General features: G+C 38.1%; 1 pseudogene; it reads left to right on the top strand.

Annotated features, from left to right (window-relative positions):
• Positions 1-21,442: 21,442 nt before the first annotated feature.
• Positions 21,443-26,193, top strand: LOC139438339 (calcineurin subunit B type 1-like; annotated as a pseudogene).
• Positions 26,194-72,089: the final 45,896 nt, after the last annotated feature.

The raw sequence follows: 72,089 nt of genomic DNA, 5'->3' as shown, positions 1-72,089 counted from the left end.
GATGGAGTTATATATGGGAGGGTGATCACCTGGGGCATACCTCTAAGGAATATGAATGTGTTGAAGTGGTCATGGGGCATTGTCACAGTGGGTGAATATCCACACAATAACCAAAAAGAATATTGAATTCCAATCCTGGAGAGTTCTGCTACATTCTCCAATTGGACAGCAAGAATCCCCCAAATATAGGGGCAGTGCCTAGTGAAGAAGGAAGGGCCAGCCCTTAATATTGATGATTGTACTTAAGAACCTTATCTTTTAAAATTGATACATTGCCTAAAAGTTATCTCATGAGACCTTCCTTATTGGTCAAATGCGGCCTCTCTCTAAGCCAAATTCATCATTTAAATATTATCTCCCCTCGCCCCTCATGAGGAACATGACACCCAGGGATGAGCTTCTCCTGACACTGAGGGATTATTACAAAGTGTCAACTGACAATGCACCTGGAAAAATAACTTAACCATAAAAGGAAATGGTAAATATAAATTAGTTCTTACTGCTCATCTAACATTCTGCCACAGGTTATTCTGGTTTCAGAGAGATGCTTTGAATGCACACATGTGGACTGCTAAGCACCGCCATAGGTCTGTGTAGTCTTAGTCCCTGTGTTTACGGGTGCATGGGTTGCTACATTTTTGCTGTGTGTGTATCTGTAGAAGAAAGCTTTTTGATACCTGAGCTGGGATGTTGCCTCTGTGAATCACAAAGTCATACAGATTTGAGTGAGGTGGAAATGACCAGATTTATAAATTTGAAATGCCACTTCCCTGTCTATTTTAGATCATTTGGGTATTTTTTTTAAATCTATGTTCTCTGAGACATGAAAAATATGAACTCATTCAGAGTTCAAGAAAACTAAGTTTCTTTTTTCAACTGCATCTGAGGAAGAATATTCATAAGGATGTATTATATCATGACCTTAATGATTTCAATACAATAACTTTCACTCCTATGGGAAAAGAACATCTTAGGCCAACCCCACAATTTATATTTCTTTATTTCAATATATTCTCTCAGTAATTTATACTTTTCCTTTGTTGTTAGACTTCCCACTTGACTACTTGATCCATTTTATATTGAGGGTCATGTGAGTATTTCTGTCATAAGCGCCTCATTTTCCTAGAAGTTATGTGCATACTTTATAAAATAACATAATTAGAGCTTTTGATTTATAACATATCATCAATATTTTTTATTCAAATTAAATCTCCACAGAAGGAAATTATTAATAAATATATTGTTCTGTTAAATTAAATCTTTTCAGTGGCACTTTGATGGAAAATATTGTCTTGAAACATGCTTAAGGAGATAAATAACAGTAGATTATTATTTGTAATTCTGATCAATATTTGTAATAATATTTTTCTGGAAAGATAATAGACTTCTTGAAACTTAGAAATTATACTAAACTAAATAATATAAAATAATTCTGTTATATAGCAATGTTCCCTGCTATTCAATATTTAAATCGACTTTAGAATAATGTGATTACATTGTAAAATAATCTGTAATTTCACTTTCTTTTCTATCCTATTTTATCATTTTAAATTTAAGGTTGTTAACTTTTAAGATCAATTGATTTATATTATTCATTTTTAAAGTTGTATCATTTTTTTTACTTCCTTTGAAAATTACGATATAGTTGTACATGTAAGAGATAGAAGGTACAGGTTCAATCATTTTTTCTATGTTAGATAAATTGTGGGCTTAAAGAAAAATCAAACATAAAATACAGAATTCTCATAGAAAATCCCATTAGTAACACCCATACATAGATGTAAAACTTTTGTTACAACTGAGGAAATCACATTTTAATAATTATTCTATTAAGTAAAAATCATGGTTTCATGTAAATTTCATTGTTTGTATAGTGCAGCTCCATGACCTTGTACATTTTTTTATTTGGTTAACATATATTCACCTGAACATTTCTCCTCTTAACAACATTCATATATATTACTCACTGATGTTAATTTTGTTCACAATGTGTGCTACCATTACCAGCATCCATTATCAAGAAATATTGCACCATTCCAAGTACGAACCCTGTAGCCTTAACTTTTTATTTCCTTTCCCCACCTGTTCCTGGTTACTTTTATATTCTAAATTCTGACATTCAGCACATAAGCTATTTTAACCCACTGCGTCTCATCCTCAAGAAGAGAAATTGGCACTCAAGCCTATTTCTTGAGTTGACTTCAACTGACAAGACTTTATTTACTTTAAATTTTCTTAATGTGTTTGATTCCATCACATCAGCAGAATGACATTATGCAGAAACAGTTTTATCTGGCCAAACTGAACATCAGCCAGTATAATGGAAAGATGTCTCAGCTAACACTTGACTGAGATAGACCCAATCTGCCATTGTTAAGAACTTTAACATGGGCAGATTCCCCATTTCCAGTATTTTTAAATAAAACTTACATGTTCCCAGGGTCTATAGATCCTTGATTGCCTTTGAAACCTGAGGAAGAAGAAAGATTATAGTAAATTTAACCCTTCCTTTTGATGATCATCCTTTATGTATAGGAAAAGAGCTTTCTTGTATGAGAATACAGAATTGCACTATGATCGTTATTACAGCCAATGGTATGTAATTGTTTATTACTGTATTTCCATCCTATAATAGTTCTCTGGCCATGATACAAAATTATAGTTGTCCACCACAAGAACAAGGTGATGAAGAAAGATGGCAAGATTGCCATAAGGGAAGAGGAGTTGTCATTTTAATGTTTCCTATGAAATGGTATGGGACAGTGCCCCTATGGAGTATTCCACTAATAATATCAGCAGCTTTACATGGTATGGAGTGAACAATGTCATCTTAGCGCTGATGGACAACATCACTTTCCATGGTCCACTAATGAAAAACTATATTTACTAAGAGATCAGTTATTTGGAAAAACAAAGGAAGGTATTTACCTTCCCCGTGGACTAATAGTACATAAATTGTTCAGAGAAATTTATGGAAAATATTTCTTGAAATAGCCCCTACTTATGAGTGACTCAGGAACAAGAACAACACCAGACAATATCTTTATTTTAATCAACCATATCATTTCAAGACATGTATATGAGACCCCTACATTTTTGTGACAGGCAAACTAGAAATTAGAAATAAATCCCTGTTTTGTAAAAACTGCACACTATATATTTGTATTTCTGAGAATATTTTATAGGAAAATGAAACTATCATGTCTGCTCAGAGAAGAAAAGGAGTATGGGTTCCAGTGTGGATGACCTGGATGTGGCAGTCATCACCTGAAAGCCAATTGCTGTGATATCTTACACAGCATATATAGAATGAACAAAGTGACAATAGGACTGATTATTGCTGGAATATTGGGACTGATGGGAATAATAAAAGCCACCACCATGGCTGCCATTGCATTGCATTAAACAGTTCAGACCCAGCAATTTGTGCATAACTGGCATAAAAATGCCAGTGATTTATGGCATAGTCAAGAGCATATTGATGAGCAGTTTATAATAGAATTAATGGTTTAGAATCTGCTATATCGCATATTGGGGATCAATTACATAATCTAAAATTATTGAGACGACTTAAGTGTGGTTGGAATGAAATCAACTTCTGTATTACACCACTTGTATATAACTCTTCAGAGATAGAATGGGAAAAATAAAAAATCATGTATTCAGCCACAAAACAATATTTCATTAGAAATTGTTGAATTGCAAAAGAATATATTAGAATAGTTTCAGAATCAAATACATGTAGCCACTGATAAAGATATTTTTTCTGATTTAATTTCTCATGTTTTGAAGCTTAATCTTGTAAACTGGTGGAAATCACAGCAGTTTGTATCATCCTTAGGAATAGGGATGTCTGTTTTAATAATACTGCTTATAACAATGGCCTGTCTGAATTGATAGGTTGAGCCAACAATCTGGTGGTTAAGACACTTAAATTGTGATAAGGGCAACCTAAGACAGGCACAGTCATCCTGGCACTGAAACAAAAGGGGGAAATGAAGGAAGTAATTACATGTTGGTTGAAGAAAATAAGATATGGTATAACCTAGGAAACAGAACAAGAAAAGAATGTTCTTTATAGAGACTGGCTTGGTCAATGGGACTGGAACGTCTCTGGTTAAGATCTATTAGGTCAACAGGCCAGATTAGTGGAAACAACAAAGTTGCTTTAAAAAGTTAAAATATAACCAGCATGTCTCTGTTTGTAACAATGAGATAACAACTATAAATCTGTCTCTGCTTTATGGGCTTTTTGTAATGCAAGCTTTCACTATAAATAGGTAGCTAAATAGAAATAAACTTGTCTGTGGGCATTGACTTGCAGATCACCTGATCCCTTCGCTCTTATTATTCATTCCCCGATACCTTCAGGCTGGATGCAACACCTTGTAATTGTGTTCAGTAGTTTGGTCAATATATGAAGGGATATATTTTTCTTCATGTTTATCCTCTTTGGTATTCTTTGGGCTTATTGGATGTGCTAAGTTTTGTTAAGTTATGAACTCTCTGCCATTATTTCTTGAAATACTCTATGCCCCTATTTTCTCCTTTTTCAATTCCAAAATGCATACATTGATAACTTTATAGTATCCTAGAAGTGATGTAGGCTATTTTCCACTTCTTATAATGGTTTATTTATTACTACACCTTGGCCTCTCTCATTTCTAATGAGAGACTAAATGTCTTGACTTCAAGTTCACCAATTCTGTTTTCTGCTAGCTCTCGAGTTCTTGAAAATCTCCAGGGCACTCTTCATTTCTGTTATGATGGTCTTCACCTCTGGACAAACTCTTTGGTTCCTTTTTAAATTTCATACTTCTCTCATAAGATTCTCATACTCCTCATTCATTGTTTCCTGATAACCTTTATTTGTTTCTCTGTATGTTCCTTTACCTCTTTGAGCATGTTTAAGATAAAAATTTAAAAGACTTTGTTAGTTACGTCCACATTCTGATCTTCTCCCTTGGTATTTTTTTTTTTATCCTTTGCCTTTTGATGGGCCATAATTTCCTCTTTCTTTTTCTTTTACTCTTTTTTTTGCTCATTATGGTGATATGAGGCTCTAAGTACCTGAAAACAGTATGTTCTTAAATCTAATCAATTCCTGTGGGGATGAACACATTGTAAAAGTAGGATCATTTGCTGAGGCTATTTAGTCAAGTTGTAATCCTCTTCATTCGTACTGGGACTTCTCTTCATAGATTCCTTCATAGATGGAGTGAATTTAGGGATAGAGGGACAAAGTCATGGAAGAAACTAAAATCAGTGAAATCCAAAAGAGAACAGCAAACGCTACCAAGTGCCTTGTCAGGTAGGAAAGGAACTAAGGATCTCCAGCAGTCAGTTTTGGTGAAGCTCTACAGCATCATCTTGGTGATGTCTTGGTTTGTATATTTTTACATACTCAAACCTGAAGAAAATAAATCCCAATTGATTAAGCTGAAACATGTAATTAAGCAGTCTAGGAGCCTAAAATATGTACTGTACATTTTAACATTTTCAAATGTTAACTCCAGCATTTATTCCCCGAGATCTACTTTGTTACCATTTAAGATTTTCTTGAGTTTCAGCTCTCCTATAAGAAAGTTCTACCCAATATAAATGCAGTTGCAGGTTTTCCCTGTCTTTCTAGACCCATGTCTTGTCCTAACCAGCTATTGCTGGTTAGTTATTTTGGGTAGCCCTGTTTATTGGAGTTTGGATGTCCTCTTTTTAACACCTCTTCCTGGGTGTTTGAAGTTGTTAAGGTTTTGCTCCAGACTGTCGTCCTTTAGTTTCTTACATTCCTTTCACTGTCTCAAGCTTCATTCTCCTGGGGGGGCAAATTCTGAGAAGTGCGACACAAGAGAGTAGAGTTTCCAGAGTCAGTACTCCCAAAACATATTGGTCAGGTGCCCCCAAAATGACTCAGAATATTCCAACTTTCCCTGATGAGAGGATAAGGAAAGCCACCAGAGCTTATTCCATAGCTTCCAAAGTTGAGCTTTCTTGGCCTGCCCAGCAAATGTAGCCCTTTAGCTGACAGGCCTCACAGCCTGAGGAAGGGAAGTGTGTTTAATTTTCATCCTCTCTGGCCTTTTCCTGGAATTAGGCCCCCAGCATTCAAAAGTCACTATACAGTCCAAGGTAAGCCTCACTGACAATGTACTAAATTGCTAGGGTTGTCTATCCTACCGATAGTGTCCAGGTCTCTCTAGAGCCCCCAGGAGCACCTCTGCTTGAAACACTGTTTACTGTAGCAGTCAGTGAGATCTTCTTGAGAGGTGCATAAGAGTAACCCCTGGAGTGACCTCCTGGCTCACTTTGAAATCTCTTAACCATAGAAATCCATTTGTATTTAAGAGAACTTTTTGTCAAGGTCTGTATCCAGTTTCATCACTAACTGACACTTGGCGTCATGATCCCCAAATCCTTAATATTAAGGAATAAACAAATATATGGGCAGAATGCAACTATGGACTACAGTAGAGCAGACAACATTATTCTTGCAAAGGAAGAAGTTGTAACATTGATATAAAGGCAATGATTAGCCAGAGGTTCTGAGTGTTTGAAGATTTTTGGGACATTGGAAATGTTATCCATGACATTGCAATGACAAGTAAAATCCATTATACATTTTGACATAACCTATAAAATTATGCAGTGCAAAATACAAATTGTAAACTACAGAAAATGGTTCATGTGAAAGTCTTCATCAGTTGTAACAAATGTACCACTCTAACAGGAGGTGTTGTTAATGAGGAAAATGTGGGAGGGGGAAAGAGTGGGATATGTGAGAATCTCTATATTTTCTTTTTTTTTCCATAGATTTTTAAAGTTTTGAAAAAAGTTACATAGATCATATAAATTATTACCTTAAAAAATGAGGTTCCCATATACTCCCCATCCCCCACTCCTCCAACATCAACCTCTTTCCTCATTGTGGCACATTCATTGCAATTGGGAATACATTTTGGGACACTGCTGCATTGTGTGCATTATGGTTCACCTTGTAGTTTACACTCTCTCCAAGCCCATTCAGTGGGTTGTGGCAGGATATATTATGTCCTACATCTGTCACTGCAATATCATTCAGGACAACTCCAAGTCCCAAAAATGCCCCTATAAAACACCTCTTCTATCCTCTCCCTGCCCTCAGGAACTCCTGTGGCCACTGTCTCCACATCAAGGATATGATTTCTTCCATTGCTAGAATCACAATAATTCTATAATAGAATACCAATAAGTCCACCCTAATCCATATTTTATTCCTCCACTCTGAGGTCCCTTGGACGGAAATGCCAACTCTGCCTCTAACTCAAGAGGGCCTAGATCCCACATGAATAATAGATGGAATTCTCCTGTTTTGGTTGTAGACCCTCTTGGATACCTGGTGTGACTATCCCCACCTCCCTGTTAGCTTATATGGGCATGTCCAACCAACCAGAGTAGATGTTGCAACTCTGCTGAGGCTTGGGGCCGAGCCAGATCACAGAACAGAGATTCAGGTCTCCCAAGCATAGACCAACCACAGCACCAACAACAGGCTCAGTAAAAGTGGCAGAAGAGGCATGTGTAGAAAGGTAACATCTGAGCCCAACTCTATCACACTCAGGCACACACATTCCCAAGTAAGGACCACTGGCAAGGCACTGAAATGCAGAGTCATCTGTCATGACTCTAGGACCTGCTGTCTCTGTGGCCCTCAGGAGCACCACTAATTGGGGTTGAATCTCCTTTGGCTGTCTTTGAGATCCTACTGAAATGACCATAAGTATGGTACCTCTGATGACCTACCAACTCACTTTGAAGTCTCTTAGCCATGTAAACTTCATTTGTCTTTACCAATTCCCCCCTTTATTCAATGTACTTTTAAAATTGCATCACCATCTGATTCTTGGTAGAAATCCCTCAGCACCAGAGAGGTTCATCCCCATGAGTCATGTCCCACACTGGGGGAAAGGTTATGCATTTACATGCTGAGTTTGTCTTAGAGAGTGGCCATATTTGGGCAACATGGAGGCTCTTAGGAGGCAACTCTTTGGCATCCTGCAGCTCTAGGCCTGGTTGAAATTTCAAGCACACAGGCTCCTAATAGTCATCAATACCAAGGACCCATCATTGGAACGCCTTTCTTCATTGGACTTAGCCCTTTCACTTAGGTGATTGTTGCTACTCCACTGGGGACTGTGACAGAGTTCCGCAGAATGGGAACTTAGCACTTCCTCAGTTGTCATGAGAAACTCTACTCATTGTGTCAATACTCAATGAACATCTGAACATATCTATATAACCTATATGCACTCCCTTCCACCCATGCAAACCCTATCAATAACACCTCCCATCAGTTCTCCTCCCCTGCCAGGGGTTGAACCCCTTTGTGATCCAAAACCTCTTCAGAAATGAAATCTAATATATTGCCAAATTCAATTCATAGGAAAATGAAATAGTAATGATAGGCTTAAATATTAGAAATATAATACATACTAATTTAGAAAAACTAAAGTAAAAAGTAAATTGGTGTATTAAAAAATGACAAATATAAATTTTTTCTGATGTTTCACCTTTCATCACTGTAATAGATGTTGCCATATATGTGCAGTAGGAAGGCAATCTCTTCCATTTCTTCCTCAGGGTCTACATTGCTTTGTTTTTTTTAAAATTTTGTATTATAATAAGGTCACAAAAATATAGGGGTCTCCCATATACCCAACGTCAAACCCTTTTCCACCTTCCCCCCCCATGACCTTTTTACATGTGGATGTTAGATTTGCTGCAACCGATGTACAGATATTGAAGCATAGCTACCAACCATAGTTCCATTATAGTTTACATTATGATTTACATTTTAGACTATACACTTTTATAAATTTTTGGTATAGTTTGACATGGCCTGTATCCATTTTTGCAGGATCATGGAGAACACCTCGATTGACCCCCCAAACCCCCTCTTCCAACTATTCTATCCTTCTCACCCCTTCCCTCATATCCCACAGTGACAATCATGCTTCACTGTTTGAAAGAAAAGATAGCTAGATGCTTGCAACAATGCTGTGGGCTTGATATACTAGTCTTTCTCCCCGTATTGAGAGTCAACCATGCTTTCAAGAGACAGTCTACCCTCTGTTTGAGAAACCATGCTTTCAAGAGACAGTCTCCCCTCTGTTTGAGAATACCAGGCCTCCCCAGGAAGAGACTCTAACACCCCCCCCCACTCATTGTATAAGTGTACAAACACTCTTATAACACACTATGACATGATGAGCAGTCAAACACTCCCTAGAAATCTGTCCTAGGTGGATTCTGTACAAGATGTCCCTGTCAAACACCTTAACCCAGTAACATTTCCTTACTATATTTTCTAAGGAGTTTTCTCAACATAATAGTTTCAACCACATACCCAACATTCTTCCATATTCATCTGCTTGCCCCAACTCTCCCCCCAATTTTGTGGACCATCCGACCCATCCTACCAACTGTAGCCCCCCTTAAGTCTGCAAAGCCCAAACCAGTAATAACCCTATGCCCCATCTTCTCCCTTCACTGCACAACTACTTACCTCCACTTTTGCATAGATATTTTCTGTGTGGGCATTGGTTCACTTCCTTCCTCTCTTCCACTCCCTATTTCCTGCATGCCTATCTTTTATGCCTCTCTGATACAGCTTGGTTTACTTAATTCATATCAGAGAGGTCATGTAGTATTTGTCCTTCAATGTTTGGCTTCCTTTGCTCAACATAAGGTCCTCAAGTTTCATCCATGTTATCCCATGTATTAATACCCTATTCTTTCCTACACCCGAGTAGCATTTCATTGTATTTATATGACACATTGTTTTTCCATTCATCTGTTGGTGAGCATTTGAGCTGATTTCAACTTTTGGCGATAGTGAATAATGTTACTATGATCATTGGTGTTCATATGTCAGTTTGTGTCCTTGTTTTTTAGTTCTTCTGGAACTCAGCATTGGAATTGCTGAGACATATGGCATATCTATAGCTAGTTTTTTGAAGAACAGCCAGAATGTCCTCCAGAATGGCTGGATTCTTCTGCATTCCCACCAGCAGTGGATAAGTGCTCCCATTTCTCCACATTCTCTCCAACACTTGTAGTCTTCTGTTTTATTAATAGGTGGCAGTCTAATGGGTGTAAGATGGTTTCTCATTGCAGTTTTGATTTGCACTCCACTAATAGTTTGTCATGTTTATCATCTTTTCATTTAATTTTTAGCCATTTATTTCTGATTTGGAGAAGTATCTGGTCAAATCTCTTGCCAGTTTTTTAAATGATATTTTTGTCTTTTTACTTTGAGCTATATGATTTTCTTTATATATGCTGGATATTAAGCTCCTATCAGATATATGGTTACAAAATATTTTCTTCCAATGGGTAGGCTGCCTTTTTACTTTGATAAACTCCTTTGAGGTGCAAATGGTTTTAATTTTGAGGATGTTCAATTTATCTATTTTTTCTCTCACTGCTCATGCTTTGATTGTGAAGTTCATGAAACCATTTCCTGATAAAAGATCCTGTAGATGTTTCCCTACATTGTCTTCCTAGGTGTGTATGATCTTGGCTCTTATACTTAGATATTTGAAACACACAGAGTGGATTTTTGTATAAAGCATGAGATGGCAATCCTCTCTCATTCCTGTGGATAGGCATATCCAGTTCTCCAAGCACCATTTTTTGAAGAGGACATTCTCTCCCAATGAGTGGACTTTGTGGCCTTGTCAAATATCAGATGACTATATAGGCAAGGATATATATATGAGTTCTCAGTTTTGGTTCCACTGGTCAGTATGTCATTGTCAGTGCCAATATCTTGCTGTTTTGACTACTAAAGTTTTAAATAGGTTTTAAAGAAGGTTGTGTCATTCTTCCAATTTCATTTTTCTTTTCAATATGTCTCTGGCTATTTGGGCCTTTTCCCTTCTGAATAAATTTCATATATGTTTTTCAGTTCAGTAAAAATGCTGTATTGACTTTTATTGGGGTTGCATTAAATCTGTAGATCAGTTTTGGTAATATAGACATCTTAATGATATTTAGTCTTCCCATCCATTAACTGGGAATATTATTCCATTTAGTTAAGTCTTCTTTGACTTCCTTTAACAGTGTTGTGTAGTTTTCTGTGTATTAGTCTTTTTCATTAGTTAAATTTATTCCTAGGTATTTGATTTTTTAATTTATTATTGTAAATGGTACGTTTTCCTTGATTTTATCCTCAGATCACTCATTATTGGTATACGGAAATACTACTGATTTTTGCACAGTGATCTCATAATCTGTGACATGACTGAACTCATTTATAAGTTCTAGAAGCTTTGTGGTAGACCTTTCAGGGCTTTCTATGTATAGGTTCATGTCATCTGTAAATAGTGAAATTTTTACTTCTTTTTTTCCAATTTAGATAGATGCCTTTTATATCTAGTTCTTGCCTCAGTCTTGGGCAAGTTCTAACACAATATTAAATAGGGGGGCTGATAGTGGGCATCCTTGCTTTTTTCTGATCATAGAGGGAAAGATTTTAGGATTTCACCATTTTAAATGATGTTTGCTATGGGTTTCCATATATACCCTTTACAATATTCAGAAAGTTTCCTTCTCTTCCAATATTTCACAGTGTTTTTATCAAGAAAGGGTGTTGTATTTTGTCAAATGCTTTTTCTGCAGCTATACGTACGTTCATGTGAATTTTTTTTCTTTTGACATGTTTATGTGTTATAGTACACTGATTCCTTTTCTTATGTTGAACCATCCTTGCATACCAGGGATGAAACCCACTTGGTTATGTTGTATAATTCATTTGATGTATTTACGAATATGATTAGCAAGTATTTTGTTGAGGATTATAGCATGTAGTTTCATTAGAGAGATTGGTCTGTAATTTTCCTTACTTATATTGTCTTTGTTTGGCTTTAGTATTAGGGTAATGTTGGCATCATAGAGTGAGTTATGGAACATTCCTTCTCTTTCAATTGTTTTGGAAGAGTTTAAGCAAGATTGGTGTCAGTTCTTTCTGGAATGTTTGTTAGATTCACCTGGGTAGCCATCTGGCCCTGGGCTCTTCTTAATTTGGAAGGTTTTAATGAGTGATTCTATCTCTTTACTTGTGATTGGTTTGTTGAGATCTAAACTTCTATCATCAATGTAGGCTGCTTATATGTTTCTAGAAATGTCCATTTCCTCAAATTGTCATCCTTATTGGCATATAGTTTTTCAAAGTATCCTCTTATTAAAGTCTTATTTCTATGAGGTTAGTGGAGATATTCCTTGTCTCATTTCATGGTTTTTGCCTTGACATTTTTTCTTTCTTAGTCTTACTAAGGATTACTTTTATTGATCTTCTCAATGACCCAGCTCTTGGTTTTGTTTATTTTTCTTGTGCTTTATTATTTTCTACTTCATTCATTCTCCTCTAGTCCTTGTTAATTATTTCTTTCTTCTTCCTTTGAGATTAACTTGGTGCTTTTTACTAATTCCTCCATGTGTGCAAATAGGTCTTCAATGTTAGCCCTTTCTTCTTTTTAGATGTATGAATTTATAGCTATGAATTTTCCTCCCAGGACAGCTTTTGCTTCATTGCATTAGTTTCATTATGTTGTTTTGTCATTTTCATTAGTTTCATAGTAGTAACAGATTTCTTTTGAGATTTCCTCCTTGACCCATTGTTTGTCTAAGAGTGTGTTGCTTGACTTCCATATCTTGGTGCCCAATCTGGGTCTCTGACCCTTACAGATTTCCAGCTACATTACACTGTTGTTAGAGAAATGATTTTGTATGATTTCAATCTTTTGAATTCATGGAGGCATTCTCTGAGGCCTAGCATGTGGTTTATCTTGGAGAATGATCTATGTGCACTGGAGAAGATTGTATATCATGCTGTATTTGGGGGTGATGTTCTGTATATGTCTATTAGGTCCAGATCATCCAGTATATTATACAAAGTCTTTGTTTCTGTCAATTCTCTATTGAAATGTTTGATATAATGGTGATAATGGTGTATTAAAGTCCTCCACTATAATTGAGGAGACATCTATTCCTCCACTTACTTTTTTCCAGTGTTTGCCTCACATATTTGATTAGGTGACTATGGGAAAGGATTAATTTAATTTTCACAAGGGGCAGCCAGAACAGTCTCTGATGTTTAAGGAAGGAGGAGGGGGGTTCCAATATCTTTTGCATGCCAAGAATTTGAAAAAATGGTGCTAAAATGAGGGAGTGCTAATAGTGAGGGCTGGGGGCAGGGCTAGAGCAGGGAGAGCCAGTGGTGAGGGCTGGGGGTCAGTGCCAATAGTGAATGTATACCCAATTTGAAAAGTGCACTGTAATGAAAGCAGTGCTGAGCCCATCAGCCCACCAGAGTGTAATGAGTGTGGGAGCAGGGAATTAGCCTGAGAACCAAGTAAACTAGTTAGATCTTATGGGTAGGCTGTAACCCCTGAAGTTCCCAATCAATGGCGAATAGGGAAGGGACTTGCTGGTTAGATTTAGGTTATAAATATCACTGTTTCTTGCTGTTTGGCACACCAACCATTATATCCAGGTTGAGCACCCATTCTTGCAAGGTCATTAATAAAATTATTTTCTTCTCCACAATGAGGTTACGTTTTGTTTTCTTATAGGTGCTGCTCTCTTTCTAACAGTGCATAAATGCTTTATGATTTTTCTTTCTCCTTCAAAGATTACTGCGTTTACTAATATGTAGTGTCCATCTTTGTTTCTTAAAATAGTTTTGCAATTGAAGTTCTTTTTGTCTGATATTAGTATAGATAGCCCTGCCCTTTTTTTTTTTTTTTTTGGTTATTATTTGCTTGTAACCTCTGAGTCTAAGCTGGGTTTCTTGTAGACAGCAAATACACGGTCATATTTCCTTATCCATTCTTCCAATCTGTGTCTCCTGACAGATGAGTTTAATCCATTAACATTCAATGTTACTCTCAAGGAATTATTTACATTAGCCACATTCTATGTGGACTCATGTATGGTATATGCTGTTTTTATTTCTCCTTTTGTCTTTTTAGTTGTTCTTACATTCTCATCCAATTCTATGTCTCTATTTTTTTCTTTCATCCTACAGAACTCCCTTTAGTATTTCTCGAAGGGCAGGTGCTTATTGACATACTCTCTTAGTTTATCTTTATCTGTGAATATTTTAAGCTCTTTATCATTTTTGAATGCCATCGTTACTGGATAGAGCATTCTTGGCTGGTAATTTTTATTCTTCCTTTAGTACCTTGACATTTCATAACACTGACTTCTTGCCTCCCTGGTTTCAGATGGGAAACCAGCACTTAATCTTTTTGAGCTTCCCTTGTATGTGATGTTTCTCTTTTCTCTTACTGCCTTAACTATTTTCTCTTTGTCATGAGCGTTGGATAATTTGACAAGTATATGTCTTGGGGTAGACCTGTTGGAGTTTATACATTTGGAGTGCACTGTGCTTCCTGAACCTGTACATCAGTCTCCTTCAATAGGTTTGGGAAATTTTCAGTCATTATTTCCTGCAACACCACTTCTGTTCCCTTTCTCTTCTCTTCTCCTTCTGCCTTCTCTTTTCCATATGCCTAAAATGCATACGTTTGTGCATTTGTGTTGTCATTGAAATCCCTAAGTCCCTGCTAGAGTTTTTTTCTATCTTTTTACCTATCAGTTATACAATCTGTTTCATTTCACATGTGCTGTCTCCCACACAGTAATTCTTCCCACTGTTTCTTCACATCTGCTCTTATTTGCCGAAAGTATATTTTTGATTTCTTGGATTATGCTATTCATCACTATATATTTGTTTTCTTTTTTGTTAATGTTTACAATTTCTTTGGTATGCTCTCCAAATGTTTCTTAGTATCCTTAATCTCTTCATTCACTTCATTAAATTTATCCATGATATTTGTTTGGAGAGCTTTGATTAATTTTTCCATATTCTGCTCCTCTTCCTGGTTTTTATTGTTAATTGGACTGGTCCATGTATTCTTGATAATTGGTATGGTTTCTAATTTTTTTTTGCTTTCTGGTCATCATTTTATCTTTGTGGGTTTGTTAATCTTCTCCCTCTTGTCTCAGGGTTTTTTTTGGGGGTACTGTTTTTGTGTGTGTTTTAAGTTTTCTCTTCCATACTTTGTTCTTCTATATTCTATTTCTTTTCATTTTCTGTTACCTTGAAGGAAAATATTAGGGCCAGCAAAAGGAAAAGAGATAAGAAAAGAATATGTGTATAGTAGTATTAGTAATAGATTTTAGCAGAAGAACCATATAAGACCTAGTAGAAAAAATATTAAACTCATGTAAGCAGTGTATAGTTATAGGAATAAAAAGATGGAGCCCCTACAATGAAATGAGAAACAATATGGAGAAGAATATTGTATGAATTAAAGGTTAGCAGGATCAGGAAAGAGGGAGTAAAGAAAGGACAATAACATAAAGAGTTAATAAAAGATAGAAAACAGAATAGAAGTGTTAAAAATCAAGAGCTAGAACAAGTGGGGGCTAAACAAAGAGAGGTAGAATGGAAGAACAACAACAGATAGAGGAAGGTAGAAAGGTGTAGAAAGGAAAAGAGGTAGCACTGGTAGCCAAAATCAGTACACACAACAAGGAGGACATTTAGGAAGAGGAAGCACAGAAACAATAAAGAATTGGCAATAGAGAAATAAAGAAAAAAAAAACAGTAGAAAGAAAGAAAGAAAAAAGGCTGGGGATAAACAAGATAACCAGGGGGGAATAAACAAGCCCTCAAGCAGACAGTCAATCAAACAATTAAAAAAACAAAACAAAAGACTTCCCTCTTAAGCTCTTATTTAGGGAAAATAAGAGACCCAAGGGAAGGTAATACAAGGATAATTTCTTTCCCTGTCTCAAAGTAACAGCCAGATCTTAATACCCCAGTCAGTCACTACTCTAAGAGGAGCTGGAAACTGAACCAGAGACCTTGCACATTCAAGACTGGAACCCTTCACTTAGCCAAACCATGCAGCTGGTCAACCTGTCTGCAAAACGTCCCCTTCCTGGGACAGAATTGACTCTTTGCAGTTGAATAAACTGATTAGGAATCTGTCCTTCCCCATTTCTCCCTTCCTCACTTCTCTCTCTCAGGGCAGCAAGAAGCCCATGTGAGAGCTCACCTCTGAAATTCACATGGGACCCTGGTGAATAAAATTGAACTATGGAAAATAATGACTCTCAGTCTTCCTAAGAAAGAGCATGCACACCTTGTCAGGAACTTTAAAAATGCTCTTGGAAGGCTACCAAGCACTTCCTACTATATCCCTCCCTTAGGTGCATTGCACAAAATTATTTAATTGCCTGGCTCCACTTTATTCCCAGAGGTAACCACAGAGGTTAGGTAAATCTGTCTGCCTCAGCAGATTTACCTCTCTCTTCTACATGGTTTATCTTCAAGTTAGCTGGTATGCTCCTTAAAGCTCAAAAAATCAGGTCCAGACAATTGAACCCACACTCGTAGAATGCCTCTCCACCCTTCATCAGAACCCTCCCATTCTTGGAGTTTTTCTCCTCTGGCTGTGTGATCAGTGAGGTTCATGGAAAGCTGACACTTCTTGCCCTGTGGAGGGTCAGATGCCCAGGGTTTACCTTGAGTTACCACTGTTTTTGTCGTGTTTTCTCATTCTTGATATCCAGCAGCCTCCTATTTGTGGGTTCCCAAAACAGCTCACTTAGGCAGGATATGTCCCCACTCTGTCATTTTTTTGTAGGAGAGAGGAAGGTTCACTTTTCTGACATCATCTTGCCCTGTCTCCCCCTGTATTTTCAATGTCACATTTATGGAGTCTAAATCTCCTTAAAAATAAAAAAATTAAAAATTAAAAAAATTTTAAAAGCAAAGTCATTATACAAAAGCCATTTTCAGTAATTTGCTGTGTCCAGTCCTGGCACTGGGGAAGAGAAATTTTTTTTTCTAATTTTTTTATTTTTTATTGACTTTGTAATAATATTACATTAAAAATATATATGTGAGGTCCCATTCAACCCCATCCCCCTACCCCCCCAACAACACTCGTTCCCATCATCATGACACATCCATTGGATTTTGTAAGTACATCTTTGGGCACCTCTGCACCTCATAGGGACACCATACATAGAGAGAGTAATTTTCTGATCTTTAGCCTCTTCTTGCTCTTCTATTGATGCTGTACAGTGTCCTACTGGCTTCCAGAGTATCAAAATAGAAATTCTTCTGAATTCTAAAGTCATGAGTTTTCTTTCCTTTCTTAAAATGACCTAAAATTGTCTTTTTTTAAAGATACATAGATCACAAAAAGTGTTACATTAAAAAATAAAAGAGGTTCCCATATATACCACACCCCAACTCCCTACTCCCCCCACATCATCAACCTCTTTTATCATTGTGCCATGGCTTTCAATGGTTTGGGTAAGACTTTTCTCATTAATGAATAAAATATCCATTGTTCATTGTTGATTTAACTATTCATAAACTCAGTTAATTGACTAATGGCTTAAATCCCTGAAATACCTTCACAGTACCAATAAGGCCAGTGTTTACTTGACTAGAGAACTGGAAACAATAATTAAGCCAAGGTGACACATGAACTTAACTATCACCATCCACCCTTATCAACTTGACACTATAAATATCTCTTTAAATCATACTTAGTCTCTAAATAAAAGTAATAGCAGTCATACTTTTGCCTAAAAGAATTCAACATTTTTTTTACATTTTTACCATCTTTTTTAAAAAGATACATGAATCACAACAAATGTTACATTAAAACATATAATAATTTCCCATATAACCCACACCCCACCCCACTCTCACTCATTCCACATCAACAATCTCTTTAATCATTGTGGCACATTCATTGCATTTGGTGAATATATTTTGGAGCACTGCTGCACTGCATGGATTATAGGTTACATTGTAGTTTACACTCTCCTAGTCCATTCAGTGGATTATGGCAGTATATATAATGTCTGTCCCTGCAATATCATTTGGAACAACTGCAGATCCTGAAAATGCCCCAAATCACATCTCTTCTTCCCTCATCCAGCCCTTAGCAATTCCTGTGGCTAATCTCTCCACATCAATGATACAATTTCTTCCTTTGCTAGAGTCACAATAGTTTGATAGTATAATACCAGTAAGTCCACCCTAATTCATATTTTATTCGTTCATCCTGTAGACCCTGGGATGGTGATGTATACACTACCTCTAAATCAAGTCAGGATGTGTTTCTCCTCCTTGCAGTTCTGTGTACAAACATGAATGCCCTAGAGAACCCAGACATGGATGAAAGTCTTTGGATAATATTACTTCTTAAAACTGGTATCCTATAATTTAAACACTATGACAGAGAGTTAATACATCTCTGTTATATGATATGGGGGTAAGACAGCATAGTTGTTTGATATATATGTACTCCAGAAAATAATATTCTTCAAACTGATTCATTTCTGTGGCCTTGAACCTATTGTCGATGAGAGCATTTGATTAGATTACTTCAGTAGGGCATGACCCACTGTGGGTCTTAATCCTCTTGCTATAGTCCTTTATAAATGGATGACTACAAAGAAAGGAGACTGAGAGGAACCCTAGAGGCTGAGGGAGGAAACCACAGAACCCAGGAAGCTAAAAATGATAAGACCCAGATGAGTCTAATGCCTTGATTTGGATATTTTATGGCCTTAGAATTGTAAGCTTATAAGCCAATAAATCTCCATTATAAAAGCCAACCCATTTATGGCTTATTGCCTTGGCAATCTTTAGCAAACTAAAACAGAAATTTGTGCCAAGAGTGGGGTGCTGCTATGAAAATACCAAAAACGCTATAAGGTTTTTTAAATAGGTAAAGGGAAGATTCTTAATGAATTGTGAGAGGGTTAATAGAAAAGGTCTAGACTGCTTTGAAGAGACTGTTGGTAGAAATACAGATGTTGAGAATACTTCTGGTGAAGCTTTAGACAAAAATGATGAATGTGTTGTTGCAAACTAGAAGAAAGATAACCTTTGCTTTAAAGTGGTAACAATTTTGATAAAATTGACATCTAATATTATATGAAGGCAGAATTTGGAAGTGCTGAGTTTGGCTATTTAGCTGAGGAACTTTCCAAACTAAATGTGGAAAGTATGACCTGGCTTCTCATCCCTCACTTGAGAGGAAAATAATAAGATGAGAACTGAACTCCTGGGCACACAGGAAAGAAATTGTTGGTTTGGGAAGTTCTGAGTTTCCAGAAAATGAGTCCCCAAAGAATAGTACCCCATGTGAGATTTAATTAACCATAGAACTGCTCAGTCATTTCATTACAAGATAGGATTGGAAATAAAGTTATCCTGTGAGAATAAGGTCTTATTACCTAAGGGACTGTACCCCCACTGTGCTGCATGTTAAAAGGACTAGGTTTTTGTGCAATCTGTATGACCAGTTCCTCTGCCAGTCTAGTAAGAAATTACCAAAATGGGAGAGATTATGGGAAAATGACTTAAAAAATAGAAATGTGGAAGCTGAGGTCTGGACTGAAGACACCTCAAGCCAGGAGAATATACCCATCCCTATGTGCAGAAGGAGGAGAATGACCTGGCACTTGAAGAAGGTAGGCCTTCCACCCAACTCTTCAGGGCCAGTGCTACCAACCAACCTTCAGAAAGGATGGAGCACATTCCCCAGGACTGGGAAGGGTAAGGCCACCACCCTCAATGTTCTGGGGAGGTTGAGTCTGTGCTCCAGAAATTGGAAGAGTCTGGCCATCAACCCTGTGTTGTCAGAGGGTGAGGTCTAGAGTTTGTCTGCAACTCTGTTGCTTTGTAAGGGTGGATCCTAGAATGTGGTCACTGGAAAAGTTTTTGGAGGGTAGGGCTACCACTCCATCAATCCCCAAGAAGAAGAATGGTTTTATAGATGATTTTCAGCCTTAAAATCTAGTGGAGTGTGTTTTGGAGGTTTTTGAAATTGTTTTGTATACAGGAATCCTATATTCCTTAAAATTGCTCCCTATGGTAATGGGAACTATATATTTTGACAATCCCTCTTTGTATTTTGGAAGCATATATAATTTGTTCTCAGTTTCAAAATCCACAGCTCTAGGGGAATTATGCTCAACCAAAGACCACACCTATAACCAAATTTGATAAGAGTTTTTACTTAATGTTGCAGTGGAGTTAATGTACTTTGCATATGTGCAACAGGAAATAATTTTCCTGAAACTGGTCCATCCTGTTGGTGTGAACCTGTTGTAGATGGGATAAGTTGATTTGCTTACTTCAGTAAGATGTGAGCTAGAGTTGATCTTCTTTAAAAATGCATGTGACCTTTCTACACATGCCTCTTCTGTCACTTTCACTATACCTGTGTTTGGTTCTGGGTCTGGTGTAAACTCAGGGAACCTGGATATCTGGATTGTCCATATGACAATCCTGAGCCTCAGCAGAATTGTAACTCCTACCCTGTGGTTCATTGGACTTACCCTGCCCAGCTAACAGGATGGTGAAGAAGGTCAACTACCACACCAGGGAGCCAAGAGTGCCTACAGCTGCAAACAGAGAAGTGCATCCATCATCCATGTGGAATCTAAACCCCCTCTGATATAGAGGTGAAGTGGACATAACCATTCCAGGGTATGGATTAGAGTGGACTTACTGATATGCTACTATGAAACTATTGTGATTAGTAATGGAATAAATTGTAGCATTGATGTGGAGAAAGTGGCCATGATAGCTGCTGAAGATAGGGAGAGGGAAGAAGAAGTATGATGTGGGAGCATTTTCACGACTTGGAGTTGTCCTGGGTGGTACTACAGGCACAGATGCTGGACATTGTGTGTCCTGCCATGGCCCACTGGGTGGACTTGTGGAGTGTGTAAAATACAATGTAAACCATTATCCATGTGGTGCAGCAGTGCTCCAAAATGTAGTCACCAAATGCAATTAATGTGCCAAGATGATGAAAGAGGCTCTTGATTTGGGGCAAGTGGTGTGAGTGGGATGGGGGTATATGGGAACATCTTATACTTTTTGAATGTAACATTAAAAATATAAAAAAAAATAAAAAAAGAGTGAACACAGCTTTTTCATGCCCTGAGGTTGTGGGTCATCGGGAGCCACTGCAGTCTGTTGTCACCTCTCTGGCATTAGCGCAAAGCTACAACCCCTGAGACTCCTGGCCCCGTCTCCTGCTCTTCCCCTCCTTTCTCTCTGCCTTTTCCCCCCTTTTCTCTCCCCCACCCGTCTTTGAATCTGCATTTTAATTTCTTTTCTTTTCTCTGCTTCCTCCCATCCCCACCCTCTCCCTCTCTTGCCCAGTCACCCCACCGGTGGCCCAGGCCCCAGGGCGCTCCCTTCGCCCTACCGCACCCACCCTCCCCCGCGGGGGCCTGAGAACAGTAGCCGCACCAGGCCACCGCATTTGACCCCTGGCTTGCTGCTCCAGCCTGTCTAAGCGCCCACATTCTTCTCCAACAGAGTGAGCCGTAGGACCTGCTGAGCAAAATGGGAAATGAGGCAAGTAGCTTTTGGAAATGTGCTCACACTTTGATGCTGATGAAGCTAAAAGGTTAGGAAAGAGATTTAAGGACATCGATTTGGACAATTCTGGTTCTTTGCATGTGGAAGAGTTCATGTCTCTGCCAGAGTTACAACAGAATCCTTTAGCACAGTGAGTAATAGATATATTCCACACGGATGGGAATGGAGAAGTAGACTTTAAAGAATTCATTGAGTGAATCTCTCTGCATGTGGTGCAGCAGTGCTCCAGAATGTCTTGGCCAGGTGCAGTGGATGTGTCATGATAATAGAAGAGGTTTTTGATGTGGGAGGGGTGTAGTGGGTGGGGTGGAGGTATATAGGGACCTCATATATTTTATTTTATTCTATTTTATTTTTTCACTATCTTTTTTCAAGTTTTTTAGATCACAGAAAATGTTACATTAAAAAACATGAGGTTCCCATATATCCCACTCTCCACCCCCACCTCCATCAATTTTAATTGTATTTTTGAAGATACATCGTGCCCAAAAAATGTTACATTAAAAAATATAAGAGGTTCTTATATATCCCATCCCCCCACCTGACTTCTCCCACATCAGCAACCTCTTTCATCATTGTGGCACATTCATTGCATTTGGTGAATACTTTTTTTTTTTTTTGCTGTTCACATATTATGTTTTTTTATTTATTCATTTTCTTAAAAAATATTACATTCAAAAAACATGAGGTCCCCGTTTACCCCCACCACTCCCCCCACAGTAACATTCTCCCCCATCATCAAGACATATCCATTGCGTTTGGTGAGTACATCTCTGGGCATCGCTGCACCCCCATGGCCAATGGTCCACACCATAGTCCACACTCTCCCATGTTCCATCCAGTGGACCATGGGAGGACATAATGTCTGGTAGTTGTCCCTGCAGCACCACCCAGGACAACTCCAAGTCCAGAAAATGCCTCCACATGTCATCTCCTCCTCCCATTCCCCGCACCCAGCCGCCACCATGGCCACTTTTTCCACACCAATGCCACATTTTCTCCATTATTAACCACATTAATTCATGAATAGAATATCATTAAGTCCACTCTAATCCTTACTGTATGCCTCTTTCCTATGCACCTTGGCTTGGTTGTGTCCATTCCACATCTATGTCAAGAGGGGGCTTAGATTCCACATGGATACTGGATGCAATCCTCCTGCTTTCAGTTGTAGGCACTGTAGACTCCATGGTGTGGTTGTTGACATTCTTCAACTCCATGTTAGCTGAGTGGGGTAAGTCCAATAAATCAGAGTGTAGGAGCTGAAGACTGTTGAGGCTCAGGTTCTGGTTATCATATTGTCAGTCCAGTGATTCAGATCCCCTAGATATATCTTAAACCCCAGCACCAACTACAATTCCAGTAAAGTAGCAGGAAAGGCTTGTGAAAAGAGATCACATCTGAGTCCAGCTCCATCATGCAGAAACACCAACTCCAAAGAAGGGCCAAATGACATGACAGTGAACTCCATCTGCCATGACCATAAAACCTGTTGGTCTCTTTAGCCCTCAGAAGAATAAATACCTGGGGTTGTATCTACTTTATCTGTCTCTGAGACTCTGTTCAGGTGTGCATAAGGGCAATCCTTCTGACAACCTCCAGACTCTTTTTTAGAGACTCATAACCATATAAACTCATTTGTCCTTTCCATTTCCCCCTTACTTTAGGTCAAACAGCCTTTTTAACTCCTGTTATTATATGTAGACAGGGATATTCTGCTGGTCTGCATTGAACCTTTAATTCAAGGTCATTTTCTAGTTACATCATCAGCTGGTACTTGGTAGTGATCCCTCGGTGCCAGGGAGGCTCATCCCCGGGTGTCATGTTCCATGCTGGGGTAAGGCAGTGCACTTACATGCTGAGGTTGGCTTTGATACTGGCCACATTTGAGTAACACAGAGGCTGTCAGGAGGGAACACTTAGGCACAGTGCTGCTCTAGGCATTGTTCTTATTTCAGGTGTATAGGCTTACAAGCATAGTCATTAGTATCAGGGGCTCACTGTTGGACCCTCATTCATTCCTGGTCCTTGCTGTTGCACCCGAGGGACTGCTGCTGCTCCCCTAGGGACCATGACAGAGCCCCCCCAGCCAGGAGCCCAGTACCCCCTCAGCTGTTGTTTTTAATTGTTTCCACTATGAGTATATCCAAATATTTCCATGCACCCTGGACACATGCCCTGTATAACTCCCTGTCACCATATGTCCCCTGTCAATAACACCCCATACCAGTATTCCTCCACTGCCATTGTTGAACCATTCTGTGATCCAAAACTTCCTGAAAAGTGAAGCCCAATATAATGTCAGGTTCCCTTACTAGTAAAATGGAATATAGCAATGAGTTTAAAGGTTAGATATAGAATACATATTGATTTGGAAAAATTCTACATCCTATCTTTTTCTTTTCTTTTTTCCTAATTATTAAGCTTCTCTTAACAAGAGCCATAGATCACAGTAATTCATATATACAATATACAGTACTCCCACATATCCAATATAAACCCTTTTCCCTTCCACAGCCATAATCTTTTAACTTATTCATATCACATTTACTGAAACTGATGTACAGATATTGAGACAATAGCTTTCAAAAAAGGTAACATTTGTGATTACATTGTGGTTTATACTTTAGGCTATACAGTTTTCTAAATTTTTAGTTATCCTATGTTTTACATTATGGTTTACATTATTAGTCTGCCATCCCCTGTATGTTTTCAGTGTAATATTACATGTTTTATATCCATCCTTGTGTACACTTGTGAAACACTTCTATTGCCCTCACAGTTACGTTGGTTCCATCTATTCAATATTTAATTCCCCCTCCCCTTGGGGCCCACAGTGACAGTCAATCTTCACTTCTTGAGGAGCCATGTTCAGAGATACTTGCAACAGTGTTGAGGGCTTGACTTGCTCAACTGCCCTAATGCCCTGGGAGCCACCATTTCTCTTGAGAGATACAGTTCCCTCTATTTGATGGCATTAGTCCTCCACAGGATGTGGGTCTACCTTCACTCTCATTATATGGGTCTCTACCCATGGTATAACCCACTCTGGCAAAATGAGCATTCACATATTCACTAGGAGTCTGTCCTACATCAGATTATCCCCTTTAAATATCTTAAACAGGTAACTTTCCTAATTATATATTGAAAAGGTTTTCTCAGCATTATACTCTCAACCAACACCTGACATTTTCCTAAGTTTGTATGTTGTCCCACCCTCCCCCCAATTTCTTGGGCAATATTATCCATCTGCCCATTCCTAGACCCCCTCAAGCTCTCAAGCCCCATCCAAAGGTAACCCAATGCCCCCATTTTATCCCTTCCTTGTACACATACTTACCTCCAGCTTATCCATAGATTTCACCCATGTAGATGTCAGCTTACATCCTTCCTCTATCCCCCGATTTCCTGTAAGCCTATCTTCCAGTCTCTAGCTCTCTGAGGCAGCTTGCTTATTTCATGTCACTGAGGTGATGTAGTATTTGTCCTTCAATGCCTGGGTTGCTTCACTCAACATAAGGTTCTCAAGATTCATCCATGTTATCACGTGAGTTTGTAGTGTATTTGTTCTTAAAGCTGAGTAGTATTCCATTGTATGTATATACCACATTTTATTGATCCTCTCATCTGTTGATGAGCATTTGGGTTGATTCCAACTTTTGGCGATAGTGAACAATGCTGCTATGAACATTGGTGTGCATATATCTGTTTGTGTCCTTGTTTTCAGTTCTGCTGTGTATATACCCAGCAGTGGAATTGCTTGGTCATATGGCAAATCTGTGGTTAGTTTTTTGAGAAACTGCCAAACTGTCCTCCAGAATGGTTGGATCCTTCTGCATTCCCACCAGCAGTGGATGAATGTTCCTATTTCTTCACATCCTCTCCAGCATTTGTATTCTTCTGTTTTTTTCATAGCTGTCAATCTTATGGGAGTAAGATGGTATCTCATTGCAGTTTTGTTTTGCATTTCCCTGATAGCTAAAGATTTGGAGCATTTTTTCATGTGCTTTTTAGCCATTTGTATTTCTTCTTTGGAGAAGTGTCTGTTTAAATCTTTTTCCCATTTTTTAAATGGGTTGTTTATCTTTTTATTTTCAAGATATAGGAGTTCTTTGTATATGCAAGTTATAAGCCTCTTATCAGATATATGGTTGCCAAATATTTTCTTCCATTGTGTAGGGTCCCTTTTTACTTTCTTGACAAACTCCTTTGAGGTGCAGAAGGCTTTAATTTTGAGGAAGTCCCATTTATTTATTTGTTCTTTTGCTGCTTATGTTTTTTGTGTGATGTTCATGAAGCCATTTCCTATTACAAGGTCTTGTAGATGTTTCACTACACTGCTTTCCAAGGTCTTTATGGTCTTGGCTCTTAAATTTAGGTCTTTGATCCATCTTGAGTTGATCTTTGAATGTAGCATATAAAAGAAAATAAAAAAGAAGAAAAAGAATTCATTGAAGGAGCCTTTTAGTTCAGTGTCAAAGGAGATAAGGAACAAAAGTTGAGGTTTGCATTCCGTATCTATGACATGGATAAAGATGGGTATACAGCTGAAGGTGATGGTGGGGAACAATCTGAAAGCTACACAGTTAATGCAAATTGTAGACAAAACCATAATAAATGCAAAAAAGGATAGAGATGGAAGAATATTCTTTCAAGAATTCTGTGCTGTTGTAGGTGACCTAGCTATCCACCAATAGATGATGGTAGATGTGTGACTCTTTTAAAGAGTCCTACCAGACACTTTTCCTTTCTTCTCCATCTCTGAAGATCTGCTCGAGATGTCCAGCATTGCTCTTTGTGTGTATTTAAATGGAAGTATTTTTCTCTGTGAAGTCACATTTTCCAACATGAGTCTTATGAAACCAACCAAGTGTATTGAACTCTTATTCTCTCAATAACCCTGTGTAGCATTTTAAAGTCTAAAGAATAAAAAAATGAAAAGAGCTTATCATTGTGGTGAAGAAAGAAAAGGTTTTCGTTTTTTAATTTATTTTTCTTTATCTCTACTAACCAGAAAGTATCTATATATATGTGTGTAAATATTTATATATAGATATATGTAGCTTTCTGTATATGTAATTGGTTGGCTTTAATTTAATATACATGATTTAGGAACAAAATGATAGTGTAAAAAGTGCCAAGCTGAATATAAGTGTTCAAAATCATGGATATATACATCCTTACTTTTATTTCACACAGTTTTATATATAGATAGAAGAATGTGCAATTTGAGTTTTTTTATTAAGCCAGCTATTTACTTTTTCCTGTGCTTTCTCCTTTGAAAGACTGACAAAGCATTTGTTAACATCCCATTATTTACCTTAATTACACTTTTGTAAAAATGGAGTCTGCAACTTTATTTATATCTATGAATATATCTATCTATCTATCTATCTATCTATCTATCTATCTATCTATCTATCTGTCCATCTATCTATCTATCTATCTATCTATCTATCTATCTATCTATCTATCTATCTATCTATATATATATATATATATATATATATATATATCCAGGGATTATGTCTCATGGCAGAGCTGCTTTTAATACATCTCTTCCTGACAGAGTATAGTTCAGTGCTTTTGCCAAGAGCTAGTCTTCTGTTCATATTGTGATTGCACAATGTTGATGGCTGTTTCATTCTGTGACTTTGTAACTCAGAGACTTGATGTTTATTAAATGTTCCTGAGTAAAAGTTAGTTATGTGCAATGGCTATTTTATAGAAGAACAGACACTGTCTGAGGCAATCATGATTTAGCTTGTGCATTACTTAATAAAGAATACCTGAAGGAATCATGTAACTGCATAGGATATACAATTTCGTTTCATGATATGGTTAAATGATTCGTCATTAAATTTATGTGTGAACCTTGGATTTCCCTTCTGTGTTTTAAAAGCCTTGGAGCTTATCTAAATAACTGGTGATATTTAATGTGCGTGAATGGATCTAAACACCCATACATACTTGTGATATAAATGGGAGAAATTTTGTTAATCTACATGCCACAGAAGAGCAAAGTTTTATCCAAATTTAAATCCCTTTAAGTTTTTTACACAGGCATAGAGCGTGGATGACATTTTCTTCATCTGTTCATACAATTTGTAATGAATGATAATAACGTAATAAATTTGTGTAACATAAAAAAAATGAATGAAAACAGACAGAGGGGCTGCAGAGAAAGAGAGCAGAGGCTGAAAAAACAAGCTGCAATAATTGAAGCAATGAGAGCCAGAGAAGACTGATGCCCAGATTTGGACATTTGCAGGACCTCAGAAGAGTAGGCTTATAAGTTAATAAATTCCCATTGGAAAACACAAATATATTTCTCATATATTGCCTTGGCAGTCTTCAAAATCTAAATCAGTTTGGGAAGAAAATAACAAAATTTGAATTTATGTACATATGCAAACCCTCAAAACATTTTTTTTTAAAGTAAGAAGTTGCATAGCCATATTAGTCCCTTTTTTCTGCTACTGTTCATGTGGACATGGCTTGTATATATAATTACCTTCTCCCACTACTGATTCCATATTTGTCTTATGCTCAGCAAGCACCTCCTCAAATCCTGGTTATTAGCTTCATGGGACAACACAAACCATCATTGCTATAGGGTCTGGTACATTAGTAGTCCTACCTGTGTTGTGTGGGGTATTAGTCAGGAATCTCTAGGGAAACAAAACCAACAGGAAATGCCTGTAAATAGTATAATTTTAATAAAATTGTCTCAGGCAACCATGGGCAGGCTGCAAGTTCAGAGACTCTGATGAAGGTCCTGGATGAGTTCCCCAGGAGGTGCTGATTGTCTGAAGTAGAGATGGCAATTCTTTCTCTGAGAACTGAACTCACTTCTCCTATTAAGGCCTTCATCTGATTGGATAAGACATCAGCCTTTGCTGACAGCAATGTCCTCATTTGATTGTAGATGTAACCAGCCATCTATGCAATCAACTCACTGATCATTAAAGTCCATGAACTGTCTTGTATTAATATTATAATGAGCCCAGTGCTTGCTTGAACAACTAACTGGGCACCATTAACAGTCCAAGTTGACACATTAGCCTACACAGTCCATCACTTGTCAACTTAGCCACCATACATATAATTTCAAAACATTTTCAACCCCTAAATAAAAATAACAGTGATATATTCTTTTCCTCCTAACAATACTCAAGTGCCCTGCATACAAACGGAAACACACTAACCCCCTCTGCCCCACCCCCAGAATACTGTGTAAGTTCTTTGGTGAAACTCACTCATAAAATTGGCATCTTTAAATACTATGACATAAAACTAAAACAACTTATATGGTAAGGGGAAAGATAGGGAAGAGAACAAGATATTCATTTTATATACAAATACAAACATATTCATAACAAAACAAGGAAGAAACATTCATGACTATTACAATCTTTTATCTGTAACTGGTCCTATGTTCAAAGTTCATATTTACAACTTACTTCTTCCACTACCCATTCCATGTTCCTTTTACCATCAGCAAGCACCCCAGAATATCGTGGTTCTTTGCCTGGTTGGAAAATCCAAACTTCCATTCCTGATTTTTCTGAGCCTTTATTAGTACTACCTTGATTATGTTTCATAGTTTTCCACCGTTTTTCATAAAAAGCCATGCTAGTGCTAAGTACCTAGATGCCCTAGGGGACCTTCTGCTTTACCTCCATGGGTACTTGCAGTCCTATATCCCCTTGATAGGCCAGATGAATCACCCCAGCCAGTACAGTAACTCCTTTCTTTCCTGTTGATTCAGAGGCATGGGGAGCCCAAAGTTGACAGGTAGCAGTCTTACTTTCCAGTTAAAATCAATTCTTGTTTTCCCTGGTAGAAGCACTCATCCTTTTGGAATGAATAACTGTAGACCAGAAGAGCTTAAGCCTCCAGGCACAAGTAGCATAAATCTTCTAGAGAATCACCAGAAGTAATAGTGAGAGGTACCATTCCCATTTCCATACATTGAATCCTGATTATGGGAGAAATAGCACCATGGAGTCAATGCTGATTTAGAGCATGCAGAGCCTCATGGAGAACATTGCCCCAGCCCTGAAAAGTATTGCCACCTAGTTGGCACCATAATTAAGTCTTCAAAAGGCCATTCCATGGTTCTTTCAATTCGGCTATTTCAAGATAATGGGGCACTTGGTAAGACAAATGAATTCCATGAGTATATGCCTGTTCTTGCACATCATTTGTTGTGAAGTATGTTCCTTAATCAGAAACAATGCTGTATGGAATGTCATGGTGCTGGATAAGATATTTTGCCATCCATAGCTGATACTTTTGGTAGAAGCATTGTGTGCAAGTAAGGCAAAAGTTACTCATAGTATGTGTCTATTCCAGTTAAAAGAAATCAATGCCACTTCCATGATGGTAGTGGCCCATCATAATCAACCTGCCACCAGGTAGCAGCCTGGTCACCTCAGGGAATGGTGCCATTCCAGGGACTGAGTGCATGTCTCTGCTGCTGACAAATTGGGTCCTCAGCAATGGCTGTAGCCAGGTCAGCCCTGGTGAGGGGAAGTCCATGTTGCTGAGCCCATGCATAACCTCCATTTCTACTACCATGTCCGCTTTGTTCATGAGTCCATTGAATAAGAAAAGAAAATCCGGGGAAAGAGGGTGGCTGTTATCCACAGGTGGGTCATCTTATCCATTTGATTGTGAAAAGCTTCCTCTGCTGATGTCACTCTGATTAACGTTCAGAAGGCACAAAAGTTTTCATGTTTCTGCCCACTCAGAAATGTTTATCTGCATACCTCTTCCTCAGACCTCTTCGTCCCCAATTTTCCAGTCATGTTCCTTCCAAGATCCTGATCATCCAGCCAAACCATTGGCAAAAGCCCATAAATCAGTGTACAAATGCACTCTGACCATTTTTCCTTTCAAGCAAAATGAACAACCAGATGAATTGCTCAAAGTTCTGTAAACTGAGAGGCTCTGCCATCACCGCTGTCGTTCAGGGACTTCCCAGCATTAGGCTGCAATTCTGTAGCCCTTTACTTTTGGATGGTAATTCCATATTGTGCAGAACCATCTGTAAACAATACCTGAGCTTTCTCTTCCTCAGTTTACTGATGATAAGGAACTCACCAAGAGGCCATAACTGTCAGCTGGAACAGAGAAGGAAATGTGGCAGGAATGGGCATTTGGGGCACTTCCTCATATAAACCATTTGTGCCCTCAGGAACCCTAGAGCCATATATCCTATATACAGTTTCCACTTTATGATGAAGCAAAGCTGTGCACAGCCAACTTTCTGGTTTGGAGAGTCAGATAATACCCATCTTATGAGAGGCATGTCAGTTAATTCAGTGATCTATGGCTAACCATACTATCTCTACTAAGACCCAGTAGCAGGCCAAAAACTGTTTCTCAAAAGGAGGGTAGTACCTGCAGAGGATGGAAAGGCTTTGCTCCAAATTCCTAAGGGTCTGCATTGTGATTCTCCTATAGGGGCCTGCCAAAGTTTCCAGATAACTTTCTATTTGTGAGTGGTGCTTCCAGCACCTTTGAATCTCTTGGATCATACGGTTCAAGTGACAGTGCAGCTTGCACAGCAGCCTGGACCTGTCATAATCTCCTCTTGTTCTGGTCCCCACTTTAAACTAGCAGCATTTCTGGCCACTTGGTAAATGGGCCAGAGCAGCACATCTAAATGTGAAATATGTTGTCTCCAAAAGCCAAAGAGGCCAACTAAGCATTGTGCTGGTTTCTTTATTTTATTTTATTTTAGAAGAAAGCAGATACAACAGTTTATCCTTTGCGTTAGAAGAAATATCTCAAACTGCCCCAGACCACTGAAAAGCAAGAAATTTCGCTAGGTGGAAAGTCCCTGCATTTTTGTTGGATTTATCTCCCATCTTCTCTCATACAAATGTCTTACCAGTAAGTCTAGAGCAGTTGGGACTTCTTGCTCATTAAATCCATTCAGGGTAATATCATCAATGTAATGAACTAGTATGATGTCATGTGGAAGGAAGAGATGATCAAGGCCACTGCAGACAATATTACAACATAGGGCTGGAATGTTGATATTTTGTTGAATAGGACATTGAACATATACTTCTAGCCTTGCCAGCTGAAAGCAAACTGTTTCTTGTGGTCCTTACTAATGGCAACCTAAGAAAAAGCATTTCTCAAACAAAATCATCCTTGATGGTGGCAGTGATCTCTGAAATATCTGCCCATAACACTGGTTACTTTTTAATTAATACTTTTCTATGTAGAGGCAAAACTCCATCAACCACCCCATCTCCATAAGTCCCTACTCTAACTTGTGGATCACCATGAAAATTTGGGTCTACTAGAAATAATGTCACTCTGAGCCAGTGTCTAATCATCCCTAAATATCTATTTATTTCCTTTTCCCCAATGCTCAGTTACCATAGTAAAATGCTGTAGATCCTTTTGGCTAAGGCTGGAATAAAGATTTACATACACATTTTTTATAATATTCCTTTGGGAGGGGACCCAGTCTTTCCCTTATTCAAAGGTCTCTGGGTCTGTAAGGTGTCTCAAGTCCATGAACTGATTAAGGGGTCTTGGCTCTCTGTTTCTGTAATTCAAGTTAGACTTTGGTTCACTCAACATAGAACTCTTCTGCTTATACAGATCAAGTAGAAATTTAGTAGTCTGGACATCTATTTTATTTCTAGGCACCCCATATCTATTAGCCAATGACAGGATGACAGACTATTTGATCACTGTTTTGGGTCTGCTTTACATTGTTGTAGCCACTCCCACCTTGTCTTTGGCATCTAAGTCTGCCACTTGACTTCTCTTTGTCTTGGATCTGATCCTGCCCGTAGTGTTTATGGACCCTAGTTCTGTGACAGCAGTTACCACAGTAAAATCTGACCCACAGAGAAGAGCAACCACAGAGCTCTTCAAGGAAGTTTGAGTTAGTCCCACCTATTTACACTTCACAGTCCTGGTGAAAAGTGTGTCCTCTGTACACTCCTGGTGTGGGTGGGCAAGTTTTAGGTGGTAAACCCACCCTAATGTACCAATCTCTCTAAGCTTTGACTCCCCTCATCTACAGTATACCAGGTCAATTCTGTCATCTTAACCTCAGACATTGTTGGCCACTTTGTGATCCCAGTTTCAGGCAGCCATCTGAACAACTTCATGCTACGTTAAATCCAGAATCTCTATGTAGGGTACTCATATTAAAAAATTCAGTTTGATACATCTTTATATTCCTTCCACAATTATCCCACATCCTTAATATCCATTCCCACACTTATCCCCCTGATTTCTGTCTATATATATATAAATTGGAAAACCTACACAGTTCTTTTGAAGTACAGTGCCCTTCTTCATGGGTCATACTTTGTACTTTACCTTTGGGAGCTTGTGACTTTAGAAATAGGTCTGGAGAAGCTGGACTTGGAGTTGTCCTGGGTGGTACTGCAGGGACAGATGCTGGACATTGTACGTCCTGCCAGGGCCCACTGAGTGGACAGGCAGAGAGTATAAACAACAATGTAAACCATTATCCATGTGGTGTAGCAGTGCTCCAAAATGTTTTCACCATGTGCAAAAAAAATAAATTAATAAATAAAAGAGATATGTGGCCCAGAGCTGCAAACCTGGCTGTACTCAAGAGATATAATTGGTGTAGTTCACCTTGGGGAATTAAATAGAATCCTTGCTGAGGGAAAAAAAAAAAAAAGTAGTGTCCCTAAGGGGATTTCTTTGCAGTTTTATCTCATGAGACAAAATTAATCTCTTCAAGTGGGGATTAGATGGCAGATGCCTTGGAGCAGATTGGATATTCAGTAGTTTTCTAATCAGGGCAGGCTTAATGTTGGGTGGCCCTTTTCTCATGTTGTGGAGGAGGTCTTGTGGTTTACTCCTCATAATAGACCATTACAGGATTATCTGGCAAATTTTCAGCAGAATTTAGGGCTTAAATATCACCAACCCATATATCTCTATCTCAATCATCATGATTCCACTCTTTTCCAAACAATACCCTTATTTTAATAGCAGACACCCTATAAGGTTAGAGATTTCCAATTCCGTTGTAACTCTACTACTCACACAATGAGACTCTGAGTCTGGATTTCAGAGATCTTAAGTCTGCAGATGCATAAAACAAGATTTTCTCTCAGGGCCCACAGAGAAATTTTCACCCATTCATGTGGCATTAACTTGCAAATTTGAAGCTTTCAGCTCATCACTTTTAAAAAAATAACTATCCAGCATATTTAGACAGCCAACACCACTGTAATTTTAACTCCATACAACTCCATTAAGATACAACTTACCAGGGGCTTACCTTTTATAAGCATGAAAGTAGTCTTACCAGTGGTTTTAGTTTGTATGTCTCTATTATCATTTCATGCCACAGACTGTCAGTCATCTCTTTATTATTGGAAATGAAGTAATTAGTGCCCATGAATCTAATCAGAGTAGAGAGTCAACTGCAAAAATCCCAGGGTGAATTAAGGAACCTTATTTTTAAGATTCTCTTTCTTGAGAACCACTCCCAGTACCAATCTATTCTTTAGGGAAACAAAATTAATAGAAATACCTGTCAATAGAATGAGATTTTCTTAAATTGTCTTACATGACACGAGGATACACAAGTCCAAATATCATAGGGCAGACTTCAAGCCAAGTACTCTGATGAAGATTCTTGATGAAGGTTCCCCAGGAAATGGTGACTGTCTAAAATAGAGATAGGAATTCTCTCTCCAAATGCAGAAATCACTTGTCCATTTTAGGACTTCCACTGGTTGGATATGGTTTTACTCATTGCTGATGTATCTCTCTTCCCAGTTAATTGTAGATGTAACCAGCTATGTATGCAAAGAACTCACTGATGATTAAAGTCTGTGAAATATCCTTGTATTACAAGTAGCACAGTACCTGTTGATCATACACCTGTGCACTATTACCTGGCCATGTTGACACGTTAACTTAACCATCACAAGTTGTCTCCCATTGACCTTAATCCCATTTTATGACATTAATAAGAAATTCCTTCTTTATCTCAATTGTGTAATAACTGTCCTGTTTCTCTTGATAATCAGGATCAGTCATTCCAGTTACTACATTATGTAAAGTAATTTCTATAGTAATTCAGAAGCATGAGTAAACCAGGTAGCAGTATTAACTTACAGTTCAAGGGAATCATTGTTTTCTCTTTTGGTGTAAGCACACCTTCTTTTGGAACTTTGATATGTAGAGTTGCAGAAGTTAAAGTCATGGGAACAGGAAACAAAATGTTTTCTAGTGGGCCACTAGGTATTGCCACTCACATTTCCACCCCTTGATGTCTGGACCCCATGATCCTGGGTATTTGAGAAATGGCTCCATAGAGAGGATGCTCACTTAGAGTTTATCCACTCTCTGGAGAATACTTCCCTAGCCTTGAAAGGTATGACACCTAGTTGTCAGTATAATAGGTCTTTGAAAATCCATTCATCTTTCTACCAATCCACCTGTTTAAGGATGATGTAGAGCATTATAATGGTACTGACTGTATTTTCTGTGAAGTGGATTCTTTGACCAGAAGTAATGTATCTAGAATAGCATGACAGTGACTAAGGCATCCTATAAGTCCAAAGATAACTTTTGGCAGAATCATTGCAGGCAAGGGAAGCAAACCTGTACCCGAGTGCATATCTATTCCAGTATAACCAAATGCTGCCTTTTATGATGGAATTAGTCCAACGTAAGCAACCAGAAACCTATTCTGGTCATTTCAAAAAATTGCATTATTTTGGGGGCTGCAATTTCTGCTGATGCCACTGTCACCTTCTAAGATCCATCTGTTTTCTGCATGGGTCAAATAGGGGAATTGAACGGGGATATGGTGGGAATTGCCACCTCTACATCCTTCAAGTTCATGCAAGTAGCATTAATGTATAAAAATCCCCCAAGAATGTTGTTTACTTTTTTGTAGAAACTGTACAAAATTTATTTCAAAAGAAGCTGTGTATTATAGAAATTTTATATCAAAAGTATAGGACTCCACTCTTCCCACTCCCATACTTCCCCAATTAATGCCATCTTTCATTATTGTGATACATTAGTTACAACTGACTAATACATTTTGAAGAATTACTACTCACCATGGTCTATATTTTACATTACGGTTTACAATTTGCACCACATAATTTTATAGGTTTTGACAAAATGTATAATAGCCTGTATCCATCATTGCAATATCATGCAGAAAGTACCCAAATGCTCCATATACCACTTATTCTTCCCTCTCCTTCCCTTTGGTATCTCTGGTGACCACTGTATACCAATGTCACCAGTTCTTCCATTACTTTAATAATAATGTCTACTTTAGTCGATAGTCACTTCCCCCCTTATGTTTGTTGATTCCTCAGTCTTGATCATTTTGGGATAGTGATGCCCACTTTTTCTCCTATTGAGATTTAAGTCTCTGGGACATTTGGTTAATATGTATAGTGCTAATTATGGGTTCAAATAAAAGGGTAGAAGAACCATGTATAGGAAAATTATAAATAAAACGATCTCTGATACATTGGGGAGCTAGGTTAACATATATTCCAAGGTAAGCCTTACTGAGAGATTGCCAATTTCCTGGAATTGTCTACCCTGCCTGTAGTTTCTAGATGTCTCTAGAGCCCTCACAAACTCCCCTGCTTGAGGCACTGTTTACTGTGGCAATCAGTGAGATCCTTCTGAGATGTGCATAGTGTAACCTCTGGAATGACCTACTAACTGACTTTGAAATCACTTAGCCATCACAACTCATTTGTTTTTAAACAATGATCAAGGTCAATGATCAAGACCTTTGATCAAGGTCTTTTTCCAAATGCATTGCAAGTTGGTACTTGATAATAATCTCTCAGTGTCAGGGAGGCTAATCCCCAGGACTCATACCCCATTCCAGTGAAAATGTATGCTGTGTTTGGCTTAGAGAGAAGCCAGGCTTCAGCAACAAGGAGGCTAGCAGGAAGTAACTATTAGGCAATATATACTATTAGGCTAATTTTCAGTTTCACAAGAACAAGGATCTTAAGTACAGCTATCAGTATCAAGGGACTGGAATAATTGTCCTCCCTCACTAGGCACAGCCCATGCTGTGCGACTGTATTACAGAATATAACAAGACTCCCCAGGATGAGAACTCCCTATTCTTTGGGTTATTGTATGAGTCTTCACCCACTGAGACAACACCCCATGACCACATGAACACATTCCTATTCCATAGAAGCATATCCCAGGTAAACTCTTCCCTACACATCCCCCCACCACCAACACCCCACACCAGTGGTCCTCTCCTGCCACTGTTGCAACCTTTCTGCAATCAAAATCCTCGGCTCAAATACAGCAAGATAATAAATAAAAACATTTTATAGTATACCTTCCATCACCATAAAATCTGTTATGTTCTTTAAATACATGACAATTTCTTCTGTATGTTCCTTGTCTTTTTTTCACTTATTTTCCAGGAAGATTAGGTTTCAGAAAAGTCATATGGAAAATACAGGAGAATCCCATAAAACCCCCCTCTCGGCCTCTAACACTTTCTCTGATTAAAACATCTTAAATTTGGAGTATGGTACATTTGTTGCAATTAATAAACAAAGAGGTTCCAAGGTGGGGAGGGAAGAATAGGTGTAATATAGGGCATTTTTATGGCATTGGAATTGTTCTGCATGGTTTTACAATGGTGGATACAGCCATCATGCAGTTTGTCAAAACCTATGAAAATGTACAGTGTAAAACTAAATCCATAATGTAAACCACTGAACATGGTCAGTTGCAATGTACTTTTCTCCTGATTTACTATTTTGTTAGTTAGGTTCAGATCTTATGAATTCCACTTGGTCTTTTCTATGAAGGTAGGGTACCAATGTGGGTTTGTCCCATTGCAGAGTATGTATATCTCAGTTATGCATTCTAGATATGAGGAAATAACCATAAAATGAATTTGGGGACCAGACAGACCACTTCATTGATCTCCTGACCTTCAAATCCCCTATTCTGACTGGTTGACCAATGTGGTGACATTTTGGGTCTTCTAAAATTAATGCTGCTTAGATGCAATGTCTAATAACTATCCCAAGTTTCTGATCATTTCATTTTCCACATTGCACAGTCACCCTGGTAAAAGGCCTGGGTTTCTGCTTTGTAAAATATCTCATCTGGGAACTGATTGAGGGGCCATGACACACTGTTTTCATTTTTATTCAAGTTAGATTTTTGTTCATTTGACCTAGAAGTTTCTTACATGGATATATGAGAACTCAGTATTTTATCCATCTATTCCATGTCTAGAGATCTTTTGTTCAACATCCATTGCCATAGGATGTGATGAGTACTTTGACTTGACTGCCCATAATTGTCTTTAGCAATTAAGTGCTGCCATATGATTCCTTCCAATCTATGATTCACTCATCCCTTTTGCTGCTTTTTCAGAAGTTCCCACAATAACAGGACCTAGAGAGAGGAGCAACCACAGAATACTTCCAGAATTGATAGACCTGCTCTCACAAAAATTTTGCCCACTGTGTTTGGAAAGGTGTGTGCTCTGGATATTCCTGGGGTGATTGAGTAGGTCTACATGATAATTCCACTCTAGCATTCCAGTATCTCTAAGCCTTTAGATCCATTCATCTATATTATACTGGGATAGTTTTGAAATTTTGACTTTATGTAATTTAAGCTAACTTCTTTTTATAATAATAAACTTTATTTTTAAAGAAGTTTAGATTCATGGAAAAAAATTATACTGAAGGTATAGAGAGTGCCCATACAAATATACAAATACACTTATAATTTTCCTTATTATTAACACCTTAGATTAGTGTGCTACATTTGTTGCAATTGATGAACCAACATTGTTGCATTGCTACTAACTAGTTATAATTTAATTACATTGTGGTTTATGCTTTGTGGTGTAAAGTCTATAGGCTTTGGCAAGTCTATGAACAAACTGTAGAATGCCATGAACAAACTATTAGAGCTCTTTATACTACTTCAGGCTACAACATTGAATTCCCATGTTTGTAGGGTATATAGGTATAGATGTAGATATTTATACATGTTTTGCATCTGCTAATATTTTGTTGTGAAACTTTAATGTTTATATTCATGGTGGATATTTTTCTTTCATTTTCTTTGTTGTATTTCTCATTTTCCAGTTTTGCTATCGTGGTAATACTTACCCCCAAAATGTGTGTGTTTTAGATATTAGGTGGAAATTCTTTGGGTGATGACACACAAACCGCCAGTCGGCTGAGAATGAAGAAACAACAGCTTTATTAGATCAAAGGACTTAGTGGGCAGATGCAAGAATAATGGTGGAGGGGTGTGTATCTAATCCAACCTAAGCTTCTGCAAAGATTAGCAGAGGGGAGGAGAGGAAAAGTCTTTGTTCCAGGGGCTCATCTTTATTGTGACCCAGAGAGGAGGAGGAGGGTTTTTCAACAGACACTGGGTTTGGCAACCTTACACTCTGCAACAGAAAGTACTGAAAGAGTGAGGGTCATTTGGAGAAGTTGAAGGCTTATCATCCAGATCAAATGGAGGAACAGACCCTACTAGGTACAATTATGCCTAGGTTAGAGTTGAGTGGAATTGTTGCTCAAAATGGTAAACTTATAATTAAGTCCGGTGAGATGACAAGGTGCCATATATAATTTATTTTACACCATTATGTTCCCCCTGCTGTGGCTTGGCATCCTTTTTCAAGATGTCTGGCCTAAGTAGTTAGTTGAGATATATAAGAACATATTTAAGCAGGTAATTACAGTTAAATGGTGCATAAGTAACAGCACCATTATCATGATTAAATCTAGTCCTGGGATGAGTAATTGGAAGGTCTGGTGGAGACATTCTCTCCAGAGAATAGAGCTTAGCCACACACACACAAAAAAAGGTCACAGGTGGCCTGGAAGATAGTGAGGTATTGGGAGAAACTGCACATTATAACAAAACCATTGGAGATGTTAATAGTGTTTATCTCATTGCATCTTTTGTGAATTGTATTAGTCTTGCCTTACATTGAAATCACAGCAGAGACTTCTCTATCTTAAGTAAAAAATAATCCAAATTTAGTTATTGTCAAAGACCAATTGAGCCAAGGAACTATGCTCTTTTTCCAAGAGTTCCAGGGCCTCTTTACCAGTTGCACCTACTGGGCTGTTGTGGCTGATACCATTGATTCAACATTGCTGAGATCTCAGCGTCCCATTGGCACATGGACAGCTCAGAGTTTCAAGGCTCCTGGGCATACACCAACCCCAGTACCAACCACAGGTTCAATAAAAGGAACAGAAGAGGCATGTGTAGAGAAGTCACATCTGAGCCGAGCTCCATCACACTCAGAAGTTCAAATTCTAAAGTAGGTCCCACCGGTAAAGCATGAAACTCCAGAGCCATCTGCCATGACTGCAGAACCTGAGTGTCTCTGTAGCCCTCAGGAGCACCCCTACCTGAGGTTGTATCTGCTTTGGCTATCTCTAAGATCCTGCTGAGACATGCATAATCATGACACCTCTTATGACCTCTCAACTCATTTTTAAGTCTCTTTGGCATATAAACTCATTTGTCCTTACCATCTCCCCTTTTATTCGAGGTTTTTTTCTTGTTGCATCAACAGCCAATAATGAGCAATCTGAGGAGGAAGTCAAGGAAAAAAATGCTCTTTGTAAGAGTAAAATTTTTAAGAAATCAAATACCTAGGAATAAACTTAATCAGAAGTGTAAATGACTTATGCACAGAAAAGTGCACAACCCTATTAAAGGAACTCAAGTAGACTTAAATAAATGGAATAATATTCCCTGTTAATGGATAGGAAGACTAAATATCACTAAGATGTCTATACTACCAAACTAATCTACAGATTTAATGCAATCTCAATTAAAATAACACAGCATTTTTAATTGCATTGGTAAAAATAACTATGAAATTTATTTGGAAGAGCAAGCTGCCCTGTATAGGCAAAGACATATTGAAGAAGAGAAATTAAATTGGAGGAATCACACTAGCTGACTTTAAAACATACTACAAAGCTACAGTGATCAAAACGGTCTGCTTGTGACACAAGTATATACATACTGACCAATGGAACTGAATTGAGAGTTCTGATATAGATGGTCACATATACAGTCATCTGATATTCAACAAGGTCACCAAGTGAACTCACCTTGGAGAGAATGGCTCTTCAACAAATGGAGCTTGGAGAACATGGTATTTGTAAGCAAAAGAATGAGGGCAGAGCACCATCCCATGCCTTATACAAAAATCAATTCAAGGTAGATTAAAGATCTTAATGTAAGAGCCAAGGCCATAAAGACCTTGATAGACAATGTAGAGGATAATCTACAGGAACATGTAATAGGAAATAGTTTCACAAACTTCATACCCAAAGCAAAAGCAACAAAGTTAAACAATAAATAAATAGGACTACCTCAAAATTAAACACTTTTTCACCTCAAATGAGTTTTTCAAGAAAGTGAAAAGACAGCCTTCCCAACGGAGAAAAGACTTTGTAACTATATATCTGATAGGAGCTTAAAATTCAGCATATTTGAAGAAATCCTATATCTTAAAAATAAAAAGATAACCCATTTTAAAAATGGGCAAGCGGTATGAACAGACACTTCTCCAAAAGAAGAAAGATAAATGGCTAAATGCCCATGAAAAGATGCTACGAGGGAAAAGGAAATCAAAACTACAGTGAGGTACCATCTTACACCCATGAGTCTGGTGGCTATTAAAAAAACAGAGGACTTAAAAGTGTTGGAGAGGATATGGAGGAATGGGAACCCTCATCCACTGCTGGTGGGAATGTAGAATGATCCAGCCTTTATGGAGGACAGTTGGTGGTTTCTCAAAAAAAAAATCTATAGATTTGCCATATGACTTAGCAATTCCACTACTGAGTATATATCCAGAAAAACTGAAAACAAGGACATCAACCAATACATGCACACCAATGTATATGGCAGTATTATTCACCATTGCCAAAAGTTGGATTTAACCAAAATGCCCATCAGCAGGTGAATGAATAAACAAAATGTGGTATATTCTTACAATGGCATACTACTCAGCTATAATAAGGAATATAGTACAAAACATGGGATAACATGGATGAATCTTGAGGAACTTTTGTTGGTGAAGCAAGCCAGTCTTCACCTGAAGGACAAATATTACATGACCTCTCTGATATGAATTGAGCAAATTGAGCCATCTCAGAGAGCTAGAATCTGGGATAGCCTTAAAACTTTCTATTTCTGTGGGGACAAGTAATATCCTTCTCTCATTTCTTTCTTTCTTTCTTTTTTTTTTGAATCTCCTCTTTTTTCTTTGTCAGTCTAGCTAGGGGTTTATAGACTTTGATGATCTTCTAAAAGGACCAAATTTTGTTTTATTTTATTTTTTTGTTTGTTTGCTTTCATTTTCATTTATTTCTGCTCTAATCTTTGTTATTTCTTTTCATCTGCTTGTTTTGGGATTGGGTTGTTGCTCTTTTCTAGTTCCTTCAATGCATAATTAGTCTTTGATTTTAGCTCTTTCTTCCCTTTTAATGCAGACATTTAGAGCTATAAGTATTGCTTTGAGTGATGCATTTGCTGTATCCCATAAAATTTGCTACATCATGTCCCTGTTTTAATTTTTCTTGATGTAAGTTCTGATTTATCTTACAATTTCTTATTTTTGGACAAACAGGTGTTTTCAGATTGTGTTGTTTAACCTCTATTCCTTTATACATTTTCCAGTCCTTCACCAGTTATTGATTTTTACCTCACTCAATTGTGATCAGAAAAATTACTTTGTATATTTTCCATCTTTTTATATCTATTGAAGCCTCTATCGTGGAGAATGAACCATGAGCCCTTGGATATAGGTGTATCCTGCTGATATGGATTGATTTGTTCTGTGTGTCAAGTCTAGTACATTTATCAAATTTTTCAACTTCTCTATTTTATATTGACCTTCTGTCTAGATGTTCCATCTATATGAACATTGTTCTGAAGTCTTCAGCTTTTATCTCCTTTCAGTTTTACCAGCATTTGCATCATACATTTTACAAGTTCAGAGATATTGATGATATTTCTTATTGGCAGTTTCCCCTTTTATTAATATATAATGTCTTTCTTTGTATCATAAAGATTTGCACTTGAAATCTAAATTGTCTGATGTATTAGTATACTTATCCCTATTTATTTTTGGTTAATATATATGTGTGGTATCTTTACCTTGACTTTCACATTCAGCCTAATTGTGTACTTGGGTCTAAGCTGAGTCACTTTTAGTTAGCACATTTATGTCGCATATTTTTTCTTTTCCACCTGTGTGCATCTTTTGACTGAGGAATTTAATTCACAAGAATGCAATATTATTACTATAAATGTTGTACTTACTTCACCCAATAATTTAGCTTTTACATGTAAAGTCTTATTTAAAACACTTTGCTTATACATTTAATTATTTTTACTGGTTTAACTGATAATCTTTATTTTTAGCCTCTCTTCCAAACCTATGTCTGTTGTCTTTTCCTTACAGACTCCATTACTTCTTTAGTATTTCTTGCAAGGCCAGTCTCTTTGTGATAAACACTATTAGTTTCTGTTTATCTGTAAATTCTCTAACCTCACACTCACTATTGAAGAACAGTTTACCAGATAAAGAATTTTTGGCTGGCACTTTTTTCCCCTCTTATTATCTCAAATGTATTATGTAACTGCATCCTCATCTTTATGATTCCTGAAGAGAAGTCAGCACTTGATTAGATTTGGAATCCCTTGTATGTTATGAATCAATTTACTCTTGCAGCTCTCAGAATTCTCTATCTCTGGCATTTAGTATTCTGATTATTATATGTCTCAAAGGAATTCTACTCATATTTATTCAGAGTGGTGACTGTTGACTTCTGGGATATGCATACCTATGTCTTTCAAAAGAATTGGGAAAGTTTTGACCATTATTTAATCAAATATCTTTTTTCCTTTTTCTTTCCCTTCTGGACATCCATTATGCATATGTTTGCTTGCTTTCTACTGTCATTCAGTTACCTGAGTGAGATCCTGTCCAATTGCTTCTATTTTCTCTGTATGTTCTTCATTGTATTCAAATTCTGAAACCTTATCTCCTAGTTCACTGATTGCGGTCACCCCTCGGGCTGAAGTGTGGTTTGCTGGCCTGGCAAGGGGAGCGGCCGCGGTAGGCCTAATTCCGCTGCCCCCATAATAGGGTGGTTGGTCGGGCCCACCGCCACCCCTGAAGGAAGCTCAGCATGGGCACAGAGTGCCCTCGGGTCTCCCCTTCTCGGCAGCCATGCTTCCGCGGCTGCCCCTCCTCCCGGATGGCACCACCCGATGCCTTGTGGGGCGGCACCCTTCTTCTTCTTTCTCCCTGCGCAGGCACAGGGCAGAAAATTCCAGTCTGCCCTTTTCCCCTCCCACGACAGCAGCAACAGCCAGGCGTGGGCGGAGAATTCCAGTCTGCCCTTTTCCCCTCCCCTGACAGCAGCAATAGCCAGGCGTGGGCGGGAAACTCCAGTCTGCCCTTTCCCTCCCCCGACAGCAGCAACAGCCAGCCATGGGTGGGAAACTCAAGTCTGCCCTCCACCCCAGCAACAGCAGCCACCAATCCCTAAACCCTGCCCCTTCCCCCAGCAACAGCGACAGCCAATCCCTAACCACCACCCCTCCCCCATCCAGTACCGCCCACTGACCTTTCGCCGGCAGCCAATCAGAACAGGGCATGGTTTCGACCAATCAGCCTTCCCCAGCCCCTATAAAACTGTTGCCTCTCCCTCAATAAAGTTGGACTTGCGTGTTTACCTTGTCTCCGTGGTAGTTCTTCTGCCGTGCGCCCTCCAGTCCTGAGAGCCCCTGACAATGGCCTGGCCTCCCTTGTCCCCAGTTCATCACCTGCTTCTCCAGGCAACCCCTTCATTGCTGGCTTCACCGGGTGACCCAGTCAGCCGAACCGTGCAACCCCTGTGAGACCGACCCCTCGTCTGCTGCCAGACCGACCCCTCATCCCAAGTGGGACCGACCCCTCGTCCCAAGTGGGACCGACCCCTCGTCCTGAGCTGGACCGACCCCTCGTCCGCAGCCAGACCCCACCTCTACCGACCGAGCAAGTCGTCGCAGCTGGCGCCCAACGTGGGGCAAAGCAACCCCACCTCTACTGACCGAGCAATCCACTGCAACTGATCCTTTCTTCTGCCTCTTCAAATCTGCTATTGTATAATTCACGTGTACTTTTTATTTCATTTATTTTGCTCTCAAATTGGGCTCTCCCAGTGTCTTCCTTTACTTTTAAAAATCAATTTTATTGATATTAATTCATAAAACATAAAATCATCCCAAAGTGTACAATTGATAGTATTTGGTAGAATCACAGTTTGCATTCACTACTAAAAATACACTTTTTATATAGCCTTTAAAACTTTTTCATTTTCATTCCCTTTATTTGGGAACTTGAAGTTTGCTGCAGGACATAGCTTAACATATATATATATATATATATATATGTATGTATGTATGTATGTATTTGCATTAAGCATTTTTAAAGGAGTTTTATTGAGATATATTCACACACCACAGAATCTAACCAAAGTGCACAATAAATGGCCTTCAATATAATAATACTGTTGTTCATCCATCAGCATGAACACTATTAGGACAATGTTATTAGTCAACAAAGAAAAACTTGACCCCTTAGTAGTCACCTCCCAATCCCACTATCCCTCCACAGACCCACACAACCACCAATCCAATTCCATCTCTAGAAATTGACAAACATCCACTTTCTCTATAAATGGAATCATACAATATGTAGTATTTTGTGTCTGTTTTCTTTAATTTAGCAGAATGGTGTTTTTAGTCTATTAACATATTGTAACATTAACATGTATTTATTTACTTTCAAAGAAAAAACTTTATATATGCAATATTACACATATTCATATTTGATGTGAAGTTTCACTATAATATACAATCACATGTTGCAGGTTTGTTTTTTGCTTTTTGCTTTCCTTTTAGTAATTTGCATAACATTAGACTCTCCCCTTCAACCACTGTTGTACCCATAATACACTCGTAGTTACAGATATGTTTTTCTTTCACCTTTTCTGTTCATAATACAATCCTTTTTTTTACCAATTCTGGACAAGTTTTCCTTTTTATAAACTCATTCAATTTCCTTGTGACCCATATTTAAGTTACTAACTCCATGAGATTACACAATATTATTTAGTTCATAACAGTGAGAGGATGTCATATACATTCTTTTGTACCTGGCTTGCTTCATTCAACATAATATCCTCCAGGTTCATCCATGTTCTCGTGTTTCATGACTTCTTACTGTTGCATAATATTTCAATGTGTGTATACAACGTAGTTTGTTTATTATTTGATTAATGGACACTTGTGTTTTTTTTCCAATTTTTGGCAATCATAAATAACACTACTATGAGCATAGGTGTGCAGAACTCTGTTCATGTCACAGCTATCAATTTTTCTGAATATACAATAAGTAGTGGCATTGCTGGGTTATGTGGCAGATCTATATTCAACTTTTTAGGAACTGCCAAAAAGCCCTCTAGAGTTGCTGTAAAATTCTACATTCCAACCAACAATGAATCATAATTCCTTTCACTCTGCACCCTCTCCAACACTTGTAGTTCCTGACTTTTTAATAGTCATCATTCTAATATGTGTGGAATATCTCAGCGTATTTTTGATTTGCATTTCCCTAGTCATTAGTGATATTGAACATTTTAAATGTGTTTGTGCTATTTGTATTTCTTCTATGAACAAAAGCCTATTCAAGTTTTTTGCCCATTTTCCAATCAGATATTTTGTCTGTTTATGTTGGGTTGTAGAATCTCTTTGTATATTGTGGATAAGAAGCCCTTATAAGCTATGTGATAAACAAATATTTGTTCTCATTGAATCAGCTACCATTTTGGCCTTTTGACACAGTCCTTTGAGATTAAAAAAAAGTTTAATTTGAAGGAGATCCCTGTTATCTAAATTTTTTGTTGTTGCACATACTTTGGGTGTAAGATCCAAGAGATTACCACCTACCATAAAGTCTTTAAGATGTTTTCCTACATTTTCTTTTTGTAGTTATATGATTCTGGCTTTTACATTTAGTTCCTTGATTCCTTTTGCATTGATTTTTGTAAAGGGAGTGAGATAGCAGTCCTCTTTCATTCTTTTGATTATGGGGATCCTGTTCTGCCAGCACCACTTGTTGAACACTGTTTTTTACCATTAATGTGGATTGGGTGGGTATGCACAAAACCAGTTGCCTGTAGAGGTGAGGATTTATTTCTAGATTCTCAATTTTATTCCACTGATCAATTTTCTTCTATCTTTATGGCAACATCTTGCTGTTTTGACCCCTAAACCTTTAAAATATATTTCAAGGTTAGGCAGCGAATTTCTTCCCACATTGCTTTTCTCTTCTAGGATACATTGAGCTATTCCAGTGCCTTTTCCCTTCCAAATAAATTTTGTAACTGTCTTTTCAATTTCTGTAAAGTAGGCTGTTGGAATTTTCATTGGTATCATGTTGAATCTATAACTTAGTTTGGATAGGATTGACATCTTCATGATATTTTGTTTTCCAACCCATGAACACAGTATGTATTTCCATTTGTTTAGGTCTTTGATTTCTTTCAGAATTGCTTTGTAGTTTTCTGCATACTTCTGTACATCTTTGATTACATTCAGACCTGGGTATTTGAGTTTTTTTTTTTTTTTTTTTTTTTTTTTGCTATTGTAGATGGAATTTCCCCCATATTTCCTAATTAAATTGTTCAATACTAGAGTACAGAAACATTATTGATTTTTGCATAATGATCTGGTATCATGCCACTTTGCTGAATTCATTTATTAGTTTGAGTAACTTTTATAGTCATTTCAGAATTTTCAAAATATAGGATCATATCATTCTTGAATGGTGAGAATTTTGCCGCCTCTTTTCCTTTTTGGATAACATTTTTTGTGTGTGTGTGTCTAATAGCTGTAGCTAAAATGTCTAGAACAATGTTGAAAAACAGTGATGACAGTGGTCATTGTTGTCTTGTTTCCAATTTTAAAGAGAAAGATTTCAAACTTTCCCCATTGAGTAGGATGAAGTTTGTGGGTTTTTCATATATGCCCTTTGTTAAGAATTCTCCTTCTATTCTATCTTTCAAAGTGTTTTCATCAGAAAAGGATGTTGGGTTTTGTTGAATGCCTTTTCTGCCTCTATCAAGATGATTATATGTTTCTTTCCCTTTAATTTGTTAATGAGACGTATTATGTTACTTATTTTCTTATGTTGAAACACCCTTCCATACTAGGAATAAATCCCATTTGGTCATATTATATAAGTCCTTTGATAGCTGTTGAATGATATATTCAAATATTCTGTTCAGAATTCTTACATCTACATTTATTAAATATAGGTCTGTAATTTTCTTTTCTTGTGTTATCGTTATCAGGATTTTGTTCTAGGGTGATGTTGGCATCATAAGATGTGTTGGATAATTTTCCCTCCACTTAAAATTTTGGAAGATCTTAAAGAAGAATTGTGTTAATTCTTCTCAAAATGCTTGGTAAAATTCAACTGTGAAGTCATCTGCTCCTGGAGATTTCTTTGTTGGGAGATTTTTCATGACTGATTTGATCTCTTTAAATGTTATTTTTTTTTTTGTTAAGTTCTTATATTTCTTGAGGGCCAATGTAGGTAGTCTGTGCATCACTAGGAATTTGTCCATTTCATCTAGCATACAATTTCTCATAATATCCTCTTATGATCATTTCTATTACTATAGGTTAATTCTTAACTTCCCCTCTTTTATATCTGATTTTATTTATGTGCATCTTTTCTATTTTTAATTTGTTAGTCTACATTAGGATTTGCCAATTTTATTGATCTTGTCAAAGAACCAGCTTTTGGTTTTGTTGCTTTTCTATACATTTTTGTTCTCAATTTCATCTCTAATCTTTATTATTTCTTTCCTTCTGCTTGCTTTGGGAATGTTTTGTTGTTCTTTTTCTAGTTTTTTCCAGTTATTCAATTAGAGCTCAGAATTTAGCCCTTTCTTCTTTTTTCTTCAAATTCTACTCAATTTATTCATTTTTTAAAAGATAGTACATTAAAAAAATATGAGGTCCCCATTCACCTCCACTGCCCCCACCCCACCACTCCCCCCCCCCAGTAACACTCTCCCCCATCATCATTTCACATCCATTGCGTCTGGTGAGTACATCTCCGGGCATCGCTGCACCCTTTTCTTCTTTTTTAATGGGCATTTAGGGCTATGAATTTCCTTACACATTTTCCTGTATCTCATAAATTTGGTAAGTAGTGTTCTTCTTTTCTTTCATCTCAATACATTTATTAATTTCACTTACAATTCCTTCTTTGAGCCATTGACTGTTTAAGAATGTGCTGTTCAGCTTCAAAACATTTGCAAATTTTGTTTTTTCCCATCTATTATTGATTTCCAGTTTCTTTCCCTTATAATCTATTATGATTTCCAGTTTCATTTTATTATATGAAAAGGTGCTTCATATAATTTCAATCTTTTTATATTTATTGAGACCTGGCTTGTGATCTAACATTTGGTCTCTTGGAGAAGGATCCATGAGCACTTGAGAAGAATGCATAATCTGCTAATTTGGAATGGAACATTCTGCTTATGTCTCTTAGGTCTAGTCAATTTATAATATTGATCCAGTTCTCTGTTCCTTGTTCATCTTCAGTCAGTTTTCTTTCTAATGTGTGTGGTGTGCGATGTCTCCAACTGTTATTGTAGAATTCTCTGTTTCTCCCTTCAGTTTTGCCAGAGTTTGCCTCATATATTTTGGGGCTCCATGGCTAGGTCCATACATATTTATGACTTTTATTTCTTCATGGTGGATTGTCCCTTTTATTAATATAAAATAGCCTTCTGTGTCTCAGAACATTTCTGTGTTTAGAGTCTATTTTTCTGATGTTAGTATAGCTACCCCTGCTCTTTTTTGGTTACTGTTTGCATAAAGTACCTATTTCAAACTTGTCACTTTCCTCCATTCAACTTAAACCCAGACACCTTGAGGCAAGTCTCTTATAGGCAGTATATGGATGGCTTTTTAGAAAGTCCATTTGCTAGCATATATTTTTTGGTGGGGAATTTAATACCTTTATATTGAATATTATTACTGAAAATGAATTATATACTGCCAGCATTTTTATTCTTCAGGTTTCATATTTCATATCTTATTTTCATCTCTCTTTTTATTCTTTTGGTTATCCTTTCTACCACTTCTGCATTCTATAGTCTTCTCCACATTTTTCTCTCCTTTTACTTTTCATCTGCAAAAGTTCCCTTTGCTACTTTCTGTAAAAGCAGACTGTTTTCTATGAGCTCCCTTAGATTCTGTTTATTTGTGAATATTTTAAACTCACCCTCATATTTGAAGGATAATTTTGCCATATAAGTAATGGTTGCTGGCAATTATTTTTCAGTATCATTATATTATACATTGTCTTTTTGCATCGTGGTTTCTGATGAGAAATCTACAATAGTATTACTGTTCATCGCTTGTGTGTGACATTTTGACTTTCCCTTCATGCTCTCAGAATTTATTCTTTATTTTTGACCTTTGACATTTTGTGTAGTATGTGTCTTGTACTACATCTGTCCAGACTTTTCTGATTGGGGTATGCTATTATTTTTGGACATGTAAGTTCATTTCTTTCATGAGAATTGCGGGATTTTCAGCCATTATTTCCTCAAATACTCTTTCTTCCCCTTTTTCCTTCAGTTCTCCTCCTGGAACTCCCGTGTCACATGTTATGGCACTTCATATTTCCATTCAACTCCCCAGGTTCCTGCTCAATTTTTCCCATTCTTTCCTCTCTGTGCTCTTTCCTATCTGTCCTGTCTTCAGTATCACTTATTCTTTCTTCAGTCATTTCAAGTCTACTGTTGTATACCTCTAGTAACTCGTATGTCAGAAGCTGGTGCTTGGCTGTGAAACACATTGGCTTCCCTGAGGCTTTTTGTTTGCTTGTTAGGTTTTTATTGTTAATTTTAGGAGATACCAAGACTGAACCCAGACCTCCCATGCAGGAAGCAGGAGCTCAGCTGCTTGAGCCACATTGACAGCCTCAGTGTTTTTTTGATGTCCTTTATCTCTTTAGTCATATTGTTTTTCAACTAATTTGATTTTGGAAATTTGTGTGCATGTCATTTATTAATTGTGTGAAATCCTGTCTCATCTGGAATTTTGTTATATTCCTTTTCTTTGCCATTTCTCCCATTTTCTTAACAGGGGCTCAAAATCATTTTCTGATGTCTATGTATCTGGTTAGAATGGTAAGCTTACTCTGATGCTCAATATTTCTCTCTTTTAATGGATTTAGTGGTGGGAGACTGTTATTGCCAATTTTTCATTATTGGGTCAATCTGTTTTGGTATTTAGGATTTCCTACTTAATTGCTCAAATCTGAGTCCTGAGCTCGGTAGTGGCTTGCAGATCCACTTCCAAGGGCCTTGGGGAGGGAAGATACAAAAACCTGAAAAAAATCTCTCTCATCTATTTAATTTTAAATTCTTCACATGCACTTTCCCAGGCTGCCAGCACATGGCAGTTTTCAGATGGCCTCTCAGTTGAAAGCGTAGTAGGCGTATGCTTACTACAACCTCACACAAGTCCCTTCTTGTAGTTTTCTTTTATAAGGTTATGTTTTATTTTTATTTTTATTATTAAATGTTCTTTTTAAAAAGATACATAGACCACAAAAATGTTATATTAAAAAAATATGAGGTTGTGGGGCAAGATGGCATCTGAGTGCACCTCACAGTCTCTCCTGCAAAGAGGTGACTGAGTGGTGTTGGGGTCTTGCTGGAGTGGGCTGTTTTGGGGGTTAGCAAGGCAGGAGGTGTGTGGACATCTATTTGGAGAGACAGTGACAGAGGGAGTGCTTGTGAAAGGTCAAACTGCATATTGTAAGTATGGAAGTCGGAGGCTGTTGGGAAGTGGGACACTTCCCACTAGAGTTGGATGTTGTGGTGTTCCCTAAGAACTGTTGGTTGTACTACAGCATCCCCAGATGCATGGTCCCCAGGTCTGTGTCCCCTCAGCCCCCATAGCCCATGTCCACAGAAATATATATCCTGAATCTGCAGTGCCCCAGACTTCCCTTTCCTGAGTCCAGCACTCCTGGAGGTCTGGGATTTCCATAGACCTCCAGATTGGACTGACTCCATGAGTGGGAGAGATTCAGTGGCAGGGGGGGTGGGTGCACCAGAAGGGCTAGGCGAGTGCAGGTTCAATTTTCTGTCATTCCCCCCCCCCCTTTTTTTTTTGTGCTTGGAGGAACATACCAGCTGGTTTGAGAAGATACCAGGAAGAGAGGAGTGGCAAATCTTCTGAGAAAGCACAATTCACCTGAATAATCTGGGATAGGAAACTTGGCCTTGGAGAAGGTGAAGTCAGAAAATCAACTAGCCCTCTTGTAGCACACCCAAAGGAGAGGGACTGTAGGAGGTGCATTCCAAGCTTCCGATAGCATACTTGGGGTTCCTGGTAAGGTTCTCTCTCTGGAAATTAAGAGTCATTGTTTTCTGTGCAGAGCTGGTTCAACAAGGTCCCGCTTGAATCTCCTACCAGACCTCTCAGGCAGCTTTCCTGCTACCAAGGAGAGAGGGAAGTGAGGAAGGAAGAAAGAGGAACCCTCAGATTCCTAAACGTTTTATTTAACTACAAAGAGGATTCCTTGCTTGAAACTTTCCCTAGTATTTGGTTAGTTTGTCAAGTATTTCCTTCCTCTTTATCCTCCCAAGGCCCTTTTTTTTTCATTTTTTTCTCTTTTTCTTTTTCTTACTTACTTCCCCCTTCCCTTTTGTCCCTTTGTTTTTTTCTTTCTTTCTCTTCTTTTTTATTCTTTTTACGTTAGGCCCTTCAGGGTACACTTCATATTTGCTGTATTTCCTCATCCTCCATTTATTCTTTTCTTTGTGTACTGATTGTGGTCACCAGCAGTATCCACTTTCCTCTACATATGTCTATCCTCCATCAATTACTGTTTCTCTTACATTACACCTCTCTTTGTTTGCCCCCTGATTTTCCTGACTTATTTCTGACACATTTGTTCTATTTTATGTCTTATATTCACTCTTTATATTTTTGTCTTTCTTTTCTCCTTCCCTCTCTCCTGAGTACACTGGCCTTTTAACTCACACAATATTCATCCCCTATATTCAGTTTACTGTCTCATTATACATATTCTACTTTTCTTACTGTTATAACTCTACATACCTTACATGAGTCTAATATCCACTCTCCTAGGTCCCACAGGTTTCCTCTGTTAATATTTACTATCCATACTACTTTATTCATTTTCTTTCTTATTCCTTTTGCTTTCCCTGGCCCTAATATTTTTCTTCAAGTGAACTTAGCAAACAACAATGAAATACAATAAGAAGAACAAAATGACAAAGAGAAGACTTAACATGCATGCAAAAACAACAACTAATTAAACTCCAAACTATACAAAGAAGCTAAGCAACTGATTAGACCTGTCAAGATAAAGTGATGACCAGACAGCAACAAAAAACTACAAACCAAACCAATAATCAGGAAAACATGCCCCAATCCAATGAACAAACTAAAAACCATGAAAAGGAGCAAAACATCAAAAAAGCAATTACAGCTTTCAAAACATATATTAGGGACCGATTTGATGAAGTGAAGAAAGAGATTAAGAATATGCAGAAAACAATTGGAGAAAATACAGAAGAAATTGCAATCATATGTGAAAAGATATTGGATATGATTGTGATGAACAGCACAATTCAAGAAATCAAAAATATACTCTCAGCAAATAACAGCAGACTTGAAGATGCAGAGGAAAGAATTAGTGATGTAGAATACAGTACATCTGAAATCAAACAGTAGAACTAATAGATAAAAAGGTAGAAAAAATCCAGCAGGAACTTTGGGGTCTGAATGGCAATGCCAAATGTATAAACATGTGCATTATAGATATCCCAGAATGAGAAAAGAAGGGAAAGGGTACAGAAGGCATGCTAGAGGAAATAATGGCTGAAAACGTCCCAAACCTACTGAAGGAGATGGATGTACATGTTCAGGAAGTACAACACACACCAAACAGAATAAATCCCAAAAGGCCTACCACAAGACATATACTTGTCAAATTATCCAATGCTCAAACAAAAGATAAAATATTAAAAGCAGCAAGAGAAAAGAGAACCATCACATACAAAGAAGGCTCCATAAGGTTAAGTACTGATTTCTCATCTGGAACCAAGGAGACAAGAAAGCAGTGGTATGACATAGTCAAGGTATTAAAGAAAAAAATTTCCAACCAAGAATACTCTATCCAGAAAGCTAGCATTAAAAAATGATGGAGAGTTCAAAATATTCTCAGATAAACAAAAACTAAGAGAGTATGCCAACAAGAATCCTGCTCTTCAAGAAATACTAAAGGGAGTTCTGCAGGAAGAAAGAAAAAAAAACAAGAGTGGCAGAGTTGGATGAGAGTGTAAGAGCAACTAATAAGACAAAAACAGGAAAAGAAAATCAAAATATGGCAAACACAAATCCAAAGAAAATATGGCTAATATAGTAATTCCTTGAAATGTCAATGGATTAAACTCACCTGTGAAGAGGCTCAGGCTGGAAGATTGGATAAGGAAATATGACCATCTGTATGCTGTCGACAAGAAACACATCTTAGACTCAGGGATTCAAGAAGGTTGAAAGTGAATGGCTGGAAAACTATCTTACAAGCAAACAATAACCTAAAAAGGAGAGGAGTAGCTATACTAATATCACACAAAATAGACTTTAAATGCAAATCAATTGTAAGAGACAAATATAGACACTACATATTAGTGAAAGTCATAATCTTTTAAGAAGAAAGAACAATCATAAACATTTATGCACATAACAAGGGTGACTCCAAATATGTGAGGCAAACATTGGGAAAAATAAGTGAAAGAATAGATGCCTCTACAATTATATTGGAGGACTTTAATAAAACACCATCAACTTTGGACAGAACATCTCAAAAGAGAATCAATAAAGAAACATAGATTTAGAACAATATATTAGAGGAGATGGACCTTATAGACATATACAGAATATTACACCTAAATACAGCAGGATATACATTCTCCTCAAGAGCACATGGGTCATTCTCCAAGGTGGACCACATGCTAGGCCACAGAAAAAGTCTCAATGAATTCAGAAAGATTTAAATCATAAAAAATAATTTCTCTGCTCACAGTGGAATGAAGGTGGAAATCTGTAGGACCAGAAATGCAAATTTGGCATCAAGATTTGGAAGTTAAACAATGCACACTTAGAAAACTTTTGGGTCAAGGAGGAAATCTCAAAAGACATTAATAACTACCTTGAAACTAATGAAAATGATAACACAACATATCCAAACTTATGGGATGCAGCAAAAGCAGTACTGGAGGGAAATTTATACCCATAAATTCATACATCGAAAAAGAAGATAGAGGTAAAATTGAAGAACTAACTGCACACTTGGAGGAATTATTAAAAAACAACAAACAAAACCCAAAGGTAGAAGAAAGAAAGAATTAGTAAAGATCAGAGCAGAAGTAAATGAAATAGAAAATAAGAAAGCACTTGAAAAATTAAAAAAAAAAAACAAGAACTGGTTCTGTGAAAAGATCAATAAAATTGACAAACTCTTACCTCAACTAACAAAGAAACAAAGAGAGAAGATGCAAATACACAAAATAAGAAATGATAAAGAGATACCACCACTGATCCCACAGAAATAAAGACAAAAGAGGATACTTTGAAAAACTATATTCCAACAAAAAGGACAATTTAGAGGAAATGGACAAATTCCTAGAAACACATAAGCAGCCTACTTTGACAAAAGAAGAAGTTGATGATCTCCACAAACCAATCACAATAAAGAGACAGAATCAGTCATTAAAAATCTCCTAAATAAGAAAAGCCTTGAGCTAGATGGCTTCATGGGTGGATTCTACCAAACATTCTGGAAAAGTAATACCAATCTTTCTTAAATTCTTCCAAAAAATCAAAACAGAAGGGACATTGCCTAACTCATTCTATAATGTCAACAGAGCTCTAGTACCAAAGACAAACAAAGACACCACAAAAAAGGAAAATTACAGACCAATCTTTCTAATCAACCTAGATATGAAAATCCTCAACAAAATACTTGCTAATCATATTGAACACATTAAACAAATTACATATCATGACCAAGTTGGATTCATTCCTGTAATGCAAGGATGGTTCAACATAAGAAAATTAATTAATGTAATACACCGCATAAAGAGATTGTAGGGGGAAAATCACATGATCATATCTATAAATCCAGAAAAAGCATTTGACAAAATACAGCACCTTTTCTTGATAAAAAAGACTGCAAAAGATAAGAATAGAAGGAAATTTTCTAAACATGATAAAGAGTATATATGAAAAACCCAAGCTAGCATCATTTACAATGGTGAAATCCAAAATCTTTCCCTTTCAGATCAGGAACAAGACAAGGATGCCCACTATCACCACTCCTATTTAACGTAGCCTTAGAAGTACTTGCTTGAGCACTCGGGCAAGAACCATACATAAAAGGTCACCAAACTGGAAAGGAAGAAGTCAAAATTTCACTATTTCCCGAGGATATGATCCTATACATAGAAACCCTGGGGAAGTCTACCATAAACCTTCTAGAACTTATACATGTGTTCAGTAAAGTCACAGGTTACAAGAACAATGTGCAAAAATCAGTAACATTTCTGTACACCACTAATGAGCAATCTGAGGAAGAAATCAGAAATCAAATACCATTCACAATAGTAAATAAAAAAAATCAAATACCTAGGAATAAAATTAACTAAAGATGAAAAAGAATTATACACAGAAAATTACACAACACTGTTAAAGGAAATCAAAGAAGACCAAAATAAATAGAAGAATATTCCCTGTTCCTGGGTAGGAAGAGTAAATTTTAAGATCATTTTAAGATCATTGGTGGGGAAGGGGCAAAGGGTTTGATGTTGGATATATGGGAGTACCATATATTGTATATGTGAATTACTGTGATCTAAAACGTATATGAAGACAAAATTTATAATTAGAAAACAAGAAAGGAGGTAGATAGTGAGGAAGAAATTGCCTTGCCACTGTACATACAGAGCAACATCTATAGCCACGATGAAAGGCAAAAGGTCAAAAACAAATTGTAAATATTAAGATACCTATCCTAACAAAACTGATCTACAGACGCAATGCAATCCTGATAAAAATCAACACAGCATTCCTTAATGACCTAGAGAAAGTAATAAATTTATTTGGAGAGGGAAAAGGTCCCTAGTAGCCAAAGACATATTTTAAAAGAAAAATGAAATTGGAAGAATCACACTACCTGACTTCAAAACATACTACAAAGCTACAGTAGTGAAAACAGCATGGTATTGGCACAAGTATAGACATGCTGACAAATAGAACCAAATTGAGAGTTGTGATGTAGATCCTCATATATACAGCCATATGGTATTGGACAAGGCCACCACACCCTCTCAACTGGAAGAGAATGGCCTATTCAACAAATGGTGCCTGGAGAACTGGATATCCATACGTAAATGAATGAAAGAGGATTGCCAACTCACACCTTATTCAAAAATCAACTCAAGATGGATCAAAGACCTAAATATAAAAGCCAAGACAGTAAAGACCTTGGGAAGCAATGTAGGAAGCATCTACAGGACCTTGTAATAAGAAACAGCTTCATGAACGTCACACCAAAAGCATGAGCAGCAAAAGAACAAATAGATAAATGGGACTTCCTCAAAATTAAAGCCTCTGCACCTCAGAGGAGTTTATCAAAAAAAATGCAAAGAGAGCCTACACAATGGGAGAAAATATTTGGTAACCATATCTGATAGGAGACATATCTTGCATATATAAAGAACTCTTTATCTTGAAAATAAAAAGACAAACAGCCCATATAAAAAAATGGAAATAAGATTTAAACAGACACTTCTCCAAAGAAGCTATAAATATGGCTAGAAAACACATGAAAAGTGCTCAAAATCACTAGCTATTAGGAAAATGCAAATCAAAACAGCAATGAGATAGCATCTTACTCTCATAAGACTGGCAGCTATCAAAAAATCAGAAGACTAAAATTGTTGGAGAGGATGTGAAAGAATGGAAACACCCACTGCTGGTGGGAATGCAGAAGGATCTAGCCATTCTGAAGGACAGTTTGGTGGTTTCTCAAAAAACTACGTATAGATTTGCCATATGACCCAGCAATTTCACTGATATACCCAGAAGAATTGAAAACAAGGACACAAACTGATATATACACAACAATGTTCAAAGCATCACTATTCACTATTACCAAAAGTTGGAATCAACCCAAATGCCCATCAACAGATGAACAGATAAGTAAAATGTGGTATATACATACAATGGAATACTACTCAGCTATAAGAAGAAATACAGTACAAGCACATGTGATAACATGGATGAATCTTGAGAACCTTCCGTTGAGTAAAGCAAGCCAGGCATTGAAGGACAAATACTACATAACCTCTCTGATATTCATATCAGAAGTAAACCAAGTAAGTAAACCAAGCTGTCTCAGAGAGCTGGAGACTGGATGATAAAGTTAAAGGAAGTTGGTGGGTAGAGGAAGGTTGTGAGCTCACACTTACTTGGGTGAAATCTATGATAAGCTGGAGGTAAGTATTTGTATAGGGAAGGAATAAAATGGGGTCCTAGGGATAACTTTGAGTGGGGCTGTGTGGGATTGAGGGGTCTAGGGAATGGAAGGATGGGTCAGATGGCCCAAGAAATTGGGGAGAGTGGGAGGGAGAACATTTGAACATGAGATTGTCAGGTATGTGGTTGAAATTATAATGCAGAGAAAACTCTTTAGGAAATATAATATGAAAGGTAACCTGTTTAAGATGCTTAAGGGGAGCATCTAACACAGGACAAACTTTCAGGGAGTGTGAGTGCTCATTTTGTCATAGTGGGTTATATCATTGGATATAGAGCCATACAATGAGAGTGAAGTGGAGGACTGATGTTTTCAAACAGAGGGAATTGTATCTCTCGAGAGAACTGGTGGATCCCAATGGGTTAGGGCAGTCAAATATGTCAAGCTCTCAACATTGTTGCAAGTATCTCTGAATATGGCCATTCAAGTAATGAAGATTGATCATCATGTTGGGCCCTGAGGGGAGGGCAAAAGAATATCTGGAATCAGTGTAACTGTGGGGCAATGGAAGTGTTCTATTATGTCATGCAATAGTGGATATTGGACATGTTAAATTACACCAAATATGTATAAAAGCCTTTAGGCTAAAATGTAAGCCATAATGTAAAACACAATATAGCTAAAAATTTAGAAAACTGTATAGTCTAAAATATAAACCATAATGTAAACCCAAATGGAACTGTTTTAAAGCTATTGTTTCAATATCTGTACATTAACTGCAGCAAATATAATAAGAACATGTAAAAAGATCATTGTTGGGGAAGGGACAAAGAGTTTGATGCTGTATATGTGGGACTACCATATATTGTATATATGAATTACTGTGATCTAAAACTTATGTGAAGACAAACTTTATAATTAGAAAAAATAAAAAATAAAGGAGGTAGACACTGAGGAAGAAATTGCCTTGCAACTGTACATATGGTGCAACACCTATAGCAGTGATGAAAGGCAAAAGGTCAAAAAGCAATTTCATTTTTTCATTTTTTGATACCCCAATTTATTTTTCCTTTATTTAATTTTTCTCAGTTACTATGTATTCTATATCTAATCTTTAAACCCATCATTATATTCCATTTCCCTATTAATGGAACCTGGCAATATATTGGGCTTCCTTTTTGAATAAGTTTTGGACGACAGAGAACTTCAAATATGGTGGGGGATGAGCACTTGTGTAGAGTGTTATTGGGAACACATGGTTGGGAGGGAGTTCTTCAGGACATGTATACAGGGTACATAGAAAGGTTTTGATATTTTCATAGTGGTTTCAGTTGGAAACGACAGACAACCAATGAAACAGTAACAATCCCCCAAATTCAGTGGCAAAGACCAGTAAAGATTGATGGTACAACAATGAGCCCTTGATACTGATGGCTCCGATTATGAGCCTATGTGCCTGAAATATGAACTAGGCCTAGAGCAACAGGGTGCCTAAGAATTACCTCCCGAGAACCTCCATGTTGCTCAAATGTGACCATTCTCTAAACCAAATTCAGCATGTAAATGCATTGCCTTCCCCCCAGCATGGGACATAAGTCCAGGGGATGAGACTCCCTGGTGCTGAGGAATTACTACCAAGCTGATGATGTAACTAGAAAAAGACCTTTAATAAAGAGGTCTACTCAGACCAGCAGAATATCTCAGCCTGCATGTAATATCAGGTGGTAAAAACTACTTTTTGACTTTGGAAAAGAGGGGGAAATGGAAAGGACAAGTGATTTTATATAGCTATGATTCTCCAATAAAAGAGTCAGGAGGTCATCAGAGGGGTGATGCTTATTCATGTCTTAGTAGGGTAACAGGGACAGCTAAGGTAGGTGGAATCCCAGATGCTATTTCTCCTGAGAGCTGCAGAGGTCCACAGGTTCTATGTTCATGGCCAATGGCTCTGTAGTTCAGTTGGACATACTTTGGAATTTGTGTTCTGTGGGTGTTGGAGTTGGACTCAGATATAACCTTTCTACACATGCTTCTTTGGTTAATTTACTGGAACTGTGGTTTATATTTGTGTTGGTGTATACTTAGGAGACCTGAATCTCTGAACTCTCCATGTGAAAGCCAGGCCCTGGGCTTCAACAGAATTGTCACTCCTACCCTCTGGTTTCTTGGACTGCCCCTGGCCAGCTGACAGGAAGGTGAAGAGGGTCAACCACCACACCAGGAGCCAAGAGTGGTTACAGCTGCATGCAGGAGAATTGCATTCATCATCCATGTTTAATCTAAGGCCCCTCTTGATGAAGGGGGAAACTGGATGTAACCATCCCAGTGTCCACCGGATGAAGGAATAGAGTATGGATTAGAGCAGACTTACTTGTGTTCTGCTGGGAAATGCTTGTAGTTAGTAAGGGAAGAAATTGTAATAGTGATATGGAGATGGTGCCACACTGGCTGCTAATGGTAGGGAAATGGGAGAAGAGATATAATGTTGGGGCATTTTCAGGATTTTGAGTTGTCCTAGGTTGTGCTGCAGGGATGGAAGCTGGATGTTGTGTGTTCTGCCATGACCCACTGGGTGGGCTGGGGGAGAATGTGGACTACAATGTGGACCACTGTCCATGTGGTGCAGCGGTGCTTCAGAATGTATTCATCAGGTGCAGTGGATGTGCCCCAATGATGCAAGAGGTTGTTGATGTGGAAGGGGTGGGGTGGGTGGGGTAGGGGCTATATGGGGACCTCATGTTTTTTCATGTAACATTTAAAAGAAAATAAAGAGAAGAAAAATATAAAAAGTTCCCATATACCCTACACCACCCACACACACACCTCCCACATATACATCTTTTTTCATCATTGTGTCCCATTCATTGCATTTTGTGAATACATTTTGGAGCACTACTGCACTGCATGGATTACTGTTTACATTATAGTTTACACTTTCCACCAGTTGATTCAGTGGGTTATCGTGGGATATATAATGTCCAGCACCTGTTCCTGCAATATCATTTAGGACAGCTCCCAGTCCCAAAAGATGCCCCCACATTTCATCTCTTCTTCCTTCTCCCTGCCCTCAGTAAATACCATGTCCACTTTCTCCATATCAATACTACAGTTTCTTCCATTACTAGTCACAGTACTTCTTTAGTAGAATGTCAATAAATTCACTGTAATCCATATTTTATTCCTCCACCCTGTGGGCCTGGGTTGGTGATGTCCACTCCACATCTATATCAAGGGGGAGCTTAGATCCCACATGGTTGATGGATGTGATTCTCCTGCTTAGAGTTGTAGGCAACCTCGGTTCCCTGCTGTGGCAGTTGGTGATTTTCACCTCCTTGTTAACCGACCTGTAAAGTCCAATGAAATGGAGGGTAGAAACTGCAACTATGCTGAGGCTCAAGGCCTGATTGGCACATGGCCAGTCCAGAAATTGAAGTCTGCTGGATATACACCAACCCCAGCACCAACCACAGGTTCAATAAAAGTGACAGAAGAGACCTGTATAAAAAGGTCACATCTGAGTTCAACTCCGTATTTTCAGGAACACAAATTCTGAAGTAAAGCCCACTGACAAGGCCTTGAGCCCCAGAGTCACCTGATATGATTGTAGAACCTGTGTATCTCTCTAGCCCTCAGGAGCACCAGCACCTCAGACTATACTTACTTTGGCTGTCTCTGGCATCTTGCAGAAGCAGTGCAACCCCTCTGATGACATTCTGCCTCTTTTTGGAAGACTTTTGACCTTATAAAGCCATCTGTAGTTACCATTTCTCCCTTTTATTCAAGGTTTTTTTTTTCCTAGTTGCATCATCAGTTAGTGGTTGGTAGTAATCACTCAGTGGCATTGAGGCACATCCCCAGAGTCATGTTCCATGGTGCAGAGAAGTTAATGCATTTACATGTTGAGTTGAGTTTAGAGGGTGGCTTTATTGTAGTTTTGGTTTTCCTTTACCTGATTGTAGATGTCTTGTGCTTTCTGACCATTTGCATATCTTCTTTGAAGAGATATACATTAAAGTGTATTGTCCATTTTAAATTGGGCTGGTAGGCTTTGCTGTTAAGTGGAAGGATTTCTTTAAATACACGATCAATAAACTCTTTATGGATATGTACATCTGTAGTATTATCTTCTACTGGTAGGTTGTTTTTTTACTTTCATGATAAATTCATTTAAAGCTCAAAAGTTCTAAGTTTAATTAAGTCCAGCTTATCTAGTTTTTGTATTTCTACTTTAAGTGTTATGTCTAAGACCGTTTCATAACTCAAGATATTGAAAATTCTTCCTTTGTTTCTTCTAGGGGTTCATAGTTTACATACTTAAGACTTTTATCCATTTTGATTTTGATATTTATATGGTGTGATGTAGGGATTATTTGAAGGTTTTGTTTTGCAAATGTAGATCCAGTTCACACAGCAATGTTTTTTGAAGTGACTAATCTTTTCAAATTGAGTGATATTTTCAACCTTGTTGAAAATCAGTGGGCCAAAAATGCAAAGGTTGACATCTAATCTTCAATTTGATTATTTTGGTCTCTGTCTGTTCTTTTGCTAGTACCATTCTGTTTTTTTAAATGCATTTTTTAAAAGATAATTAGATTACACAAAATGTTACACAAAAAATATAAAGGACTCTCAAGTGCCCGCCTACCCAAATCTCCTCCCCTTCCCCACATTAACAAATTCTTTCATTAATGTGGTACCCTTATTGCAATTGATGAACACATTTGGAGCATCACCACTAAGCATGGGTTGTAGTTTATATTGTAGTTTACACTCTTTCCCACTGAATTCTATAGTTATGGCAGGATATATAATGACCTATATTTTTGTTGCAATGACTTTCAAGACAATTCCAAGTCCCAAAAATGTCCCATATTATACCTCATTTTTCCTCTAGCTGCCTTCAGTACCTCCCTTGGCCACTCTTTCCACATCAGCTATATAACTTCTTCCATTGGTAGAATCACAATAAGTCTATAGTAGAATACCAGTAAATACACTCTAGTCCAGATTTTATTCCCCAATCCTGAGGATTCTGGTATGGTAGTTCCCACTCCACCTATAATTGAGAGGGCTCCTTGATCTCATATAGCTAATGGATGGGACTCTTTGCTTGCAGTTTTGAACACTCTTGGTTCCTTGGTATAGTTGTTGTCTATCCTCATCTTGTAATTTTTCCTGGTTGAGTCCAATGAATTGGCGAGTAGGTGTTGCAACTCTGCTGAGGTCCAGGGCTAGTTGACATATGGACAGCCCAAAGATTCAAGTCTCTTGGAGGTGCACCTACAACTCCAGCACTAACTGTAGGTTCAAGTAGAAGGGCCAGAAGAAGCATTTGTAGAGACATCACATCTGAATCCAACTCTGCCACACTTGGGTGCACAAACTTCAAAGTAGGATCCACTGGAAATACACTCATAGTAACTGAGTTTCTCCAGAGCCCTCAGGAGTCCCACTCTTTGGGGTAGTATCTAGTTTGGCAGTTATGAGATCCTGCTGAGACATGCATAAGTGTTATCTCTGGTATGACCTCCTGGCTCACTTTCATATCTCTTAGCTGTATAAACTCACTCATCTTAACCTTTTGCCTTTTACTCAAGGTCTTTTTCCAGTTGTATTGCTAGTTGGTGCTTGGTAGTAATCCCTGAATGTCAAAGAGGTTCATCCCTGGGAGGTATGTCCCATGCTGGGTGTAAGGTAATACATTTATATGCTGTTTGACTTAGAAAGTGGCCACATTTGAACAACATGGAGGTTCTCAAAGGTAACTCTTAGCACCACACAGCACTAGACGAAGTTATCACATGTGTTTTTAGTGTATTCATTCTTAAAGCTGAGTAGTATTCCATTGTACGTATATACCACATTATGTTTATCCATTCCTCTGATGACCATTTGGGTTGATTCCAAATTTTGGCAATAGTGAATAATGCCACTATGAACATTGGTGTTCATATATGAGTTCGTGTCCTTGTTTTTTGTTCTTCTGGATATATACCTATCAGTGGAATTGCTGGCCATATGGAAAATCTATGGTTAGTTTTTTGAGGAACTGCCAAAATGTCCTCCAGATTGGCTGGATCCTTCTACATTCCCACCCGCAGTGGATGAGTTTCCCCATTCCTCCACATCCTTTCCAACACTTTTAGTCCTATATATTTTTTAATAGTCATGAGTTTAATGGGTGTAAGATGGTAGTTTATTGTAGTTTTGATTTGCATTTCCCTGATAGTGATGTTGAGCATCTTTTCATGTGATTTTTAAAACATTTTAAAATGTTTACTTAATAGTCTTTTTTAAAGATACATATCACAAAAATGCTACATTAAAAAATACAGGGAAGCATTTGTGACTCAATCAATTGGGCTCCTGTCTACCATAGGGGAGGCCCTGGGGCCCTGGGCTTGTGTCCCAGTGCCTCCTTGTGAAGACAGGCTTGCCCACACACTGTGGAGAGCCACCTGGCAAAGAAGTACGAGAGAGCACCACCTGGCCCACAGAGGATGCAGAGTGCACCCCACCCACAAGTGCTTTGGAGAGTCAGCTCAGTAAGGTGATTCAACAAAAAAGGGAGAGAAGCAAAAATCGCAGAAAAGCATGCAGTGAAAGGGCACAGAGAACTGACAGCAAGCAAGCCACGGGGGGAGGGGAAAAATTAATAAATACAGACACAGATGAATGCACAGTGAATGGATACAAAGAGCAGACACCATGCCAAAAAGTCACAAGGGGGAAATACATATCAGGTTCCCATATACCCCAAACCCCTCCTCATGGCACTACTCCCACATCATCATCAATATGGCACATACATTGTATTTGGTGGGTACATTTTAGAACATTGCTATGTCACATGGATTATAGTTTACATTGCAGCTTACACTCTCCACCAGTCCATTCAGTGGGTTATGGCAAGATATACAACGACCACAGCTCTCCCTCCAATATTATTCAGGACAACTCCAAGTCCCAAAAATACCTCCACATCACACTTCTTCACTCTCCCTCCCCTCAGCAACTCCTGTGGCCAATGCCTCCATATCAGTGATAAAATTTCTTCCATTGCTAGAGTCACAATAGTTCTATAGTAGAATAACAGTAAATCCACTCTAATCCATATTTTATTCCTCCATCCTGAGAACTCTGGGATGGTGATGCCTACTTCACCTTTAAATTGAGAGGGGCTTAGATTCCACATGACTGATGGACATGATTCTCCTGTTTGTAGTTGTGGACACTCTTAATTACCTGGAGTAGTGGTTGACCATCTTAACCTCTCCATTGTCTGACCTGGGTAAGGCCAACAAACTGGAGAGTATGTATTGCAACTCTGCTGAGGCTCAGGGTCCAGCTGGCACATGGTCATTCCAGATATTCAAGTCTCCTGGGTATACACCAACCCTAACACCAGCCGAGGTTCTGTAAAAGTGACAGAAGAGGCATGTGTAGAAAGGTCACAAGGGAGTCCAAATCCATCACACTCAGGAACACAAATTCCAAAGTAGGGCCCACTGACAAGGCTTGAAATCCAGACATCTGCCATGACCATAGAACCTGTTTGTCTCCGTATTCCTCAGGAGCACCAGTCCCTGGAGCTTTGTCTACTTTGGCTGTCTGTGGGATCCTGCTGAGATGTGCATAAATGTGACCCCTCTGATGACCTTCCAGCTCACTGTGAAGTCCCTTAGCCATATGAACTCATTTGTCTTTACCATTTCCCCCTTTTATTCAAAGCCTTTTTCTAGTTGCACAAGCAGCTGGTGATTGGATGTAATCCCTCAGTGCCAGAGAGACTCATTTATGTAATATATGTCCTGCACTGGGGGAAAGGTAATGTATTTACATACTGAGTTTGGCTTAGAGATTGGCCACATTTGAGCAACACGGAGGCTTTCAGGAGGAAACTCTTAGGAACCCTGCAGCTGTAGGCCTAGTTGGAATCTCAAGCTCACAGGTTCATAAGCTTAGTGATCAGTGTCAAGAGCCAAACATTGGACCATCTCTCTTCCCTCGTCTTTGGTCTTTCAATTGGGGATTGTGGCTCTTCCAATGGGGAATGTGACAGAGCTTTCCCAGCTAGGAACTCAGCACATCCACAGTTGTCATAAGTAACTCTACCTGCTATGACAACACCCAACAATTAGCCAAACATTTTTATATACCTTATACACATGCCCTGGATAAATCCCTCCCCACCATTTGTCCACCATTAATGACATCCCACACCAGTGATTCTCCCCTTCCATAGTTGAACCCCTCTGTAATCTAAAATGTCTTCAAAAATTAAACCTAATATATTACATTCAATTATTAGGAAAATGAAATAGTAAAGATAGGTTTAAAGGTTAGAAATAGAACACATACTAATTTAGGAAAACTAAAGTAAAGAACAAATTGCTATTAAAAATGAAAAATATCATATAACTGTCTTTTTGACATTTTGCCTCTCATTTTTGGAGTAGGTGTTGCACTGTATATACTCTGGCAAGGAAATCTCTTCCATTCCGTCCTCAGTGTCTACATCCTTTAATTTTTTTAGCTTTTAATTTTGTCTTCAGAAAAGTTTTATGTGACAGAAAAGTCACATATACAATATAGGGGATGCTCATTCACCCAGCATCAAACCCTTTCCCCCTTCCCCATCTATGATCTTTTTACATGTGGATGTTATATTTGCTACAACTGATGTACAGATATTGAAACATTGGTACTAACCATGGTCCATTTTGGTTTACATTATGGTTTATACTTTAGATTGTACACTTTTATGAATTTTTAGTTGCATTATGGTTTACATTACAGATTACATTTTAGATTATGCACTCATAAATTTTTGGTGACAATTAACTTGGCCTATATCCATCATTGCACAATCTTTTGGAACACTTCCATTTCCCCCCAGTTATGCCTTCTTTCATCTCTTCTATTCTTCAGGGCCCAAAGTGCCCACCAAGCTTCACTTCTTAAAGGGCCAGATTCATAGACATTTGCAGCAATTCTAAGGGCTTGACACACTACATGCTCCTCCCCATTCAGGAGAAACCAATGCTCTCAGGAGACAACCTTCCCCCTGTTTGAGAATATCAGGCCTCCCCAGGATGGGGATACAACACCTTCCCACTAAGTGTATAGGTCTCTACCCAATTATATCACATATTAAGACGTGATGAGCACTCACATACTCTCTAGAAGTCTGCCCCAGGTTTACCCTGTGGCAGTTGTCCCCGTCAAATACCTTAAACAATTAACTCTTCCTTATTATATTTTCTAAAGTGTTTTTTCAAAAGTATACTTTCAACCATGTACCTGACAATCTCCCAGGTTCACATGTTCCCCCTCAAATCTCCCCCTAATTCCATGGATCATCTAACCTATCCTCACAACTCTAAACACACTCAAACTTGCAAAGCCACGCCCAATAGTATCCCTATGCCCCCTTATTTTCTTTTCCCTGCACAACTACTTACTTCCACTTTATCATAGATTGTGATCAGCTCATAACCTTCCTCTCCGCCTTCCCCACCCACCCCCAATTTCCTGAAAACCTATCATCCAGTCTCTAGCTCTCTGTGACAGTTTGATTTGCTTAATTCATATCAGAGAGCTATGCCTGGCTTGTTTCACTCAACAAAAGTCCTCAAAATTCATCCAAGTTATCCCATGTGTTAGTACTGTAGTCCTTCTTACAGCTGAGTAGTATTCCACTGTGTGTATATACCACATTTTGTTTATCCTTTCATCTGTTGATGGGCATTTCCATTGATTCCCACTTTCACAATAGTGAATAATGCCACTATGAATATTGGTGTGTATATATCTGTTTGCGTCCTTGTTTTCAGTTCTTCTGGACATATAACCAACAGTGGAATTGCTAAGTCATATGGCAAATCTAGCTAGGTTTTTGAAGAACCATCAAATGGTCCTCCAGAATGGCTGGATGTTTCTGCTTTCCCACCAGCAGAGGATTTCCTTTCCTCCATGTCCTCTACAACACTTGTAGTCCTCTGTTTTATTTTAATAGCCTCCAGTCTAATGGTTGTAAGATGGTATCTCATTGTAGTTTTGATTTGCATTTCCCTAGTAGCTAGTGATGTTGAACATCTTTTCATGTGCTTTTTAGTCAGTTGTATTTCTGATTCGGAGGAGCATCTGTTCAAATCTCTTGCTAATTTTTAAAATGTGTTATTTCTCTTTTTATTTTAAAGATATAGGATTTCCTCATATATACTAGATATTAGTCTTCTATGAGATATATGGATACAAAATAGTTTTTCCCATTGGTAAGCTGTCTTTTCAATTTCTTAATAAACTCCTTGGAGGAGAAAACAACTTAACTTTGAGGGGATTCTGTTTATCTATTTTGTTGTTGTTGCTCGTTCTTTAGATGTGAATTTCATGAAGTCATTTCCTATTACAGGGTACTGTAGATGCTTCCCTACATGATTTTCCAAGGTCTTTATGGTCTTGGCAGTTATATTTAGATATTTGATCCATCTTGACTTGAGTTTTGGTCAAGATATTAGATGATAATCCAATTTTATTCTTTTACATATGGATATCAAGTTCTCCAAGTGTCATTGGTTGAAGAGATCATTCAAAATTCCACTCATCCTGTTGAATACATTTGGTGATCTTGTCAAATGTCAGGTGACTTTATATGCAAGGGTCTATATCAGAACTCTTGATTCATTTCCCTTGGTCAGTATGTGTATCCTTGTGCCAATACAATGCCATTTTAGCCCCTATATCCTTGTAGCATGATTTAAACTAAGGTAGTGTGAGTACTCCAATTTCATTTTTCTCTTTCAATATGTCTTTGGCTATGTGGGACCTCTTTCTCTTACCAAATGTTTTGTAGTTGCTTTTACCAGTTCTTTAAAAAATTCTGTCTTGATTTTCATTGTGATTGCATTTAATCTGTAGATCAATTTGGATAGGATTGATATCTTAATGATATTTTTTTCTTCCTATCTATGACCAAGGAATATTCTTCCATTTATTTAATTCTTGTTTGAATTCCTTTAACAGTGTTTTGTAGTTTTCTGTGTAAAAGTCTTCTACATCTTTGTTAAATTTATTCCTATGTATTTGAATTTTTTAACCAAATTCTACCCAATTTATTCATTTTTTAAAAATATTACATTCAAAAAATATGAGGTCCCCATTCACTCCCACCACCCCACTCCATGAACCCCCCCACAGTAACACTCTCCCCCATCATCATGACACATCCTTTGCATCTGGTGAGTACATCTCTGGGCATTGCTGCACCCCATGGCCTGTGGTCCACACCATAGCACACACTCTCCCACGTTCCATCTAGTGGTCCTTGGGAGGACATACAATGTCCAGCAATTGTCCCTGCAGCACCACACAGGACAACCCCAAGTCCAGAAAATTCCTCCACATCTCATCTCTTCCTCCCATTCCCCACACCCACCAGCCACCATGGCCACATTTTCCACACCAATGCCACATTTTCTCCATTATTAACCATAATAGTTCAAAATAGGATATCATTAAGTCCACTCTATTCCTTACTGTAGTCCTCCTTCCTGTGGACCTTGGCTTGGTTGTGTCCATTCCATATCTATGTCAAGAGGGGGCTTAGATTCCACATGGATACTGGATGCAATCCTCCTGCTTTCAGTTGTAGGCACCCTAGGCTCCTTGGTGTGGTGGTTGACATTCTTCAACTCCATGTTAGCTGAGTGGGTTAAGTCCAATAAATCAGTTTAGGAGCTGAAGTCTGTTGAGGCTGAGGGCTTGGCTATCATATCGTCAGCCCAGAGATTCATATCCCCTAGATATATCTTAAAACCCAGCACCAAATACAATTCCAGTAAAGTAGCAGGAAAGGCTTGTGAAAAGAGACCACATCTGAGTGCAGCTCCATCATACAGAAACACCAGCTCCAAAGAAGGGCCAACTGACATGGCAGTAAACCCCATCTGCCATGACCATAGAACCTGTGGGTCTCTTTAGCCCTCAAAAAGACCAACACCTGGGATTGTATCTACTATATCTGTCTCTGAGACTCTGCTCAGGTGGACATGAGGGCAATCTTTCTGACAACCTCCAAGACTCTTTTTTAGAGACTCATAACCATATGAACTCATTTGTCCTTTCCATTTCCCCCTTACTTTAGGTCAAACAGCCTTTTTAACTCCTGTTATTATGTGTAGACAGGGATATTCTGCTGGTCCGTGTTGAACGTTTAATTCAAGGTCATTTTCTAGTTACGTCGTTAGCTGGTACTTGATAGTGATCTCTCGGTGCCAGGGAGGCTCATCCCCGGGTGTCATGTCCCACGCTGGGAGAAAGGCATTGCATTTACATGCTGAGTTTGGCTTTGAGACTGGCCACATTTGAGTAACATGGAGGCTGTCAGGAGGAAAGTCTTAGACACAGTGCTGCTCTAGGCCTTGTTCTTATTTCAGGTGTATAGGCTCACAAGCATAGTCAGTATCAGGCCCTCACTATTGGACCCTTCCTGGTCCTTGCTGTTGCACCTGGGGGACTGCCGATGCTCCCCTAGGGACCATGACAGAGCCCCCCACAGCCAGGAACCCAATACCCCCCAGCCATTGTTTTTAATTGTTTCCACTACAAGTATATCCAAACATTTTCATGCACCCTGGACACATACCCTGTATAACTCCCTGTCATCCATATATCACCTGTCAATAACATCCCATATCATTATTCCTCCTCTGCCATTGTTGAACCATTCTGTGATCCAAAACTTCCTGAAAAGTGAAGCCCAATATAATGTCAGGTTCCCTTACTGGTAAAATGGAATACAGCGAAGAGTTTAAAGGTTAGATATAGAACACATATTGATTTGGAAAAATTCTACATCCTATCTTTTTCTTTTCTTTTTTCCTAATTATTGAGCTTCTCTTCACAAGAGTCTTAGATCACAGTAATTCATCTATACAATGTACAGTACTCCCACATATCCATTATAAAACCTTATCCCTTCCAAAGCGATAATCTTTTAACTTATTCATATCATATTTCCTGAAACTGATGTACAGATATTGAGACAATAGCTTTCAAACAAGGTAGCATTTGTGTTTACATTGTGGTTCATACTTTTGGCTATACAGTTTTCTAAATTTTTTAGTTATCCTATGTTTTACATTATGGTTTACATTATTAGTCTGTCATCCCCTATATGTTTCTGGTGTAATATTACATGTTTTATATCTATCCTTGTGTACTCTTGTGAAACGCTTCTTTGCCCTCACATTTACTTAGGTTCCATGTATTCAATATCTATTTCCACCCTCCCCCACCTTGGGACCCACAGTGACAGTCAATCTTCATTTCTTGAGGAGCCATATTCAGAGATACTTGCAACAGTGTTGAGGGCTTGACTTGCTCAACGGCCCTAATGCCCTGGGAGCCACCCTTTCTCTTGAGAGATACAGTCCCCTCTATCTGATGGCATTAGTCCTCCCCAGGATGTGGGTCTACCTTCACTCTATTATATGGATCTCTACCCAATGGTATAACACACTCTGGCAAAATGAGCATTCAAATATTCCCTAGGAGTCTTTCCTGCATCAGATTATCCCCTTTGAGTATCTTAAACAGGTAACTTTCCTAATTATATATTGAAAAGGTTTTCTCAGCATTATACTCTCAACCAACACCTGACAATCTCATATGTTCATATGTTGCCCCACCCTCCCCCCAATTCCTTGGACAATATTACCCATCCGGCCATTTCTAGCACCCCTCAAACCTGCAAAGGCTTGTCCAAAGGTAACCCTATGCCCCCATTTTCTTACTTGTACACATACTTACCTCCAGCTTATCATAGATTTCACCCATGTAGATATCCACTTACATCCTTCCTCTATCCCCTGATTTCCTGTATGC

Source organism: Dasypus novemcinctus, chromosome Y, assembly GCF_030445035.2.
Source record: "Dasypus novemcinctus isolate mDasNov1 chromosome Y, mDasNov1.1.hap2, whole genome shotgun sequence".
Classification (NCBI taxonomy): Eukaryota; Metazoa; Chordata; class Mammalia; order Cingulata; family Dasypodidae; genus Dasypus; species Dasypus novemcinctus.
Note: the sequence above shows the minus strand (reverse complement) of the source record. Positions and strands in the feature narration are given on the sequence as shown.